Below are 55,037 nucleotides of genomic sequence, written 5' to 3' on the forward strand. Positions count from 1 at the left end.
TCGAACAAGTCTTAACTTATTCTAAAATTTGATGCTATTTCCGACATTTTTTGCTTTCATTCAATAAAATTTTAAAAAAAATGTAAAAAATATGGCGTTTGACTCGGGATGTGCAGTATTTAAAGAGAGTCGTATGCTTATTTCAAATTTTATTAGAGACATAATTATTCAAAATTTTGATCCGTTGTGTAGGAGGTACCAGATGGTGTTGTCCGACATATTCCATCCTTATACCAGATCTTGTGTTAGTAGAAATATATTGGAATGTGAGAAGTTTGAAAATAATCGGACGCTTATTCCCTATTTTTACGGCGTTTTGTTATTTAAAATTTGATCCCTCTATGGGGTAATAAGCAGAAGGAGTAGATCGATATATCTCATATTCACACCAGATCTTGCGTTAATAGAAATATTGCTATGTGTGGAAGTTTAAGATTGTTGGATGCTTATTTAACATTTTATGAAAAATATAATTATTCATAATTTTGAATTTGAGGTACCCGAAGGAATGGTCCGGTCTTTACCATCTTTATAACGGATCTTGTGTTGATAGAAATATTGAGATGTACCAAGCCTGAATGGAATCGGATGTTAGTTTAATGTTTAATGAGCTTCAGGATATATAAAATGTTGACCCTTTTGTGGGGGAGGTACCAGAAGGAGATGACCGAAGTTTTCCGTCTTAATACCTGGCCTTGGGTAAATAAAAATGTTGGGACGTGTGAAATTTTAAGATAATCAGACTCTTAAATTACATTTTATAAGAGTTATAATAATTCAAAATTTTGATCCTTTGTGGGTGAGGTACTTGATGGAGTGAACCGACATAGTCCATATTTGCACCTGACATATCACTGACGCAAATATTAGGATTTGTAAAGTTGGAGACAAAATCGAATTATGGTTTCTCTTTCTATGCAGATTTTTTTTTTTGAAAATGTCGACCTTTGTGTGAGAGGTACCAGAAGGAATGGACCAATATTGCCCATCTCCGAACTCGATATAAGTTTGATAATAATATTACGATACACTAAGTTTGGACCAAATCGGACACTTCCTTCTAGAGTTAATATGCGCTCCAGCCAGCCAAACAGACAGACGCATCGCTAGATCGACTCCAAATGTCCTCAAACGGGTTTGGCCTAAAGAGACCTATTTTGAAGTCCGTTATTTCAGCTAGGCACGTTTTAACCGTATCAAATGATAATTACCCTCTCTAGCCATTTGTCTGAGGGTATAAAAATTGTGAACTAAAGAAGATTTTCGTATTTTTTCCAAACGTATAGGCATTGCCCCTCAGTGTTCGTGCCTTAAAATCTATTTTTTGTTTTAAAAACAGTTCTACGATTGTCAATCGAAATGAACGACATGTATGTATGATGTGTTCGATTGGATCTTCAAAAAAGTTTTCCCATTACAGCATTTTTCAGATATCGATTATGACTATTAATTAATGTGGTGATATTCAACACACAAATGCAATTGTTTTCCGTAATCGACGTAAGTATACACTATAAGTGCTCATTATGTTGCCCATTATGAATTTGAAAGAACAAGTTAATAGAAATCTGGAATCACGTCCCGTCAACCGTTTTAATTACGTACGTCATCTAAAATCGACGAACTCACAAATTTGTAGATAAACATAGGTATCAATAAATTAATTTTTGTGACGCGTGCCAGAAGGGTGTCTCTGAGTTGGTCATGCCAATGACTAAATTTTATTTTTCACATTGTCATCCAGTTGATGAAATAATCCCAAAAAGAAAACAGCAAATCATTTTTTTTTTGCTTCTGAGAATTGTCTGACGATCGCACAGTTTGGGGATACACAGAGAGAAGCATGTCCAGAATATTTAATGTTACAAAGATTTTCTATAAATGCCAAGGCTAGTCCATGCAATAGGTCAGTACGTTGTAACTTCTCCAGACAATCAGATATTCGGGAGAAAATTGAAACGCATCTTTCTGAATTGAGTTATACAGAATAATGCATCGTTGCGCATTTTTATTGACGCTATTGGCCGTTGCGGCCATGGTTGCTGCATCACCCATCCCACACAAGAAGAACAAAGGATTATTGGGTATTGGAGCAGGTGGTGGAGCTGGTGCCGGACTTGGCTTGGGACTAGATTTGGATTTGGGATTGGGCCTTAAGGGCAGTGCTGGTGCCGGTGGAAAAGATGACTCCAGCAGTGAAGAAGATCATGGTCATAAGAAACATGGACATCGTGGTGGCTATGGCGGTGGTTATGCTGGCCATAGCGGCGGTAGCAGTTTTGGCGGTGGTTTCGGTGGTGGTCATAGTGGCGGAAGCGGAGGTAGTGCTGGGGCCAGCGGAAGTGGTTTTGGCGGCGGTCAAGGTGGCGGTCATGGCAGCGGTAGTGGATTTGGTGGTGGCCAAGGAGGAGGTATTGGCGGTGGTATTGGTTTTGGTGCCGGATCGGGCAGTGGAGTCGGAGGGGGAAGTGGCAGCGGATATGGTGGCGGCCAAGGCAGTGGATTTGGAGGCGGCCAAGGCAGTGGATTTGGTGGCGGCCAAGGTAGTGGATTTGGAGGCGGCCAAGGCAGTGGATTTGGTGGCGGTCAAGGCAGTGGATTTGGAGGCGGTCAGGGTAGCGGCTACAGTGGCGGCCAAGGCAGTGGTGTTGGAGGTGGTCAAGGCAGTGGATTTGGTGGTGGTCAAGGAAGTGGTTTCGGTGGTGGCCAAGGCAGTGGATTTGGTGATGGCAGTGGCAGCGGCTACGGTGGTGGCCATGGCAGTGGATTTGGTGGTGGAAGTGGCAGCGGCTACGGTGGCGGTCAAGGCAGTGGATTTGGTGGTGGCAATGGTTCTGGCCTTGGTGGCGGTTTCGGTGCTGGAATCGGTGGAGGTTATGGCGCTGGCAGCAAAGGTGGCTATGGCGGAAATTCGGGCTCATATGCTACATCTAGTGCCCAATCGTCCGCATCCAGTGGTAGCTACTCCCGTTGATATTCAGGGAAATCAGAGTAAAATAAATGATTTTGTTAATTTAATATTTGATAAGAGTTATACGGAAAGAGAATCACCAAAACTTAACATTAATTTTTTTTTATTTTTAGAAAGTATTAATTTCAATAAAATTTGACTGACATTGCCATCTTTTTAAAAGTAGGTTTTTTTTAATTATTTTAAAAAGTATGTTTCGGGAAAATATTGGCACACTTTACATTTATGATCAGCATAAAATTCTAAGTCCATTTAACGATGTCCGTAGTACTAAATTTATTATTGGGAGAAGGAATGGAGCTGAAATCCTGAAATTTGATGGATGTCACTGTTAGGGACTGTGGTTGAGATAAAGAGCTGCATATGTGGTACTAAATTTGTGGTAATGAGGGAAATTAAAGAGCTGAAATCCTACAATTTAAGGTTAAGGCCACTGTAGGTTTCTAGGGTTTACGTTTGGAGACTTTAAAATAGTTTAGGGCAGAAAAATTGAAAACGGTTCCATTGTTCAATGATTTTACTAATATTCTCCAGGGTAAACTTCAAAATAAAAAATTATGAAGACTTACTGGTGTAAATTATATAAAATTTTCTATTATTTTTTCCGTCAAAAGAAAAAATATATGAAACCTTGAAATTCTGAAAATTTAGTACGATGTATGAAGTTTTGATTAAAAAAAGTATAGGGTCAAAGTGCCCGTTACTTCGGGCACTTGCTAGTATTTACCATGACATAATATCACCGATTTTGATTATTTATACACTCCACCATGAAAAGGAGGGTATATTAACTTGGTCATTCCGTTTCTAACATTCATAGTAGCCCCATATAGCATATATACTCATGATGAGCATAAAATTCTAAGTCGATTTAACCAGGTCCGTCTGTCTGTTGAAATCACAATAGAGCTTCAAAATTTGGCACAACAATTTATATTGTATCTAAGATGGTTGATATGCAAAACCAGGTTTTGGTATTGCCCCCATATAACGGTACCTCCCAATATTCGTTATCTTGATGATTTTCGCCACATTTTTTCAAGAATTTGTCTAAAAATGTGTATTTGATGGTTACAATGGTTTCTAGCTCCGGTGGCGAAACATTGTATGTATAGCTCTATGTTTTTGTATAGCCCCCATACAGTGGTTTCTATTTACCTGCATCAACATTAGCTGCTCATTGGCCTTTGCAGACCAAAAAACTTTTTTTATGCCATTTTTTTCTGAATCCCTTTATTTGAATTGTATTTAAGTGCCCAATCGATAGCTGCACATTGGACATTCCTGCCTCGAAAATTTGGTATTTTTTTTTAATTTGGTTACAAAAGTTGTATTTATCTGCACAAGAAAAAATTTTGCAAACTCAAAGAAGACACTAAAAACTACCACTTCGTTTTTGTTTTTGTATTCGCAAAAACAATAACAACACAAGACATAAACATATTCTCGCTTCCTCTCCCACTCTAAGAGATGGTTATGCTGGATAAAACACCACTGATGCTCAACTTTGTCTCTCTGAGTTTGTCTATCCATTGCTTAACTACTTTTTATGAGCTAAAAGAGAACACTCTTTTGTTTGAAGTTTCGATGACGCTAATGGTGAGCATTGCTTGCCTAGACAATTCATGAGAATTATGAATTATTTATTTTATGTTAAATTGTTGTGTTTAATATAATTAAACTTTAAAAGATTCCCTATTGATTTTGGCTGGCTATTACACGTACGTAAATAAAATAAAGATTGCTGCTTTGTTGTGCACGTATAGAAAATTAAAGATACCTGCACTTTTTGTGCACGTAAGTAAAATTAAAGATACCTGCTTCATTGTGCAGATAAATGCAATGAAGCTACCTGCATTTTGGGCATTGCTGCACAAGATGTCGTGCAATTTTTTATTGTGCAGGTAAGCAAAAAATACTGTATAACGGTACCTTCCAATATTTATTATTTTGATGATTTTTGCCACATTTTTCCACAGATTTGGTATTTGTAGTTCATAATGGGTTCTAGCTTCGGTGACGAAATATTGTATATATAGGTCCACGTTGTTGTATAGCTCTCCTGATGTTCGGTATTTTGATGATTTTTTCACGTTTTTCCACGGATTTGTCTAAAAATTGGTATTTAAAGTTCGCAATGGGTTCTTGCTACGGTGGCGAAACATATAATATATAGGTTCACGTTTTGGTATAGCCCCTATATAACGGTACCTCTCGATATTCAGTGTTTTTAATATTTTTGCACATTTTCACACAGATTTATCCATAAATTGGTATTTGTAGTTCATAATGGGTTCCAGCTCCGGTGGCAGAATATTGAACATTTAGGTCCATTTTTTTCTCGGCGTTGCGTTTACCTTTGGGTATAACCACTAAAAATGCTTAAGCTAGTCCCTCTTATTCTCCTATACCCTTTCATGTTTATATGGTTTATGTCTTTGCTAGATTAATTTAAATGTTATCAGCAATGACACGTTTCAACGAAAAGACCAATCAAAGCTGTGTATAGAAAAAAAAAAAAAACACATACATTGAAGTACAACAACTATATAACAAAGATTAAAAGAGAACTTGGCAAGAGTAGAATCTGCTCTATCTGCTCTATGAAATACAACAGCTATATAACAAAGACTAAAAGAGAACTTGGCAAGAGTAGAATCTGCTCTATTTCGATCGATTTTTGATCCCATGTAAAAACGAGGAAAACATTCAAGCGGCATCAAAACCATTTTTTTTTCTGCACTCAAGTGTTCCCCGCTCGGATTTGGCGAGTTTCACTCTTTGTGCAAATTCGAGCGAGTTTTTCGGAAGTTTGATTGAGATGGATTGTCTGTGCAGGTCCACGTCTTCGTATAACCCCAATATAACGGTACCTCCCGATATTCGGTATTTTGATGATTTTAGCTACATTATTCATCGGAATTGTTTCAAATTTGGTGTTTGAAGTTCGTATTGGATACTACAGACTATGACAGAAAATTGTCTGTGAAGGTCTTATAGCCCCAATATAACGGTACCTCCCTATATTCGGTATTTTGATGATTTTAGCCACATTCACTGAATTTTTTATTCAAGTTTCGCATTTGAATATTGTTATGGCTTTTGACAAAAGTTGCCTGTGAAGATCCACGTCGTTGTATAGACCCTAATGTAACGGCTACATTCGGTATTTTTAAGATTTTAACAGAATTTCTAACCGATTTTATTTTATTTATTTTTTTTTTTTTTTTGAAAATTGCCAAAATCTTCCCAAATGGTGGAGGGTATTCAAAGATCGATCCGGCCGAACTTACAGTTTTTTTACTTGCAAGGCTCCTTCATATGCAATAGTAAAAAATTGGGTTGCTGAATTAAACGTGGTTGTACAAGCATTGACGATGAACCACGTAGTGGACGTCCAAAAACTCCAACAACAGAAATTGTAGGCAAAGTTCATTATATATAAAAGTGCGTGAAATTGCTAATATCATGGGCATCTCAAATGATCGAGCCCATTTAATTTTGCATGAAGAACTACAGACGAAAAAACTTTCTGCAAGAAAGTATAAGAATGAAAATTTCTCATGCTTGTTTGGATCGTTTTAAGCGAAATAGAATGGATTTTAAGCGTCGTTTCATAACATTTGATGAGACATGGATCCAGCTCTATACTCTAGAGTCAAAAGAACAATCCAAACAAAGGACTGAAGCTGAAGGAAGTGCCCCTATCTGCAAAAGGGTAAAACAAACAAGTAAGCAAAGGCTATAGTCGTGCGGGGCCGACCATGTGATACCCTACAACACTACAATATATTAGAAGCACCCTTATGTCCAAAGCCATTTTGGAAGATTTCGCTTTTAAAATTATGTCACGGAATATTGCCCAGATATTAACCTTAGCATTTTGGCCATAAACATTTTCCAAACATTTACGTACTCCGTCGTGCTGTTAGTAGTTGTGGTCCATTTTACAGCTAAATATAATCCAATGGTCAACAAAATGCTATTCTCAGGCGTGTCGATTGGCTTCAGTTGTGTGATCAGGATTTTTACTGTCATATTTTGCGATCAGCTCCAAAAGCAAGAGGTCCCTCTGTGTCTCTAAATTTAGACTCATCTATATGATTTGCTTGTTCACGATAATTAGCTATATATATAAATCAGCATAAAAAAACCAGAAATTCGCCTTTTGTACATTTCGGATATTGCTTGTAAGTTATTTTCAGCGTTTCAGTAGAATGGAAATGTTGGTATTTTTTCCCACAAAAGTAGTGGTCCATTCTACCCGCTGTCTTAAATTCTAACGTCATGCAAGAGTTCGTGTCCTTTGGTTTATATTTGTGACCTTTATAATGGCTGCAAAATCAGGAACATTTTTAGTTGTTGGTCCATTTCATCCCCTAAATATATTGCGAACATCTTTGAAAACAATAGGAATAGCCCTTCTGAGCCTAACCCTACCCTTGCGTAAATTTTCGTAAGGATCGGACGATAATTGCAATCTGTGTATATTATCCCAACCTGTGTTGTAAGGTGAACAAATATTACAAAATGTATATTTCAATATTATAAGTCAAACTGAAAAAAATCGAATGCGATAAAAAATATGAACAAATAAAAAATGTCACAAAATACAACAAAATCTATATTAACATCATTATTCCCACCTTTTTATGCGATTTTTTTAGATTTTATACTTTTATGCCAAGAGGGCATTGTGAATTGACAACATTTGTCAAAATCGCTCTAGCCATTCATGAGATATATGCATTCTAGCTAACATCCCCTTCCTTTGTGCATATACATTGTATCTATTTCGCTATATATATCCGATATTTTTACTATCGGCATCTACGTAACGGTCAGAATTGACCTGTTCGTCTATTTGTGATTTCGCGGGCATTAAAAATATTCGCGGCTTAATAGAAAATTTGACTTTTATTTATCAGAAATTTTATGGTCTATTTCACCCACTAAATATTACCCGATGACCATCAAAATTGGAAGGCTTCTGCCCAGCCCAAAGCTCTAGCCCCATGCTAGCTTTCGCTTCGATTGGTCTATAATTGCGACCTGTAGAGCAACTGCAAAATCAGGAAATTTTTCAGTTTTTGGTCCATTTCAACCTCTTAATATTGTGCGATCATCTCCAAAAGAAATAGGGTTCTATTCTGACCTTAACCCCACCTACATTTTAAATTTCGTGAAGATCGGGCCATAATTGCGACCTGTAGAGTGATTACAAATTAACATGGACAGACGGACAGACGGACGGACGGACATACATAGCTAGATCGATTCAGCTCGGCGAGATAGGAAGATCCTTATATACTTTCCTATGTGGGAAATCAATATTTCGTGGTGTTACATAATTTTTGGCCCAATCAAACTTATAATACCCCCAACACATAGTGTTGTAGGGTATGAAAATTCAGAGCTCTATTGCAACATTTTGGATCAATCCCAGTAACTATTACTTGTTCCCAAATCTAAAAAAATTCCTTGCTGGCAAGCGTTTTACCTCAAATAAAGATGCAATTACAGTTGTAAACTACTATTCTGGAGACCTTGAGGAAAACTATTTTAATCAAGGGATACAATTGCTAGAAAAGCGTTGGACTAAGTTTATTGAAGTTCCAGGAGATTACATTGAAAAATAAAAATATTTTGGAAAAACTAACTAACTTTCATTGACAGGCTAAGAAGTTTCCGAACCGCCCTCGTAGATCTTGTCAACTCAAAAAACATTGTTTACACAAGTGTAAACGTACATGTTATGCTTTAAATCAACCGAGTACTCAGTCTTTCGGACAATACATCATTTATGCCATAATTAATTATTTTCTTGTCACTTTTTGTTGTCTGTCACTCTTATTTCATTTACAAATAAAATAGAAGTGTAAAGATTAGAATTTGGACTAATATCGTCTGATGACAATATTCTTGATACCCCCAATCAATAGTAAATTCCGTAATACTCGCAAACAAACAAAACGTCGAACTAATTATAAATCATATCACGCGATTTGCTCCCTGTACAGTGTACACTACGACACATTGCTTTATGCATTTTTAATGAATAACAACTTAAGCATATAAAGCTATTTTGAAATAATATTTGAATGAAACATCAATCACAAGAGTAATTCGTTCAGTATTCTCCAGCACATGAATGCAGTTTTTTTTTCAAATGTTTAACATTCAAAGACATCGAAATAAATCAATAAAATATTAAATATGGAAATATCTGAAATCCACAAAATTCCTGATTTTAGAGGATTTCTCAGTGCTTGCGGATTTTAAACATGACCTGACTACAACTTCATTTTTTTTCTTTTATCGACTCTTTTTATATTTGGCGTTTTTATTTTAGCGAAGTATTTATAATTTTAGGGCGGTTTACTTTACGACTGACAGTCTGAAAATGACCAACTGAATGACAATTCTAATAAAAAATGTTAAATCATCTTATTTACAATCCGATAGCTTACGATTCTCTCACTACAATGATTAATGAAAATTCTGGCATAATATTTTCTGAACTGTCGTAAACTCATTCAACTAAATTTCTTATTAGCATACAATAATATTTAACCATGTGCTAATCACAACATTTATTACGTATTTAGGGGAGAAGTTGCGCCAGCGACAAAACGTCTACGACCGGGTAAATGGGGAATCACCCTTGCAAAAATCGGAAAATACTAACATTTTTCTGAAAGTAATTATTTCATGTCGTGCTGTCGAAACGAAAGTATCTTTGAAGCGCAACAAATTACAGTAATCTAACAATACAAATATTTATTGGGATTCTCATTTGAAACTAATGTGACGGCAGTCGAAAACAATTTGTTTAGGCTTCTTGTTAATTGAATTTTATGTCTTTAGTAATGTGTGTGAATGAAATGAATATAATGTTTTTATACCCTACAACACTATTATAAGTTTGATTGGGCCAAAAATTATGTAACACCTCGAAATATTGATTTCCCACATTGGAAAGTGTATATGGATCTTCCTATCTCGCCGAGCTGAGTCGATCTAGCTATGTATGTCCGTCCGTCCGTCTATCCATGTTAATTTGTAATCAATCTACAGGTCACAATTATGGTCCGATCTTCGAAATTTAAAATGGAAGTGGGGCTAGGGTCAGAATAGAACCTTATTTCTTTTGGAGATGATTGCATAATATTTAGGGGTTGAAATGGACCAAAAACTGAAAATTCCTGATTTTGCAGTTCGATCGGGTCAATTCTGACCGTAACGTAGATGCCGATAGTAAATATATCGGTTATATAGCGAAATATATACAATGTGTATATGCAAAGGAAGGGGATACCAGTTAAAATGCTAATATGTCAATTCAGAATGCCCTCTTGACATAAAAGTATAAAATCTAAAAAAACGCAGAAAAATATGCCAATAATGATTTTAATTTAGATTTTGTTGTATTTTGTGACATTTTTTTGTATTTTCATATTTTTTATCACATGCGATTTTTTCAATTTGGTTTATAATATTTTGTAATATTTTTTCATCTTACAAACAGGTTGGGGATACTATATAAGTATTACAAATATCGTGCGATCCTCACGAAAATTTTTACAAGGGTAGGGTAAGGGTCAGAAGGACTAGGCCTATTGTTTTCAAATATGCCCGCAATATATGTAGGGGTTGAAATGGACCAACAACTAAAAATGTTCCTGATTTTGCATCCGTTATAAAGGTCACAAATGGAAAACAAAAGACACGAAATCTCGCATGAAGTTAGAGTTTAGGACGGCGGTTGGAATGGATCACTATTTTTTTGTGAAAAAATACCAACATTACTTACAGGCGATATCCGAAGTACACAAAATTCGAACTTCTGGCTTTTTTATGCTGATTTCGTTGACAAGGAAATCATTTATATGACTCTAAATTTGGAGATATAGAGAGGACTCTTACTTTTGGAGATGATCACAAATATTTGAGATTCAAATGAAACAAAAACAGGGAAGAAGTCTAGCATTTTGGATGACCATTGGATTATATTTAGCTATAAAATGGACCACAACAACTTACAGAACGATGAAGTGCGTAAATATTGGACAAATATTCCTGGTCAAAATAATAAGGGTAATATGTGGGCAGTGCTTCGTGACATAATTTCAAAATCAAAATCTTCCAAAATGGTTTTGGACATAAAGGGGCTTCCATTATATTGTAGTGTTGTAGGGTATCACATGGTCGGCCCCGCCCGACTATAGCCTTTGCTTACTTGTCTTCTTTGATCGTCTCTCTTTATAGGGTAAGTGTACCAGTAGTCGGCACTTTTAGGATTTTCGCATTTTTAATCGCTCACCATTCTGAGTGGAACTTTTCAATTATTACAAAGTTAATTTATTCAGATTCTAAATTTTGTATAGTTTTTGCAGTAATAAATAAAGTTTTTATATCTTTTTATTAAATTTCATAAATTTGTAGTTTTATTAAAACAATGCTGCCGACTACTGGGACATGCCGAACTTAGGCACACTTACCCAATTTGGTGTTTTTTATTTAAGCCAAATATTTATAATTTTAGTGCGGTTTACAATAGATACCCCAAAACTTTACGACTGACAGTCTGCGAATGACCAACTGAATGACAATCCTAATAAATATTTATTAATGAAATATTTTCTGAACTGTCGTAAACTCATACAACTAAATTTCTTATTAGCATACAATAATATTTAACAATGTGCTAATCACAACATTTATTACGTATTTAGGGGAGGGTTGCGCCAGCGGCAAAACGTCTACGACCGGGTAAATGGGGAATCACCCTTGCAAAAATCGGAAAATACTAAGATATTTCTGAAAGTAATTATTTCATGTCGTGCTGTCGAAACGAAAGTATCTTTGAAGCGCAACAAATTACAGTAATCTAACAATACAAATATTTATTGGGATTCTCATTTGAAACTAATGTGACGGCAGTCGAAAACAATTTGTTTAGGCTTCTTGTTAATTGAATTGTATGTCTTGAGTAAAATTTTTTTTAAATCCCCTTCACCTTTGGGTAAAGGGAACATTTGTAATTTCATATACCAGTAAAACCTATTGCATAATACAGTTCAACTTATTAGAAAACCATAAAGTGAGTGAGCCCGTTACATGGGGCCATACCAAAACAGGAACATCTATAGACAATTTTATACTTCAAGCATTGCCATCTATCAAATCTTCTAAAATACCAAATTTTGAACAATTATGTGGGTCAATGTGACTAAGATTATCAAAATACCGAATATCGGTGGGCATCGTTATATGTGCGCTTTAGGAAACGTAAAACTAAATATTCAATGTTCTACCACCGGGCTCGAGCCCATAATGGACTAAAAATACCAGTATTTATCAAAATATCGAATATCGGCAGATACTGTTATTTGAGGCTATACCAAAACGTGGACCTATACATACAATATATCGGCGCACGAGCTACGACCCATTATGAACTACAAATACCAATTTCTGGACAAATCCCTTAAAAAATGTGAAAAAATAATCAAAACGCCGAATACCCGAAGGTACCGTTATATGGGGGCTATACCGAAACGTGAACCTATACATACAATGTTTCGCCATACGAACTAGAACCTATTGTGACCCACAAATACCAATTTTTAGACAAATCCGTGAAAAAATGTGGCTAAAATCATCAAAATACCGAATATTAGTAGGTTCCTTTGATTGGACCAAAAATTATGTAATACCTCGAAATATTGGTACTGTGCATAAGATGTTTTATATGAGTCTTCTTTCCTCGATAAGCTGAGTCGATCTAGCTATGTGTATCTGTTCGTCTGCCCATGTTAACTTGTAATCACGCTACAGGTCGCCTGGAGGAGGGGTTAAGTTCAGTATATAAGTTTTGAAGATGATCACAAAAATATTTAGGGGTTGTAATGAATATACATAAATATATATGTTGTAAAAATATATGAAAAGGGTATTTCTGACCTTTGCAGTGACATAGGTAACCAATATATCGCACATATAGAAAAATATAAACAATTCCATACATCAAAGAAGGGGAAATTAATCAGACCGCTTATAGCTCACTAACGGCTGGACGGATTTTGACAATTCTCACCAATTTATAATAGCCCTTTGGCAAAAAAGAATAAAATTTAGAAAAATCGCATAAAAAGATGTTAATAAAAACTTAAATATTTTTCTGTAATATTTTCTGTGATATTTTTTTCACATTTTTTAATTTGACTTACAATATATATATGGGAGCTCAATCTATATCTGAACCGATTTCCGCCAAATTTGATGTACTTTCTTCTAGACTCAATTCGTATAGATGTGCCAAAATTCAGGTCATTTAGACTGATATTAGTCATTTAGTGCACAATTAATGTGCCAAAATTTAGGTCAATAATTGTGCACTAAATGACCAATATCAGTCCAAATTACCTGAATTTTGGCATATCCGACCACAATTAGTCAAGAAGCAAGCACATCAAGATTGGTGACAATCTCTTCAGATGTGGCTATACCTCCCATAAACTGCAACCAAGTTTTTTTAAATTGTATCGAATAAAAGCAAAAAATGTCGGAAATGGCATAACATTTTAGAACAAGTTGAAATTTGTTCGAATTAGTCACCTTTGGCACGAATTATGGCCTTCAAAGGGCCAATGAAACCGTCACAAGGTGCCAGAATGTCTGCTTTGCGGTATTTTGGGCCATTCTCGGCGAAGCGATTGCTTGAGGTACCAACCTTGCTTTCCAAAATACTCCAGACGCAATAGTCCAATAGAATGGTATTCGAAGATATTGGTGGCCATTGTGCGCTGGAAATGAAGCCAGGTACCTCATTTTGTAACCATTCTTAGGTGGCGTGTGCTGAGAGAAATGGTGCTGAGTCCTGTTGGAACGTCCAATGTCAGCAGCCAAAATGTTTGCGTGCCCAAGGCTTTAATACACCCTCCAGAATATTTTAATAATATTCTGCATTTATTCTGATGCCACGGTCGATTAATACTAGAGGAGAGTTACCATCGGCTGTTATGGCGGTCCACACCATCATCATGGCCGGCGCTTGAGTTCTGGTGGCCAACCGAAGGTTCACATTTTCAGCTGACCTCTTTGGCAAGTAAACACGATCATTTTGTTTGTTTACAAACTGCTGGACAACGAATGTTTTCTCATCGGAGAAAACCAAGTTCGGCAGTTCACCACTTTCGGCCAAGCGAAGTAACTCTTTAGCTCTTTAGTAACTCTTTAGCTCTTTTGAGTCGGTTGCGGTGTAAGTTCTTGAACTTTTTGGAATTTTGATGGTTTTACCCCTTCTTCTTCTTCGTTGACGTCTCGGTAACGAGCGATGGTAAGAGACACAAATGATTTACTCACATTTAAATGATGGAGTGCTCAAATGATAGCCACTTATTGTTTTCCAGCCAAATATAAAGAAATCACACTATCACGCTTGAATACCATCATGAATAAGTTTTTTCTGACAAATTCTCACATAAATGCGTTTGTACTCTTGTAAACAATAAAATGAGCTGCCACTGTAATAATTTTAACAGCTGTCGGACGAGTGTCTTAGAAATGACAGCAGTCATTGGTTGCAGTGAAGTTGGTTGCAGTTTTTTCACCTCACCCTGTATATAAAAGTTCACAAGAGCAAGCTCCAAAAGAATTTTAAATTGCCACAACAAATTTCCATTTTATGGCGCTTTGGACTAAAAACCTCCAATATCCAAAATTTAATGGCCAAAACTTTACTGGCCAAAATTGCTAAAAGTGTTCCATCCATCGTCTACGGTAAAAAAAACCAACAGGTTTTGTGCGGTTTAAAGACTTTCTGCAGGATTTTCAAAGTTGAAAGACCTCTATAGGTCTCCTTCTATGTATAGAAGAATCAGTCTTACACCTGCAATAAAATCAGTTGTTGGTCCATTTCCACCCCTAAATATATTGCGAACATCTTTAAAAACAATAGGCCTAGCGTAAGACCAGTCTACGTTTGAGTCGTGCTCTTACATATTTGTATCTCCTAATTTTAGTTATTTCAAAGCTCTTGACCATATTTTCAATCGAAAAGCTGGGGAACATCCCGAAATAAATACTTATTTAAACACCTTTGTCGAAAGATTTTCTACCCTCCAAGAAACCGAAATTCCATAGAAACTACGTTTCAGAAAACCTTTTCGCAGCCTTACCTTCCTGTATCTGCTAAGGTTCTGTCTTCTTCGAGGCCACCATTATAGATAAGCGGTAACGTCACCATTCACACTAATTTGTTCTTCTTCCAACTCCCAAGTTTCCTTTTATTACAACAATTTGATCTTTATCCTATATATACTTCTTATTTCATGAAAATATTTTAAATATTAATTAACAAAAGGATGTCAAAAAAAAAAAAAAAAAAAAACATCTATGTGTTAAGTCATTTTGTAAAAACCTGTTCCAATGTGTGACATATCGTAATGTTTCCGTACGCCTAGATTTATTGCAACACTTAGATTTTCCGATTTATGAGAAATTCTCTAACTGGTTTTACAACTAACCAATCTAGCTCTTAATTACATCTCTCCGATCTGTCATAACTGTGCGGTTTGCTTGCTTCGCTTCGATAAAAACAAAAAAGATGAGCCATTGAGATACTGCTTCTGGTGGCGGCAGTGGTTTTCCCAAAGTACTGACACGCTCAAAATTAATTATAGCCATTTTCGATTGGAATATCCACTCCATTTGCCTGATGTTTTTGAATGAAATTTATATTGTATGTTGCTTGCGGAACGTTTAGTTGTCAACGACATTTGCTGTAGGCTACACAAAGTTGATTAATAAAATACAATGAAGATGAGCAATTTAATGTATCGTCATTTGTACTAACATTGTTATCGAGGATGTTGTCGTTGTTACGGGAATTACATATTGTAGTTTAGGTATAATAGTTTTGTCACATCGTTTGTAATCCCTGAAAATCCATATCTATAGAAGTATTAGATTTTTACAGAGGGTGTTTTTGGAAATTTTTACTAAAATTGGCACAAAAATATACTAAATATTGTACTAATTGAGATTGAAAGCTATTGAAAGCGTTTACATGATTTGTAAAATTCGATTTTTAATCAAATTTCGATTACAATCAAAGGGACTAATAGCAAAGGAGGTGAGCCAAAATTCTTAAGATTGGCATGAGGGTCACTGGAAGTGTATGGGGGTAAAATCAGGACAAAATGTGGGAAATTCGTACATAAGAAAATTCGTGACATAAGGAAATACAGTTGGAAATTTGTACTTTAAAGGTACGAAAAATACAAACAGGCACAAGTTGTTACTTCAGTATCCTTAACAGATAGAAATTTAAAAATTTTGTGTAATGGTCACCACTTGTGTGTCGGGGTTGATATAGGGGAGATTTTTGGAAGGGGTACGAAGAATACCAAAAGCCACAACCTTGTTATTGGGTGTTAGAGCTGGGTGAAAGAGCTAGAACTTTAAAATTTACCATGAGGGTCAATAGGGGTGGGAGGAGGTACAAATTTGTTATTGTGTCATGAGTAAGAGCTGGACGCGGATAACTTTTGCTGCAATGATGTAAAATAATCAAACTGGAAGGGCAAAGAAAGTACAAGAAGGTACTCAACAGAACAATAATGATGTTAGACAATCTGTACAACTAGGACATTGAAATTTTTATGAAGGTAAGTTTTGGTATTTAAAATTAAGATAAGGCGGGATTTTTGTATCGGCTTCGTTAAAAGTTAAATAGTTTACAAAATTAATAGTTAAAAAAATATTATAAGATTCAGAATTTATCAACTCTCTGAATCTAACTTTAATGACAGGAATCCATATACAGGTTGAGATAAAAAAACTGCAAAAAAGTCAAAGGCCATAATTTTTACATTTTTTCTTAAATTTTATTGAATGAAAGCAAAAAAATGTCGGAAACAGCATCAATAGAATAAGTTTGCATTTGTTCGAAGTGGTTACCTTTGGCACAAAGTATGGCCTTCAAACGACAAATGAAACCGTCACACGCTGTCCGAATGTTGCTCTGCGGTATCCCGGCGAAGCGCTTGCTTGAGGTGATCGACACTTTGGTATTTTTTAGTGCCAACCTTGCTTTCCAAAAACTTTTGGCCAAGCGAAGCAACTCTTTAGCTATTTCGACTCTATTTTCTTTCTGTTGCAGTGTAAGTTCTTGCCCTTTATGGAATTTCAATGGCTTTACCCAGAGCTCATTTTCCTATATTTGTTGAATGGAATTTTGCTATATGTTCTGCTCACGAGCCACTGCGACGCGGGTTTCGCTCAAGTGGCTTCTTTACTCTTCGAACCATTTCTGCTGATGTTGCTGTTTCGTCCGTCCACTTTCTTGACGTCGGGCTAAACTGCCACTTTCACGGTAACGAGCGATAGTACAAAACACAAAAGATTTATTCAGTGCTCTAAAGGTAGCCACTTGTGGTTTTCCAGCCATATATAGAGAAATCACACTATCACGCTTAAACTCTATCACGATTAACTTTTTTTTCTGGACAATGCTTTTGTACTGGAATAATTTTAACAGCTGTCGGACGAGTGGCTTGACTGCAATCTGAGTTGGTTACAGTTCCTTCATCTCACCCTCTGTACAGCAAAAATAGATTTTCGGGTTAAAGCCATAATTCATATGAGTTTATGCAAAAATCTGTCTTGTCCTAGTCTTCAAAATCCTTCATTATGAAGTCCACCGGGAAAGATGTTAGTAAAACCATTGCACAATGGTTTCACCTATTTGACACAAGAAACCCACAGTGACCTCAATGTCAAATTTCAGAATTTCAACATTTAATACATTCCCATTCTTTTACCCTGCAATTTAGTACTTCTATACTACATATTTCCAAAATCACCTCCATATCTCAGTAAAGACTTCAACATAATAATACAATAATAATAATAATAATAATAATAATAATAATAATAATAATAATAATAATAATAATAATAATAATAATAATAATAATAATAATAATAATAATAATAACAATAATAATAATAATAATAACAATAATAATAATAATAATAATATAATGAATACAATAATAATAATCCAATATGCCTTCACCCAATACCAAATTTAGTAACACTTAGCACTTTTCGTTCAGTTATACTACGCCTGTCCGAAACCACACCCTAGACACCAACAGTGATCACTATATCAAATTTCAGAATTCCATCTCGATCCTAAAACCCATGGACACATTGTGTGAAATTTTGCACCTTTCGTACATTTATAGGATGCAAATACCGCCATATCCATATCTTAAACTCAGACACAAACAGTGACCCCTGTATAAAATTTCAGGATTTTAGCTCTATTCCCTCACTCAATACCAAATTTACATCTGTCGACATATGCCCACCCTAGACCCAAACTGTGATCCAAAATTAGTACAATTTAGTACTTTACGAACAGTTATAGTACACATATGCAAAACCACCACCAACACAAGATACCAACATAGACCTCAATACGAAATATTAGGAATCCAGCCCTATTTCTTCACCCAATACCAAATTTAGTACCATTTATAAATATAGGACGTATTTCCAAACCACCACCAAATCTCAAACAAAGATATCATCAATAATCTAAATATCAGATTTCAGATTTCAGAATCCTGTCTATATCCCATCACCAAATACCAAATTTAGTACTTTTCGTACAATTATAGTACACATTTCCGAAACCACCTCTATATGTCCAGGCTACACATGAATGGCATCCCTATTTTCAAAACCACCTCTTTATCACAAACCTGCCACCAACACAAACTTTCCAAATTTCAAAGTAACAGCTTCACTCGTTCTCCCCAAACCAAACTGTTCCAAATTTGGTACCATTCAGAAATTTCGCACACTTAGTACAAATTTCTAAAACCCCCTTACTTACCAACTTACATTCCAACCTTGATTCTCATGCCATTTTTAACTTTTCGTAACCTCAAAGTTCGATTTTCAAAAAATCCTTTGGTGATTCTCATTCCAAATTTCAGGATTCTAGCTCATCCCATTTTTCAAAAAAAGTATTAAATTTTAAGTACATTTTAGTACTTTTCGTATGCTTTTAGTACGAATTTTTTAAAAAACCCAGCCTTATCACACTTCTTTTGGCGAAGGGTGTTGAAGATTCAGCCATGCAGCACCCAATAGCAATGCTCCCCTCTCATGTATTAATTGATGACGCTTCAATTGTGGCGGTTGATGCCGACTCTTTTCCGTGTGCTTTCCTAAGCCACCCACCCTCTTCAAATTCAATGCATGCGATTCCCAGCGAATTAGTTGAATAGAATGGAATAAATGAGGCTCAAACATTAGTAGTCCGGCTCAAAGAAGAGTTTATGGCTGAGATTTTTGTGCTCTGTGTTTGTGTGTGTCTCTGTGTATTCTGGTAGGTGCTATGTGAGACTCAATTGAGGCATGCCTAGAATAATTGATTTTAACAATCTGACTATAAATGGGAAGCATTTTACCAGCAGACACTTCAGTTCATTGTAACCTTTCTAAATAATCGAATAACTTCGAAAAGTTTGAGATTTTCGCATTGCAAATTTTGAAAAAAAAAAGTTCAGATCCGGTTTGAGTTTTAAGAGAGGATAATGAAACGTTTTGTTATATTGGCTCTGCTGCTGGTGGCCACAGTCACTGCCACACCCACTCTACATAAGTTGAAGAGTAAATTGCTGGGTGGAGGATTAGGAGGTGGATTTGGTCTTGGATATGGTGGTGGTGGCGGCGGCGGTTATGGAGGTGGTGGCTATGGAGGCGGTCATGGTGTTTATGGCGGTGGTGGTGGCTATGGAGGCCATGGTTATAGCGGCGGTGGAGGATACGGTGGTCATGGCGGCTATGGTGGCGGTTACAACAAGGAAGTTATTGTCGTAAAAGAAGTTCCTGTCTACACTGTTGCAGTACAAAAAGGAGGCGGCGGTGGCGGCTATGGTGGCGGTCATGGCTATGGCGGCGGTGTTGGGGGTGGTAACTATGGTGGCCATGGAGGTTACTCCGGCGGTTATGGCCAAGGTGGTTATGGCGGCGGTAACAGTGGAGGTTGGGGTGGCAATGGCGGCGGTGGTTGCAGTTCCTGTGGAAATCAATTGTATGGCCATGGCGGCGGTGGTGGTAGTGGTTCTTATGCCACAGCCTCAGCCCAGGCCTCCGCCTCTAGTGGAAGTTACTCGAATAGTTGGTAAATCTTTTTAAGAAATCCGAATAGTTTTTAGTGTTTGTAAATAAGAATGTTATTATTTCATTATTGCGTTCTAAATTTTTTCGTGAATGGCCGAAACGGAATTAAAAAAACGGAATTGTGTAATTGTGGGACTGTTTCGAAAAATTATCACAATGTAATTTAATTGTTTAAATCTTAATAGCTGTGAAAGTAATAACATGAAAATAAATAAATAATAAATAAAAAATACAAAGTAAAATTACGTTGCCATCTAATCAAATAGAAAATATCAAAATTTAAAGCCTGGGGAAATAGGTGATGAAGAGATATATCTATAAAGATATAAAACAGTAATTTCAATATTAATAGGCTTAAAATAAAAATGTTGTGTTCGATAAAAAATACAAGATTTTCACTACAAGTGAAAGGACCATATCCACATGGAATAGCTATTAGAAGTAGGTATATTTGTAAATTCAAATTAAATGATAATTCTAAACCAGATTCCATGCGAAAGTCTTAAAAATGTCATAAAAAACCGAAGATGGTACACTGTAAATATAGTTGCAGAATCTACAACCTCAGGTCTGAGTTCGCCAGGATCATTCTCGTTTCCCTCTGCCTTAGAATTAGACGAGGTTGTCAATTTGATAAAAAAAAATTCGATCCATCAAATTAAATGAAAGTTAATCATAACAATAATTACAGATTGTTTTTAACAAGTTCAATATGCTCTAGAGCTCATATTTTTCAAAAGATCCAAGTCCATTACAAGAATCAATTGAAAAAAATGCAAGTGGAGTAGAGTGATGTCAAATACTTTTACATCCAAATCATACATAAGATTGAATAGACAATCTCAAAACTTTGAAATCAACTGGACCGAAAAACAAGTAAAAAAGCTGTAAGTTCGGCCGCGCCGAACTTTTAATACCCTCCACCATTTCGTACAAATTTGGCAATTTCCAAAAAAAAATAAAAAATAAAATAAAGTAAAATCCGTTAAAAATTCTGTTAAAATCTTAAAAATACCGAATGCTCTTACGACGTGGACCTGCATAGGCAACTTTTGTCATAAGTTATTACAATATTTAAATGCGAAACTTGAAGAAAAATCTGTTTATAATGTAGCTAAAATCATCAAAATACCTAATACGGGGGGTACCGTTATATGAAGGCTATACGAAGACGTGGACCTGCACAGACAATTTTCTGGCATGGCCTGAAGTATCCATTACGAACTTCAAATACCAAATGGGGAACGATTCCGTTAAATAATGTCGCTAAAATCATCAAAATACCGAATATCGGGAGTACCGTTATATGGGGACTACATGAAGACGTAGACCTGCACAGATAATTTTCTGTCTTAGGCTGTAGTATCCATTACGAACTTCAAATCCCAAATTTGAAACTATTCCGGTGAATAATGTCGGTAAAATCATCAAAATACCGAATATTGGGAGATGCCGTTATATGGGGGCTATATGATAACTTGGACCTACATGACCACTTGCGAACTTAACTTGCCTACTGGCAAAATATACATGTGTGCAAAATTTTAGCCTTCTATTTCAATTTGTTCGAAAGATAGCCTGATTACAACAGACAGACAGACGGACAGACAGACAGGCAGACAGACGGACATGGCTAAATCGTCTTAGAATTTTACGCTGATCAAGAATATATATACTTTGTTGGGTCTGACATGAGTATTTCGAGGAGTTACAAACGGAATGACAAAATTAATATACCCTCCATAGTATGGTGGAGGGTATAAAAAAGCACCAAAGGTGGCCGGGCCGAACTTGTAATACCCTCCATCATTTTGAAGGAACATAAAAAAATTTCCAAAAAAAATCCGTCAAAAAATTACGAAAAAGAGAAGTAGATTATGAAAGTAGAATTATCAAGTAAAATAGCACCAAAGTTGGCCGGGCCGAACTTGTAATCCCCTTCATTATTTTGGAGGAACATAAACAAATTTCCAAAAAATTACAAAAAAGAGAAGTAGATTATGAAAGTAGAGCTATCAAGTAAAAAAGCACCAAAGTTGGCCGTGCCGAACTTTTAATACCCATCATCCATCATTTTGAAGGAACTTGAAAATTTTCTAAAAAATTTAGTCAAAAAATACCGCTCAAAAAAAAAATGGTGGCTTTTCAAAGGCTGTAGTACCCGGAAAAAAATGTAGCTAATATCATCAAAATGCCGAATAAAGGGAGGTACCATTATATGGCATATGAAGAAGTGAACCTACATAGACAATTTACTGTCATGGTACTTATTACGAGCTTCAAACACAAAATTTGAAACAATTCAGGTGAATAATGTACCTACAATCACCAAAATGCCGAATATCGGGAGGTATCGTTGTTTGGGGCCATACGAAGACGTTAACCTGCATACGCAAGTTTTTCTCATAGGCCGAAGTATCAATTACGAGCTTTAAAAACGAAATTTGAAACTATTGCGGTAGAAAATGGGAATATTGGAAGGTATCATGTAGAGAGCTATACATACTGAGTGAAATAACAAAAAAAAAAAAAAACTGTAACAAGTCAAACACCATAATGTTTAGTTTTTTTTTTTTTAATTTATTGAATGAAAGAAAAATATGTCGGAAATAGCATCAAACTTTAGAACTAGTTAAGATTTGTTCGAATTGGTCACCTATGGCACGAATTATGGCCTCCAAACGGCCAATGAAACCGTCACACGCTGCCCGAATGTTGTTCTGCTGTGTTTTGAGCCATACCCCGCGAAGCGCATGCTTGAGGTAATCGACACTTTGGTATTTTGTAGTGTCAACCTTGCTTTCCAAAATACTCCAGACACAATAGTACAACAGATTGGTATCTGGAGATTTTGGTAGCCATTGTGGGCTGGAAATTAAACTAGGAACCCCATTTTATAACCATTCTTGGGTGGCGCATCCTGAGTGCGATGGTACTGGATCCTGCTGGACTGTCCATGATGTTTGCGTGCCCAAGGCTTATACATCCTCCAGAATATTTTCGCGATAATATTCGGCATTTATTCTGATGCCACGGTCGATTAATACGAACGGAGAGCATCGGAGAGCATCGGCTGTTATGGCGGCCCACACCATCACCGTGGCCGGCGCTTGAGTTCTGGTGGCATTTTCAGCTGACCTCTTTGGCAAGCAAACACGATCATTTTGTTTGTTTACAAACTGCTGGACAACGAATGTCTTCTCATTTCATTTGTGGTAAAGTTTCTGCGGATCTATAACCCTTTTGATTAGAATAAAGATTCTACAAAAAAACATCCCCATATCTCTCACAAAATAAAAGCAAATGTTGAACGTATTTGTTTTTCTTTTTGAATAATCACCACAGATCTGAAACCAATATAGTCCAAAAACATGCGATTTCCAAAAAAGCATTTGTATTTTACGATGCAGATGTTCCTACTACGTTAAATTTCTTTCGGAAAGAACAGAAATTTCACATTCATGTCTTTGTGTTTTTAAGAATTTGCGTATTTTTTCACACAAAATTGTGGTCAATTTCCCCAGCTAAATATTATCCGATCACTATCCAAAATGCTAGGCTTCATTGGAGCCTAGTTAAAAATTATAGGGCGACTGCAAAATCTAGACAAATTTTTAGGTTTTTGGACCATTTAATCCGTAATTATTTTGTGAACTAATTTGAAAAACAATAGGCTGAACTGATCTCATGCGATAAAAAATATGACGACAAATAAAACAAGTAATAAAAAAGAAAGAAAAGTACTAAATGGTACTAAATTTGGTATGCGAGGAAAAGATAGAGCTGGAAATCTAAAAGTTGGCATAAGGATCAAGTTAGTGTTTAGTTTTAAGATTTGAAGGCGGTTTTGGAAATACGTAGTAAAATAGTACGAAAAGTACTAAATGGTAATAAATTTGGTATTTCGAAATCTGAAAATTTAAGTGAGGGTCTTTGATGTTATGTAGGATAGACGATCCAAAGTGTTTGGGATATTTGAACAATAAATGTACTTAAGTACTAAATTTCCTACAATTTGGAATTATGTGAACGAATGGAGCTAATATTTTGACATGAGATATAGGAAGTATGAAAGTTAGGATTGATGGTTGTGGTTTTAGAAATGTGACCTAAGTGTAAGAACTGTAGCAGATGATACTAAATGTTGTACAATTCGGTTTGGGATGAACGAACAAAGCTATAATTCTAAAATTTAGCAGAAAAGAATAAGATATAACATGTAAAAAACCAGTAAAGAAAGTCTTAAAGTCGGGCGGGGCCGATTTTATGATACCCTACACCACTTTGCTAATTTAGTTGAGCTCCACTTAATAATTAAAAGTTTTTATGGGAGAATTCAACCATACACGCTATGATTATAATAATAATTTAAAATTCATAGGAATAAATATGCCGAAGCATTTGTATCTTTTAAATTCGGACTTGTATTGCCCATTTGGTGCGAAATTAATTTGAAATCGGATAAAAATATATATGGGAACTATATCCAAATCTGAACCGATCTCGATAAAATTTGGCAAATATATATCTGAGCTGTATTTGATATATTTCCCTGAATATCGTTGTTACGGAGTGCATATTACGGCTGTGGGTAACAAATACAATAAATCGGATGAACAATATATATGGGAGCTATAACTATATCTGAACCGATCTTCACCAAATTTGGCATACTACCTTCTAGACTAAATTCGGTCGTATGTGTCAAATTCCATCCCATTTGGAAAAATATTAGACGTTTGGTGCACAATAAATGGTAAATCGGACGAAGTTATATATGGGAGCTATATCCAAATCTGAACCGATCTCGATAAAATTTAGCAAAGGTATTTCTGAGCTGCATTTGATATATTTCCCCAAATATTGTTGTTACAGAGTGCATATTACGGCTGCAAAGGACAAAAATAACAAATCGGATCAACAATATATGGGAGCTATAGCTATATCTGAACCGATTTCGATAAAATTTGGCATACTTATTTTCAGGCCTAATTTGGTTGTATGTGCAAAATTCCACACGTTTGGTGCACAATAAAAGGCAAATCGGACGAAGATATATATGGGAGCTATATCTAAATTTTGACCGATTATCTCCAATTTCAATAGGGTTCGTCCTTGGGCCAAACAAATGTTGTTTGCAAAATTTCATCTCAATCGGATAATAAATGCGACCTGCATTTTGTTCACAAAAATACATGGACAGACGGACGGACGGACTGACATGCATAAATCAACTCAGAAAGTGATTCTATGCAGATTATCAAAAGGAACTATGGGTCTATCTCGTTTCCTTTTGCCTGTTACAAACAAATGCACAAAGACATAATACCCTGACCACCTTGTGGTGTAGGGTATAAAAAGAAGGTAAGTTCGGCCGGGTCGAACTTTTAATACCCTCCACCATGAAAAATTTCAAAAAAAATCCGAAAACTAACTCTTAAATGAAAACCTTTTTATGGGGACTATAGAAAGACGTGGACATACGAAATTGTTTGTCATAGGCTGTAGTGCCCATTACGAACTTCAAATCCAAAATTTGTTACAACTACGGTGAATAACGTCGCAAAAATCATGAAAATACGGAGTATCGGGAAGTACCGAAGACGTGGCCCTGCACAGACAATTTTCTGTCTTAGGTTGTAATACCCATTAGGATCTTCCAGTAGGAAATTTGAAACAATTCCGGTGAATAATGTTGCTGAAATCATCAAAATACCGAATATCGGGAGGTACGAGGACTTGGACCTGCATACAAACTTGGACCTGCATACAAAAATTTTTGTCATAGGCTGTAGTACTCATAACGAATTTCAAATACCAAATTTGAAAGAATTCCGGTAAATAATGTCGCTAAAATCGTAATATGTGGGTAATGGGAAGACTTGGACTTGTATACAAAATTTTTTGGCATAGGCTGTAGTACTCATTAGGATCTTCCAGTACGGAAATTGAAACGATTCCGGTGAATAATGCGGCTGAAATAATCAAAATACCGAATATCGGGAGGTACCGCTATATGGGGTCTATGCGAGGACTTGAACCTGAATACAAAAATATTTGTCATTAAATAATTCCGGTAAATAATGTCGCAAAAATCATGAAAAAACCGAATATCGGGAGGTACCGTTATATGGCGACTATACGAAAACGTGGCCCATTTACAAACTTAACCTGCCTATTGCTAAACTATCCACGTAAATTTTAGCCTTCTATCTCAATTCGTTCGAAAGATAGCGTGATTACAACAGACAGACGGACGGACATCACTAGATCGTCTTAGAATTTTACGCTGATCCAGAACTTATTATGTAGGATCTATTATGGATATTTCGAAACAGAATGATAAAGTTAATATACCCTTCATAGAATGGTGGACGGTATAAAAATTATTGCAGAAAAATATTCACATTTTTATCAGCGTATATTTATATGCGATTTTTTTCGATTTTTTTCTGCCTAAAAGCCATTCAGAAGTGGTGTGAATGGTCAAAATTTGCCCAGCCGTTCTTGAGTTAAAAACAAGAAACTTATCTGTTTTGGTCCATTTAAACCGCTAAATATTCTCCAGGTGTTACAACTTATGATAACCCCAACACATAGTGTTGTAGGGTGCAAATATTTAGTTCTGAGAAATAATAAATAAAATTTGAAGAGTATTATTATAATACGGGATTACTTGGTAAATCGCAGAAAAATAACGTAAGGAAGAGTAATTCACGATGGCTAGGATACCATAATTTTAAGAAAACCAATTGGAAACCTTTTATTTTGTTTTTTAATAATCTTTTCTGCTTCTACCTTAAAATCAAAATGTAACTCACAATTATTTACCATTTATATTGGTAACCTAGTCTGTAATCTGTAATCTGACATTTTGTAACGAATGAAAATTTTTATTTTGTTTAAGATCTCTAGTTCCTTCAAAAGATTCCCAAGAGTTGCGAACAATAACTCAAACTCAAGGTAAGCAACCTAAAAGAAGAATAAAGAACATATCTACAAAACATAAAAGGAAGCACAAACTGGCATACACTCAATTAACGTTTTTAAGTAAAATTGTGTGTAACAGCCAACCATTGAAGGCGCAGTACCATATCCACAGTTACCAACCAGTTCACGTACATGCAAACTGTGTAGCCAGCCACACACATGTTCCCGATATGTTGTTCACACGTCGGAACAGCACTATTTACGCGCTTGTATTTAATGAAGCGCACGTTTGGCTTTTGACTTTCACTTTCGTCTTTGACATTGAACTTGAATAAACTCAGCTTTACAATAAATGCGTCATCACTTGCTGATGTTTTACTTGGCTTACGACAAGTTTAAATTTTACGCTTTTGTTGTGCTTTTAACGAATTTCAAAAGCTTTAACTTGGAAATATTTAATTTTAAAGTAGAATATGTATAAGAGCGTCATCTATTTAGAAAATTACTAACGTGTTTAAGTCAAGCTTTTAAACAAAGCTTTATTTTGTACACTTTTAGTGTTGCCATATTAGACATATTCATTAAGAACTGTAGGGAGATTTATAAAACAACTAGCTAATCCAGTCCGCGTTGCTGGCCCTACTTTATTGTTTAATGCTTATTTTTTTTAAGAATATTACAGTCTTCAAATTAAATAGAATCGTCCAAAACGTATACTTTTTTTTTTGCTGAAGAAAATATTGGGTTTCAGCTGCAGTTAATCAAATTGCCGGCATTCATGGTATAAGATTTCCCATATATCTACATGGTGAGATGAAAAACTGCAACCAATTTCGCGGTGGCCGAAAAATGTCTCGTAAGCTGGACGCACCGCAATATTCGTAGTCCAGCAACATTCGTAGTCCAGCAGTTTGTAAACAAAGAAAACGATCGTGTTTACTTGACAAAGAGGTAAGCTTAAATGTGCCCTTTCGGTTGGCCACCATAACAGCCGATGGTCGCTCTCCGCTCGTATTAATCGACCGTGGCATCAGAAATAATGTTGAATATTATCGCGAAAATATTCTGGAGGCTGGTTACAAATTTATGGATACCAATCCGTAGGACTGGAGTATTTTGTAAAGCAAGGTTGGCACTAAAAACGAAGTGTCGGCAAGCGCTTCGCCTGGAATGGCCCAAAATACCTCAGAGCAACATTCGGGCAGCGTATGACGGTTTCATTGGCCGTTTGAAGGTCATAATTCGTGCCAAAGGTGACCAATTCGAACAAACCTAAACTTATTCTAAAATTTGATACTATTTCCGAAATGTTTGCTTTTATTCAATAATATTTATAAAATTAAAAATTATGGCGTTTGACTTTGTTTCAGTTTTTTGTCACCCTGTATTTTTATACCCACGAACACTTAAAATTATGCAAGTTTCTTCGAACTATACTTCATTATAATCTACAACACTATGCGTTGGTTGTATTATAAGTTTGATTGGGCCAAAAATTATGTAACACCTTGAATTATTGGTTTCCCACATAGGAAAGTATATATGGATCTTCCTATCTCACCGAGCTGAATCGATCTGTGTATGTCCGTCCGTCCGTCCGTCTGTCCATTTTAATTTGTAATCACTCTACAGGTCGCAATTATGGCGCGATCTTCACGAAATTTAGAATGGAGGTGGGGCTAGGGTGAGAATAGAACCATATTTCTTTTGGAGATGATCGCATAATATTTAGGGGTTGAAATTGACCAAAAACTGAAAAATTCCTGATTTGCAGTTGCTCTACTGGTCGCAATAAGCAGGGGGCTAGAGCTTAGGGCTGGGCAGAAGCCCTCCAATTTTGATGGTCATCGGGTAATATTTAGTGGGTGAAATAGGCCACAACATTTGTGTTAAATAAAAGTCAAATTTTCCATTAAACCGCAAATATTTTTTATCCCGGCGAAATCACAAATATACGAACAGGTCAATTCTGACCGTTACGTAGATGCTATATATATATATAGCGAAATATTACAAAGAAGGAGATGTTAGTTAGAATGCTTATATCTCAAGAATAGCTGGACCGATTTTGACAAATTTTGTCAATTCAGAATACCCTCTTGACATAAAGGTATAAAATTTAAAAAAATTACAGAAAAATATATAATTAATATAGATTTTGTAGTATTTTGTGACACATTTTTATTTTTTTATATTTGTTATCGCATGCGATTTTTTAATTTGACTTATAATATTTTATAATATTTTTTCACCTTACAACACAGGTTGGGGTTATTATATAAGAATTGCAAATACCGTCCGATCCTCACTAAAATTTTCACAAGGGTAGGGTTGGGCTCAGAAGGGCTAGGCCCATTGTTTTCAAAGATGTCCGCAATATATTAGGGGTTGAAATGGAAAAACAACTAAAAATTTTCCTGATTTTGCAGCCGTTATAAAGGTCACAAATAGAAACCAAAGGACACGAAATCTCGCATAAAGGTAGAGTTTAGGACAGCGAGTACAATAGACCACTATTTTTGTGTGAAAAAATACCAGAATTACTCACAGGCGATATCCGAAATACACAAAAGGCGAAATTCTGTTGTTTTTATGGTGATTTCGCTGACGAATATAGCCAAACATCGTAGACAAGCAAATCATATAGATGAGTCTAAATTTGGAGATACAGAGGGACCTTTTGATTTCGGAGATGATTGCAAAATATTTAGGGGTTCAAATTAACCAAAAACAGAAATGTTTTTCCGATCACACAATTGAAGCCAGTCGACACGCCTGTGAAGAAAGTTAAGGACACGGTCTCCTAGCATTTTGGATAACCATTGGATTATATTTAGCTGTAAAATGGACTACAATAACTAACAGCACTGCGGAATGCATAAATATTGGACAGATGTCCCTAGTCAAAATCCTATGGATTTGGACGTAAGGGGGCTCCTAACATATTGTATCGTTGTATGGTATAACATATTCGGCCCCGTACGACTATAGCCGTTGCTTACTTATTTTTACTTTAGGGATGAATTTTTAAAAGCAAGTAAACAAGTAAAAAAGGAGTAAATTCGTAAGTTTTCTGTCACACGCTGTAGTACCCGTTACGAATTTAAAGTACGAAATATGAAACAATTCCGATCAATAATGCCGCTGAAATCATCGATATACCGAATATAGGGAGTTGCCGTCATATGGGGTCTATACGAAGACGTTGGCCTCATATTTCTGTCACAGGCTGTAGTATCCATTACCTACTTCAAATATGAAATCTGAAAAAAAACCGATGAATATTACCGATAAAATCATATAAACACCGAATTTAGGAAGGTACGGTTATATGGGGGCTATACGAAGACGTGGACTTGCATAGACAAATTTCTGTTATAGCTTGCAGTACCTATTAGGAACTTCAAATACGAAATTTGAAAGAGTTCTGGTGAATAATGGGGAGGTACCGTTATATGGGGGCTATACCAAAACGTAGACCTATGTAGCCCATTTTCAGTACCAAAAGTCCTGCGGAACAAACACACCTCTGAGTAACATTTTAATAACCTAATTCAATTTGTTCGGAAGCTAGTGTTATTTCCACAGACAGACGGGCGGACATGGTGTTTAAAAGGATCATTTAAATAGCCCGGTATCTAATTTCCACTCCCCCATATCAGTAATGCTTTCGAATGAACTTAATAACAGAATTAATTAACCAAGCCTAAAAAATCGTTATTCACCATTGTTGTCAATTTCAAGAGATCACACCTTTATTCGATTGCAGTTCAGTTATAATACAGTTGTGAAGGGAAGACACATTTTGTTGCTTTACCACCAACCAGAGGAGCCTTTGCCATACGATGAACTGGAGGCATAGTTGCTTGCACCAGATCCAGCCCAAGCGGAACCGCCGCCAAGCGATTTACCACTCCAACCAGCTCCAGAACCGTAACCACCCTTGGCACCACCAAATCCACCGGCAGATTTTCCAGCCCAGCCAGATGCGCCGCCAAAGGCTTCTGCACCAGCACCACCAAATCAACCAACAGATTTACCACCCCAGCCAGCACCAGAGCCATAACCACCAGCACCGGATCCAGCCCAACCGGAACCGCCGCCAAGACCACCGGCACCACCAAATCCACCACCAAGTGATTTTCCAGCCCAGCCAGAGGAGCCACCAAAAGAGCCAGCACCAGCACCACCAAAACCGCCACCAATAGATTTGCCAGCCCAGCCTCCGGAACCACCGCCAAATCCTCCAGAACCGCCAAAGCCGCCGCCAACAGATTTGCCGGCCCAGCCTCCGGAACCACCGAAACCGCCACCAACAGATTTACCGGCCCAGCCAGCTCCACCGCCATAAGAGGCTGCAGGAATAGTGTATGTGGCTACGGGAACTGACACTTTATAAGTGGCAACATGACCACCGCCATAGCCGCCACCATGACCACCGCCGTAGCCGCCACTATGACCACCACCGTAGCCGCCACCATGACCACCACCGAAGCCGCCACCGAATCCTCCTGCTATGGCCCCAGCACTGGCACTAGCACTACTGAATCCTCCTCCAAAGCCACCTTTGCCACCACCGCCGCCGGGTAAGTAGCCACCATGACCTCCTGCACTGACCACGGCCAATGAAGCCAAAATACAAACAAAGACCTTAAAAATAAAAATTTGAAGGAATTGAATATTTGGTTGTTGCAAAAATCGTCAGGCTTAATCCCGTTATTGTTGTTTTTATAAAACAAAACACGATACTGCTGGACAACGAATGTTTTCTCATCGGAGAAAACCAAATTCTGCAGTTCACCACTTTCGGCTAAGCGAAGCAACTCTTTAGCTCTTTTGAGACTATTTTCTTTTTGTTAAGATGTAAGTTCTTGCACTTTTTGGAATTTCAATGGCTTTAAGCTCGGGGTCATTTTTCAATATTTGCCGAATGGAATATTGTTATATGTTCAGCTCACGAGCCATTTTTCGACCACTGCGACGCGGTTTTCGATCAAGTCGCTTCTTTACTTTTTGTATCATTTCTGCTGATGTTGTTGTTTTCTTCCGTCCACTTCCTTGACGTCGGGCTACGCTACCCGTATCACGGTAATTAGCGATGATACGAGACACAAAAGATTTATTCACATTTAAATGCTGGAGTGCTCTAACGATAGCCACTTGTGGTTTTCCAGCCTCAAATCCGATAAATATTGCCGATAAAATTATATAAACACCGAATTCAGGAAGGTAGGGTTATATGGGTGCTATACGAAGATGTGGACTTGCATAGTCAAATTTCTGTTATAGCTTGCAGTACCTATTAGGAACTTCAAATACGAATTTTGAAATAATTCTGGTTAATAATGGGGAAGTACCGTTATATGGAGGCTATACCAAAACAAAGTCTTATATAACTCATTTTCAATACCAAAAGTCCTGCGGAACAAACACACCTCTGAGTAACATTTTAATAACCCAATTCAATTCGTTCGGAAGCTAGTGTGATTTCCTCGGAGAGATGGACGGGCATCATGTTTAAAAGGATCATTTAAGTTAACCGGTATCTAATTTCCACTCTCCCTTTATCAGTAATGCTTTCGAAGGAACTCATTAACAGAATTTATTAACCAAACCTAAATAATCGTTATCCACCATTAATGTCAATTTCAAGAGATCACACCTTTATTCGATAGCAGTTCAGTTAAAATACAGTTGTGAGGGGAAGTACACATTTTGTTGCTTTACCACCAACCGGAGGAGCCTTTGCCATACGATGAACTGGAGGCATAACTGCTTGCACCAGAACCAGCCCAAGCGGAACCGCCGCCAAGACCCCCGGCACCACCAAAACCGCCACCAAGCGATTTACCACCCCAACCAGCTCCAGAACCGTAACCACCCTTGGCACCACCAAATCCACCGGCAGATTTTCCAGCCCAGCCAGATGCGCCGCCAAAGCCTCCTGCACCAGCACCACCAAATCCACCAACAGATTTACCACCCCAGCCAGCACCAGAGCCATAACCACCAGCACCGGATCCAGCCCAACCGGAACCGCCGCCAAGACCACCGGCACCACCAAATCCACCACCAAGTGATTTTCCAGCCCAGCCAGAGGAGCCACCAAAAGCGCCAGCGCTAGCACCAGCACCACCAAAACCGCCACCAATAGATTTGCCAGCCCAGCCTCCGGAACCACCGCCAAATCCTCCAGAACCGCCAAAGCCGCCGCCAACAGATTTGCCGGCCCAGCCTCCGGAACCACCGAAACCGCCACCAACAGATTTACCGGCCCAGCCAGCTCCACCGCCATAAGAGGCTGCAGGAATAGTGTATGTGGCTACGGGAACTGACACTTTATAAGTGGCAACATGACCACCACCATAGCCGCCACCATGACCACCGCCATAGCCGCCACCATGACCACCGCCGTAGCCGCCACTATGACCACCACCGTAGCCGCCACCATGACCACCACCGAAGCCGCCACCGAATCCTCCTGCTATGGCCCCAGCACTGGCACTAGCACTACTGAATCCTCCTCCAAAGCCACCTTTGCCACCACCGCCGCCGGGTAAGTAGCCACCATGACCTCCTGCACTGACCACGGCCAATGAAGCCAAAACACAAACAAAGACCTTAAAAATAAAAATTTGAAGGAATTGAATATTTGGTTGTTGCAAAAATCGTCAGGCTTAATCCCGTTATTGTTGTTTTTATAAAACAACATTTGAATTGAATATTTTTTTCTTATAAAATATCCTTAGTAAAATGGATGCTCACCTTCATGTTTGTAAATATTCTAAAGAGAATCTTATCCAGATGTATTACTCGTAATACTGTAAACTGTTGGAATATATTTAAATTTCAAAAAATCTCCAATTTATAGCAAAAATTTCGATATTCATATTTCAATCCTAAACTCAATGATCATCAGCATCATTATGGCGATCATGAATTAATGACAGTGAGAATATCTTTCAATACACTTTTTTTTCGTTAAACACTTCTGCTATTGCCCCCGTCTTTGGGTTGTTCCCTCTGACTTGGGTTTTTTCTACAATTAGCAAAAAGTTTTTTTTTTTTTCAATATTTTTTTTTTGCATCTCTTCCTGATGTTTAGACACCAGTTAAGTTCTATGTGGCAAAAAGAATCTTACCGTATAATTGATGATCATTCCCATTCGGACATTGTATTAATTAATTTTTGTTCAATCATCGATATATCGATTTTTGTATTTTAAACATGTTTTTTTCTTTTTGCGTTCGCATCTTCTTAAACGATATCCAATACAGCAGCAGGAGGTATTCTTAAACGTGCGATTAGAAATAATTAGATATTATTTTTTTTGTCCATCGTCAATTATGTTATAACTAATTGTCGTCTCTGTTTGACTGATTGATTGAAAAGAACATTTAGAACATTTGAACACTTCAAAGAATTTATCTCAAGGGCAAAGATTAAAAATGTCAGAAGCCGCGGAATTTTTTTAGCCTAATTTATTTTTTACGACTTTGCTAAGCTGGGGTTTGATGTCTTTATAGCTTATAAGACGCAATACTTTCGGACAATCTGTTATTTCACACTTTAATCCCTAAATGATTTTTAAGTATCCCGAAGCAAATGTATTATCATTCTCATTGGGACTTGGTTAGAATTATTGAACTATATTCCATATAATAGGAAAATACTAAAATCGAACATAAACGACTATAAGATATCCTACAAACCCTTAGATATTTAGCAGCAGGTGCTATAAAAATAAGTAACATGTCAATATAATGCATATCCCTATATTTCAAAACAATGAAAATATGGGTTTTTCGAAATTCAAACTATAAAAATGCGAAATGTACTAAAAAGTTCTAAAAATGTAATCCTTTGTAGTTATACCCTACAACACTATGTGTTGGGGGTATTATAAGTTTGATTGGGCCAAAAATTATGTAACACCTCGAAATATTGGCTTCCCACATAGGAAAGTATATATGGATCTTCCTATCTCGCCGAGCTGAGTCGATCTAGCCATGTATGTCCGTCCGTCCGTCTGTCCATGTTAATTTGTAATCACTCTACAGGTCGCAATTATGGCCCGATCTTCACGAAATTTTGAATGGAGGTGGGGTCTGGGCCAGAATAGAACCCTATTGCTTTTGGAGATGATCGCATAATATTTAATTTCCTGATTTTGCAGTTGCTCTACAGGTCGCAGTTATAGACCAATCGACGCGGAAGTTGGCATGGGGCTAAAGCTTAGGGCTGGCCAGAAGTCTTCTAATTTTGATGGTCATTGGGTAATATTTAGTGGGTGAAAAAGACCATAGCATTGGTGCGAAATCACAATAGATGAAGATGTCAATTCTGACCGTTACGTAGATGCCGATAGTAAATATATCTGATATATATCGGGAAATGTATACAATGTGTATATACAAAGGAAGGGGATGTTAGTTAGAATGCTTATATCTCAATAATGGCTGGACCGATTTTGACAAATTTTGTCAATTCAGAATGCCCTCTTAACATAAGAGAATAAAATCTAAAAAAACCGCATAGAAATGTGCCAATAATGGTGTTATTATAGATTTTCTAGTATTTTGTGACATTTTTTTATTTTTTCATATTTTTTATCGCATGCGATTTTTTCAATTTGACTTATAATATTGAAGTATACATTTTGTAATATTTTTTCACTTTACAACACGGGTTGGGGTTATTATATACATATTGCAATTGCAGTCCGATCTTCACGAAAATTTTCACAAAGGTAGGGTTAGGCTCAGAAGAAACATTGTTTTCAAGGGTGACCGCAATATATTTAGGGGTTGAAATGGACCAACCACTAAAAATTTTCCTGATTTTGCAGCCGTTATAAGATCGCAAATAGAAACCAAAGGACTCGAAATCTCGCATGTAGGGTTTAGGACAGCGGTTAGAATGGACCACTACTTTTTTTGCTGTTGTCGTTGATGAATATAGCCAAATATCATAGTCAAGGAAATCATATATATGGGTCTAAATTGGTAGATGCTTAGCGGCTTCTTTGGAGATGATCGCAAAATATTTAGGGGTTCAAATAATGTCTCAAAAATTATCAAAATGCCGAATATCGGGAGGTACTGTTATATGGGGGCTATACGAAGACGTGGACCTGCACAGACAATTTTCAGTCATAGGCTGGAGTATCCATTACGAACTTCAAACACAAAACTTGTAACATTTCCAGTGAATATTGTCGCTTAAATCACCAAAATATCAAAAATAGGGAGATACCAGCATATGGGGGCTATATGAAGACGTGGACCTGCACATAGAATTTTCTGTCATGGGCTGTAGAAACAATTCCTGTGAATAGTGTCACTAAAATCATCAAAATACCGAATATCGGGAGGTACAGTTATATGGGGGCTATACGAAGTAGTGGAACTGCACAGACAATTGTCTGCCATTGGCTGAAGTACCCATTACAAACTTCAAATATCAAATTTGAAACGATTCCTGTGAAAAGTGTAGCTAAAATCATCAAAACACCGAAAAAAGGGAGATACCGTTATTTAGGGGCTATACAAAGACGTGGACCTGCGCAGACAATTTTCTCCCATAGGCTGTGGTATTCATTACGAACTTCAAATACCAAATTTTAAACAATTCCGGTAAATAGTGTCGCTAAAATCATCAAAAATACCGAATATCGGAAGGTACCATTATGTGGGGGCTATACAAAAACCCATGACCAATTTTCAATACCAAAAGTAAAAAAAGTGGGGTGTATTGGAAATGTGTAATATGTTCTTTTCAAAAGGTGCTAATGAATTTTGGGTCAAGAATTTTGACAATGATTTGTATTTTATAGTAAAGCAAATGTGCGAAATGGTACGAAATCTGATTAAAGGACTGAAATAACTCTGTGCAGAAAAAGGAAAACCCTAAAAGTTGCTTAAAAATATATCAATAACAAGTAAGCAAAGATCGTGCGGGGCCGATCATGTGATACCCTACAACACTACAACATATCAAAATCCATTTTGGAAGATCAGATATTACCCTTTGCATTTTGACCAGGGACATTTGCCCAATATTTACGCACTCTGTCGTGCTGATAGTTGTTGTGGTCCATTTTACAGCGAAATATAATCCAATGGTCATCCAAAATACTAGAATTCTACCCTGTCCTTAACTGTCTTCTCAGGCGTGCCTATTGGCTTCAATTGTGTGATCATGAAATTTTTCTGTTTTTGGTTCATTTGAACCCCTAAATATTTTGCGATCATCTCCAAAAGCAAGAGGCCCCTCTGTATCTCCAAATTTAGACTTATCTATATAATTTTTTCGTCTACGATATTTGGCTATATTCGTCAACAAAATCGGCATAAAAAAGCCAGAAGTTCGCCTTTTGAGTATTTCGGATATCGCCGGATATAAGTAATGTTGGTATTTTTTCACACAAAAGTAGTGGTCCATTCTACCCGCTGTACTAAACTCTAACTTCATGCGAGATTTCGTGTCCCCTGGTTTCTATTTGTGACCTTTATAACGGCTGCAAAATCAGGAAAATTTATAGTTGATCCATTTTAACACCTAAATATATTGCGGACATCTTAGAAAACAATAGGCCTAGCCCTTCTGAGCCCAACCCTCCCCTTGTGAAAATTTTCGTGAGGATCGGACGATATTTGCAATCCTTATATAATAACCCCAACCTGCGTTTTGAAAAAATATTACAAAATGTATACTTTAATATTATAAACCAAATTAAAATAAATAGCATGCAAAAAAAATATGAAAAAAACAATTCTCAAAATACTGCAAAATTATTGGCATCTTTTTATGCGATTTTTTAGATTTTATACTTTTATGTCAAGAAGGCATTCTGAATTGACAAAATTTGCCAAAACCGGTCCAGCCATTCTTGAGATGTATACATTCTTGCTAACATCCCCTTCCTTTGTATATACACATTGTATATCTATATCCGATATATTTACTATTGGCATTTAATATATATTAACGTAACGGTCAGAATTTACTCTTTTGTCTATTTGTGATTTCGCAGGGATTAAAAATATTCGAGGTTTAATGGAGAATTTGACTTTTCTTATGTTATGTTGTTATGATCTATTTCACCCACTAAATATTTCCCGATGGCCATCAAAATTGTATGGCTTCTGCCCAGCCTTAAGCTCTAGCCCCATGCTAACTTCCGCTTCGATTGGTCTATAATTGCGACCTATGGAGCAGCTGCAAAGTATTATGCGATCATCTTCAAAAGAAATAGGCTTCTATTTTGGCCCTAGACCCACCTCCATTCTAAATTTTGTGAAGATCGGGCCTCAATTGCGACCTGTAGCGTGATTACAAATGAACATGGACAGACGGACGGGCATACATAGCCCCAACACATAGTGTTGTAGGATATAAAAACATAGTCAGGCAGCCGCGGGATAAGAAAAAATCGACTTAAAGACTTTTTTCGTTTCCTTTTACAGTTTACAAACAAAGGCATAACACACTGCACTACACGGAATTCAAGAGTATAAAAACTACGGAGACTCATATTAGTTACTAACTCATTTCGAAACCAAAATCATCCCTTTCTTACATTTTGTTAAAAATAATTCGGATATTTTACTAGCTTTTAAGTTCTGTCTTTATTATTTTTGTTATATATTTCTCAATATTTCGAAATATTTATATTTATTTTGAGATCATATTTTATAAAATTTAAAATTTCCGTCAGTGTAAATAATCCCTCCAAGCTTTACCACCATCCAGCTGAAGCTTTGCCGTTGTTGCTACTAGATCCAGCCCATCCACGTTTTGCACCAAATCCTCCTGTCGATTGTCCAGCCCAACGTGCGCCAACTCCGTTAAATACTCCTGCTGATTTTCCTGCCCAGCCAGAACTACCAAAGCCTCTACCAGAGTTTCTATTCCAGCCTAAAGCACTACCAGTCCAGCTCGATCCAACACCACCAAATCCTGCTGAAGATTTGCCAGTCCAGCCAGAATTCACAGATCCAGCGAGATTTCCTGAAGATGTACCAACCCAAGCAGATCCGCTAAATCCTCCTGCAGATTTGCCAGCCCAACCAGATGCGCCAAAGCCTGTGCTAGATTTTCCAGCCCAACCGGAACTACTGCCATAGCCACCAGAACCAGCATAACCACCTGAAGATTTACCATCCCAACCAGATCCAGCTCCACCAAAACCTCCTACAGATTTACCAGCCCAGCCAGCTCCAGCGCTACTCAAACTGCCAGACCAAGCAGATCCACCAAAACCACCAGCTGATTTTCCAGCCCATCCTGTTGCAGCACCACCATAGGATGCAACACCTGAGCCAGCGCCACCGTTACTTCTTCCATAGCCGCCAGCACTGACCACAGTCAAGTAAGTCAAAAGACACACAAATGCCTGTAGACAAGGAATAGTGTTAGAAAGGAAATTTGGTGGAGAATTTCTTGAATGCCATTACCTTCATGGTTTTCAAATAAAGAATATGTGCAATTCCTAGTCCACAAGTTGTTGGAATAATTCTTGAAGTGAAAATATCTCCCATTTATAGTAAAAATAGCAAAAGTCGCAAAGGCGTAAATTTTCTTTCAGCTGCATTGTTCTCTTTGTTCAACTTCAGGTGCACTGAAATTAGCACATATTTTAAATGGGTAGTAATTATAATTATTATAGTTTAGTTTTTTTTTTTTTTTTTTTTTGTGGAAGTATGTTTGCAGAGCAAAACAAAAAATGCTCATCACACAGAACAACAGCTAACTTGGGGTGGGATGTTTATAGTAAACTGTTGTCCCTACCTGCACCAAGAGGATGTGGGAGTAAAAGCGAAACGAAAATGAATCATGATGAGATTTTGCATCAAATAAAAAGTCAAAATGTCGAACTTCGACAATATTTATGGCATCGGGCTGTGCTGATATGTGGGGTCCATGGGCAATTTTGGACCCATGGTATTTAATTTTAGTAAGATGAGTTTCTATTCTCTGAAAACTTAAATAAATAAATTGAATAATAGCAAAATCTATTGAAAAATATAATCAAATATCATAAAAAAACTTTAAATCGGATATTAATCAATCGAACTCAAAATACAGAATTCAATGAAGAATGTAGGCAGTGATAAAACAACAAACCAAAACCCATGCTGAGATTAATATTGGCTACGTTGTATTTACCCATTATGCCTATGTTTAAAAATTCAAATCAATCCGCTGTGTAGATTCATAGCCTTAGTTTCTACATGGCTTTCTAAATTAACATATATACTTAACCAAACACAAAATTTTTCTAAGATTTTGAGCTATTATTTTGGGGATGAAAGCCTTTGGTGAATATATACAGGTTGAGATAAAAAACTGCAACAAAGTCAAACGCAAAATGTTTTACATTTTTATACCCTCAGCCATATGGCTACAGAGGGTATATATCATTTAATACATATATATCATTTGGTCAAAACGTGCCTAGTCGAAATAACGGTTTTAGACCCTATGTCTCTTTAGACCAAATCCGTTTTAGAACATTTTGAGTCGATCTAGTGTCCGTCCGTCCGTCCGTCTGTCTGTCTGGCTGGTGCGCACGATAACTCTCGAAGTGAGTATCCGATTTGGTCCAAACTTGGTACATCGTAATATTTTTGTCAAACTTAGATCGAGTTCGGAGATGGGCAATATCGGTCCACTCCTTCTGGTACCTCCCCCACAAAAGGTCGAAATTTTCAAAAAAAAATTTTTTTTGCACCGAAAGAGAAACGATAATCCGATTTTACTTTGCTAATCTTAATATTTGCGTCATTTCTAGGTGAAGTGTGAAAATCAAATCACAAAGGGTCAAAATGTTAAATAATTACAACTCTTATAAAATGTAATATAACAGTCCGATTGTATTCAAACTTCACAGATCCCAATATTTATATTAACCCAAGGTCTGGTATTAAGATGGAATATATCGGGCCACTCCTTCTGGTACCTCCCACACAAATGATTGAGATTTTCAAAAAAAAAATATTTTTTCTGCACAAAAAGAGAATCGATAATCCTGATATTTACGTCAGTTCAAGGTCAGGTGCAAAAATGGATAATATCGGTCCACTCCATCAAGTACCTCCCCCACAAAAGGTCGAAATTTTGAATATCCATCAATCTCTTAAAACACTAAATTAACATCCGATTCCATTCAGACTTGGCATTCTCAATATTTGCATGAACGCAAGATCTTTTATAAAGATGGTAGAGATCGGACCATTCGTTCTGGTACCTCCTATACAAAGGACCTAAGTTTTGAATAATCAAAACGAGCAAAGAATCCGAAATAAATACCCGGTTCTCTTCATATTACACACATCTCATTATTTCTACTAACTCAAGATCTGGTGTGAAGATATATCCCGATATATCCCGGTCCACTCCTTCTGGTACCTCCCCCACAAAGGGTCAAAATCTTGAGTTTCCTGAAGCTCGTGAAACGCAAAATTAACATCCGATTCTATTCACTTGGAGCTTCTCAATATTTTCATCAGCACAAGATCTGTTATAAAGATGGTAGAGATCGCACCATTTTTTCTAGTACCTCCCTACATAGGGAAAAAAAGCATTCAAATGCATCGATCCATCTCCTCAAAGCATTCAAATGCACCCGTCCATCTTCCCACATACAGACATTATTTCTAAACAAGATCTGTTGTGAAGATGATATACATCAGCCAACTTATAACTGTCATAACTTGTCGGCGATTCGTTGCTATATCTAAATATTTCTCTTAACCAGTGTTCTGATATGAATATGTAATTTGTCGGAATTTATGATTTCGCATAAAGTTCAAAATTTTTATCTGTATTAGATGAAGTATGAAAATGGAATACTTTGGTCCTCTATATTTGTTACCTGATGCATATTTCCATTTTCCGAAAATGTGCACATATCTCATATAAAGTACAAGAAGTAGTCGATATAGTCCAAATGTGTCACGTTCATAACTCAAGGCTGGGGTTATATATCTGTCGGCAAAACCGACTGAAACTATTTTACTTGTTTTTTTTTTAATGATAGAGTAAGTTTAGATTTGTTTGAATTGGTCACCTTTGGCACGAATTATGGTCTTCAAACGGCCAATGAAACCGTCACACGCGGTATTTGGCCCGTTCCCGGCGAAGCGCTTGCTTGACGTATTCGATACTTTGGTATTTTTTAGTGCCAACCTTTCTTTCCAAATAACTCCAGACACATGGTGCGATGGTGCTGAGTCCCGTTGGAATGTCCAAGGTCTGCGGCCAAAATGTTAGCGTGCCAATGCTTTAATACACCCTCCAGAATATTTTCGCGGTAATATTCGGTTTTTTTTTCTGCGGAGAGTGACCATCGGCTGTTATGGCAGCCCACACCATTATCATGGCCGGCGCTTGAGTTCTAGTGGCAAACCGAAGGTGCACATTTTCAGCTGACCTCTTTGGCAAGTAAACACGATAATTTTGTTTGTTTACAAACTGCTGGACAACGAATGTTTTTTCATCGGAGCGAAGAAAACCAAATTCGGCAGTTCACCACTTCCTGTTAAGCGAAGCAACTCTTTAGCTCTTTTGAGTCAATTTTCTTTAGTACTCTACACCTCTATATGTCCAGGATACACATGAAAAGCGATCCTAATAAAAAATTCAAATTTCATGCACTCTCTGTTCACCAATACTAAATTGTATCGAATATAGTACTAATCAGAACTTGTAGTAGACATTTGCAAAACCACCTCCATATCTCAATTCTAGATACAAACAGATGCCTCAGTATCACATTTGAGGATTTCAGCTTTATTCCGTCACCCAATGCCAAATTTAGTACTTTTCGTAAAAATATAGGACGCATTTCCAAACCCATTAACATTTAATATCCATCCTTTAACCAACACCAAAAACATAAGATTTCAAACACTATCTGTTCAACCAATACTAAATTCTACCGAATATAACACTTTTTATTACTTGTTGTGTACATTTCCAAAACCACCTCCATATCTGAATTCAAACAGAGACCTTATTATCAAATGTGAGGTTTTCAGCTCTATTGCTTCGCCCAATACTAATTTTAGTACCATTACAACCACCTAATCTCAAACACCGATACCATCAGTAATCAAATTTCCGAATTTTACCTCCAGCCCTTCAACCAAGTCCAAATTTAGTACCAATGATACAACCATTTGAAACCCTGTTGAAAAATATATCTAAAATCCTTAAAAATACCGAATATTGGGAGGTACCGTTATATGGGGGCAATACAAAGGCGTGGATCAGTATAAAAAAATTGTCTGTCATAGGAGGTAGTAGAAGCTAGAATGATTTCCACAGACGGTCGGACATCGTTCAATCGATATGCAGATCATGAATATAAAAGCTTTGTAGGGTCTAAAATGTACATTTCGAGGTGTAACAAAAGGAATGACAAATTGAATAAAATTAAATTCTCCATGTAGAATGTACAAAATATTTCAAAAAAATTATTTTCGAAGTTATATCATCATATCGGTTACCGTACGATTCCATAATAATCTCGGGCGCCATTTATGGTTAATATTTACAAATTCATTGGATCTGTATAAGAAATGCAATTGCGTTGAAATTTTCAAACAACGATCAATTAACAAAGTGTACTTGAAATAACTGTAATGGTTTAGTTTCAATATTTGACCATTGTCAAATACAATGTATCATTCTTCATGACAAAAATCCAACCATACCCATATCCATCAGAGGTAATATGTTATTTTTCAAATTTTGTGGGTTAAAAAAAAGTTTGGCTTAAGTGGCGCTGGGGGACTAGGTGTGGAGAGTACATCATTTAAATTTTGGAATACAGTAATGATCGCAAGGAAAAAAAAACACAAAAACAAATTATGTTGAGGTAACAAAAACGACAAAAGAGATGAACTAAAAAACAAAATTAATTTTCGAAAAATTTTACGAAAGAACATTTTTGACAGCATTTAATCATTTAAGCCAAATTCTACAATGAACAACAATTTTTCTATATATTCATACATTTTGGCAGGCATAAAGTATTCCAACGCGTTAGGTCATATCGTATAGTACAAATTACTAGTGCTGCTTTGATATATTTTTAATTTTCAAAAATGAAGGTAAAATTAATAAAAGCAGACAAAATATTCTTAAAATATCCGAAATAACAAAAGTTTTCATTTCAAAGGTTTTCATTTGCATATTGGCATCCTTGGCCGTGGCCAATGCTGGCGGCTATGGCGGAGGATCTACTAGCGTAAACTATGGTGCTGGCCGTGGTGGAGTTTCTCATGTCTCGAGGAAATTTGGTAATCCTGGCGGCAGCGGTGGCTATGGTGCTTGGGCCGGCAGTCCTATTCCAGCAGATTATGAATATACCGTACATCATGGTGTTAGTAGACAATCATATGGTGGTTATGGAGCCGGTGCTGGTGGCTGGGCTGGCAACTCTGCGGGTGGTGCTGGTTATGGAGCCGGTGCTGGTGGTTGGGCTGGCAACTCTGCCGGCGGTGCTGGTTATGGTGCCAGCTCTGGTGGTTGGGCTGGCAACTCTGCAGGTGGTGCTGGTTATGGAGCCAGCTCTAGTGGTTGGACTGGAAACTCTGCAGTTGGAGCTGGATTTGGTGGTAGTTATGGCGGTAGCGCCGGCGGTGCTTGGGCTGGCAATGGTGGTTCTTCTGGGTGGTATTAGGAAAATTGATCGTTAGACTGTGATTTTGTGAAATAAAACATATTGTTAATTTAATTGATGAGAATATTAATAATTAAAAAGGTCTGCAAATGGGTATATAGAATTTACTATTGGTTGAACAGATAGTGTTTGAAATCTTATGTTTTGGTGTTGGTTAAAGGATGGATATAAAATGTTAAAATTAAATATTTAGATAACTGTTGGTATATTAGGTTGAGATTTAGAGGTGGGTTTGGAAATGCGTCGTATATTTTTACGAAAACTACTAAATTTGGTATTGGATGACGGAATAAAGCTGAAATCCTCAAATGTGATACTGAGATATTACAATTTGGTATTGGGTGAACAGAGAGTGCATGAAATTTGATTTTTTTGTAGGGTCTGTTTTCGTGTGTATCCTGGACATATAGAGGTGTTTTATGAGCGCCAAAAGCATTTCGGTGAGAATTTTCCAAAAAAAAACTTATTCGTGATGGAATTCGAGCGTAATTGTGTGATTTCTTTATATTTGGCTGGAAAACCACAAGTGGCTATCGTTAGAGCACTCCAGAATTTAAATGTGAATAAATCTTTTGTGTCTCGTACCATCGCTCGTTGCTGTGATACTGGTAGCGTAGCCCGAAATCAAGAAAGTGGACGGAAGAAAACAGCAATCTCATCGGAAATGGTTCGAAATGTAGAGAAGCGACTTGATCGAAACCCTTGCCGCAGTGGCCGAAAAATGGCTCGTGAGCTGAACATATCGCAATATTCGATTCAACAAATATTGAAAAAAGAGCTCGGGTAAGCATTTGAAATTCCAAAAAGTGCAGAAAAAAGAGTTGCTTCGTTTGGCCGAATGTGGTGAACTGCCGCATTTGTTTTTCTCCGATGAGAAAACATTCGTTGTCCAGCAGTTTGTCAACAATCGAAATGATCGTGTCAGCTGAAAATGTTCACCTTCGGTTGGCCACCACAACTCAAGCGCCTGCCATGGTGATGGTGTGGGCCGCCATAACAGCTGATGGTCGATCTCCGCTTATATTAATCGATCTCCGCTTATATTAATCGATCTCCGCTTATATTATATTAACCATCAGAATAAATGCCGAATATTATCGCGAAAATATTCTGGAGGGTGTATTAAAGCCTTGGGCACACAAACATTTTGGCCGCAGACCTTGGACATTCCAACAGGACTCAATAATATCGCACTCAGCACGCTTCAGCCAAGAATTGCACAAAGGCCACCAAAATCTCATGATACCAATCGGTTGGACTATTGTGTCTGGAGTATTTTGGAAAGCTAGGTTGGAACTAAAAAATACCGAAGTACCGATCACCACAAGCAAGCGCTTCGTCGAGAATGGGCCAAAATACCGCAGAGCAACATTCGGAGGCGTGTGACGGTTTCATTGGCCATTTGCAGGCCATAATTCCTGCTAAAGGTGGCCAATTTGAACAAATCTAAACTTATTCTAAAATTTGATGCTATTTCCGACATTTTTTGCTTTTATTCAATAAAATTAAAAAAGGAAATATTATGTCGTTTGACTTTGTTGCAGTTATTTTTATCTCACCCTGTATATTCTTTATCAGACTAAAGTTCTAGGACAGTCAAAACGAATGAAAATAGGAAGCTAAAATTTTGCACATATCAGCCTTTCATCTGCAGGCATATAATTCGTGAAGGCCATAATTCGTGCCAAAGGTGACCAATTTGAACAAATCTAAACTTATTCTATAATTTGAAGCTATTTCCGAAATTTTTTGCTTTCATTGAATTAAATTTTAAAAAAATAAAACAAGTAAAAAAGCGGTAAGTTCGGCCGGGCCGAACTTTGAATACACTCCACCATTTGGAATGAATTTGGTAATTCTCAAAAACAATAAAATCCGTTAAAAAATCTGTTAAAATCTATACATTCGGTATAGCTGTTACATTGGGGTCTATACGACATGGACCTGCATTGGTAACTTTTGTCAATATTCAAATGCGAAACATAAAAAAATCGGTAAATAATGTAGCTAAAATCATCAAAATACCGAATATCGAGAGGTGCCGTTATATGGAGGCTAACATTGGTAACTTTTGTCATAACCCATTGCAATATTCAAATGCGAAACTTAAAAAAATCGGTGAATAATGTAGCTAAAATCATCAAAATACCGAATATCGGGAGGTACCGTTATATGAGTGCTATACGAAGATGTCGATCTGCACACACAATTTTCTGTCATAGGCTGTAGTATCCATTATGAACTTCAAATACAAATTTTGAAGAATTGAGATTAATAATGCCGTTAAAATCAACAAAGAACCGAATATCCGGAGGAACCGTTATATGAGGGCTTTACCAAAACGTGGACCTACATCGCCCATTTTCAATACAAAAAGTCCTGCAGATATAATATACATTTGAGTAAAATTTTATCAATCTTCTTCAATTCGTTCGGGAGCTAGAGTGATTTCCACAGACGGATTTACGGATGAGACGGACGGACATCGCTAAATCGACATCGAAATTTATGCTGATCAAGAATATTTATACCTTGTGGGGTCTAAAATGTATATTTCGAGGTGTTACAAACGGAATGACAAACTTAAAAACCCTCCATACTATGGTGGAGGGTATAAATAAACATTATGACGTTTGACTTTGTTGCAGTTTTTTATCTCACCCTGTATGTGTCATACAATCTATATCTTCATAGTTGTAGCATTTTTTCTGCAGAAGTCATGATCGTTTTTCCAAACTCATACGCTTCTTCCGTATCTGCCTATCGGACCGGACTTTAATTGGTCCACAAAATCGAACTGAAACGGTTACGATTGCATTTCATCCTCTTAGTAGGTTGTCATCATCACCATAAAATGTAGCTATTTATTCGTGCCAGAGACCGAGCTCCAGACATAATTTAATAATTGTGGCATGGAATTTGTTTATAATTTATAATTGCCAGACGGATGAAGGGACGAATGCACGCAGCGGAATTGATTTATCTCTTCGATATATGACGATTTGTGTTTCAAACGCTTCAGCCAGATAGCATTGTCTTCACTGTGTGGCCTTTTTCTTTTTTCCTTTTTCCTCCTAAATAATTTGATCTGGAATTTCCAACCTTTTAATTATTCTACTGTGTAATTATGACATAATTACCTAAGGTGTAAAAAATCATTTATACACCAAACGAAATGACAAACCAGACAACTCTAATAATTTATAATAATTTGTCAATTAATATATTTTTTAATAAATGGTATGATTAAATCGATGATATATGTGACAACTCAATTAACAATATTTTTGCATTTAATTAATAATAACACAATAAAAAATTATGACATTTATTATTTAATTGTTACAAAGATGGGCAAGGTGGATGACCACATGCGAATACGAACTTTGTATATGTTTAGCTTCCAACTCAATTTTTGTTTTGCTACATCGAAACCAAATATACAACAATAGTCTGAGTCGACGATATGCGAATTGGTATAAAATGGGGAAATCCCTTCTTTTTAAAAAAGACAACTGTAAACAAGTAAAAACAAAACAGTAAGATCGGTGAGTTGAACTTTAAATACCTCCACCATATGAAACAAATTTGGAAATTTTCATAAAAAAAAAACGTTAAAAATTCTTTTAAAATCTTAAAAACACCGAATGCAGCCGTTATATTGGGGTGTATACGAAGACATGGACCTACATAGGCACCTTTGTCCTAAGCCATTACAATACTTAAATACGAAACTTGAAACAACAATACGGTAAAGAATGAAGGTAAAAACATCAAGATACCGATCATAGGGAGGTACCGTTATATCGGGGTTATAGGAAGACATGAACCTGCAGAGACAATTTTCTGTCACAATATTAGTAACTTCAACTACCAAATTTCAAACAATCTTTGTGACTGTTGTACCTAAAATCGTATAAATACTGAATATAGGGATGTACTGATATATGGGGCTTATACGAATGCCTGGGTCTACATAGACAATTTTCTGTCATAGACTGTAGTTACCATTACGAACTCTAAATACGAAATTTGAAATAACTCTGTTGAATAATGTCGCTAAAATCAACAAAATACCGAATATTGGGAGGTACCGTTATATGAGGCTATACGAAGACCTGGGCGTGCATAGACCTATATAGACATTTCTCTTCCAGGCGGTAAAGTGCTTCTAGTATGTATTCTCAGACAATTCCATTGAAAAATGTACGTAAAATCGTGAAAATACCGAATATAGGGAGGTACCGTTATATAGCGGATATACGATATCGTGGACCTATATAGAAAATACTCTTCCAGGGGTTAAAGCACTTAGAAGGAACTCATTTTGTAGATTTTCAGAAAAATTCATTGAAAATCTTGGCTACAATCATCAAAATACCGAATATGGGGCTATACGATATCGTAGATCGATTTAGGCCATCTTCGAACTTAATATGAATGCAGATGAAAGGCTGATATGTGCAAAATTTTAGCTTCCTATTTTCATTCGTTTTGACTGTCCTAGAACTTTAGTCTGATAAAGAATATACAGGGTGAGATAAAAATAACTGCAACAAAGTCAAACGACATAATATTTCCTTTTTTAATTTTATTGAATAAAAGCAAAAAATGTCGGAAATAGCATCAAATTTTAGAATAAGTTTAGATTTGTTCAAATTGGCCACCTTTGGCAGGAATTATGGCCTGCAAATGGCCAATGAAACCGTCACACGCTGCCGAATGTTGCTCTGCGGTATTTTGGCCCATTCCCGGCGAAGAGCTTGCTTGAGGTGATCGACACTTTTTTAGTGCCAATCTTGCTTTCCCAAATACTCCAGACACAATAGTCCAACGGATTAGTATCCGGAGATTTTGGTGGCCATTGTGCGCTGGAAATAAAGCGATGGTGCTGAGTCCTGTTGGAATATCCAAGGTCTGTTAATACGAGCGACGAGTGACCATCGGCTGTTATGGCGGCCCAAACAATCACCATGGCCGACGCTTGAGTTCTGATGGCCAACCATAAGTGCACATTTTCAGCTGACCTCTTTGGCAAGTAAACACGATCATTTTGTTTGTTTACAAACTGTTGGACTAGGAATGTTTTCTCATCGGAGAAAACCAAATACGGCATTTCATCACTTTCGGCCTAGCGAACAACTCTTTACCTCTTTTGAGACTATTTTCTTTCTGTTGCGATGTAAGTTCTTGCACTTTTTGAATTTCAATGACTTTACCACAAGCTCATTTTTTAAAATATTTGCCGAATGGAATATTGCGATATGTTCAGTTCACAAGCCATTTTTCGGCCACTGCGACGCGGGTTTCGATCACGTCGCTTCTTAACTTTTCGAACCATTTCTGCTGATGTTACTGTTTTCTTCCATCCACTTCCTTGACGTCGGGCTACGCTACCAGTATCACGGTAAAGAGAGATGGTACGAGACACAAAAGATTTATTCACATTTAAATGTTGGAGTGCTCTAACGATAGCCATTTGTGGTTTTCCAGCCCAATATAAAGAAATCACACTATCACACTTGAATTCTATAACGAATAACTTTTTTTCTGGAAAAACCTCACCAAAATGCTTTTGTACGCTTGTAAACAATATAATGAACTGTCACTGGAACAATTTTAACAGCTGTGGGACTAGTGGCTTACAAATGACAGCGGTCTGAAGTTGGTTGCAATTTTTTCATCACACCCTGTATACATACTTGGTTATATCGATGAGTTACAAACGGAATGACGAACTTAATTTACCTTCCATACAATGTAAAGTGGAGGGTATAACAAGTAAAAAAACATTAAGTTCGGCCGGGCCAAACTTTTAATACCCTCCACCCTAGGGTAAAAGAACATTAGAAGAAATGTGGCAAAAGACATTAAAATGCCGAATATCGGGTGGTACCGTTATATAGGGGCTACACCAACGTGCACCTATAATTACAATGTTTCGCCACACGAACTAGGACCCATTATGACCCACAAATACCAACTTTTACACAAATCAGTGAAAAAATGTGGCATAAATCATCAAAATACCGAATATCGGGAGGTACCGTTATATGGGGACTATACCAGAACGTGGACCTATACATGCAATGTTTTGCCACACGCTCAGGGACCCGTTGTGACCTACAAATACCAATTTTCAGACAAATCCGTGAAAAAATGTGGCATGAATCATCAAAATACCGAATATCGGTAGGTACCGTTATATGGGGGCTATACCAAAACGTGGACCTATACATGCAATGTTTTGCCACACGCTCAGGGACCCGTCATGACCTACAAATACCAATTTTCAGATAAATCCGTGAAAAAATGTGGCATAAATCATCAAAATACCGAATATCGGGAGGTACCGTTATATGGGGACTATACCAGAACGTGGACCGATATATCTCATTTTCAATACCAACCATCCTAGGGACAATACACACACTTGTGCCAAATTTCAAAGGTCTACGTCAAATAATGTGGGCTCTATCGTGATTTCAACAGACAGACAGACGGACAGACAGACAGACAGACAGACAAACGGACATCGCTAAATCGTCTTAGAATTTTATGCTGATTATGAATATATATACTTTATGGGGTCTACGACGAATATTTAGAGGTGTTACAAACGGAATGACAAAGTTAATATACCCTCCTACCCATGGTGGAGGGTATAAAAAAGGGGACGGAGTCGACTATGCAAATATAGTAGAAATACCAGTAACAAAAATGTTATTATGTATATTTAACCTTTTTTAACTGGCAAAGATTCTGTAGATTCCTCTACATAGCTGGAGTTAGATTTCGCATTTATATCAGTACTATATCCAATCTATAAAAGAGAAATACATATCTTCATTTATCTCTTTGTCTTCCAAAGTGAAACCACCACCTATTTTGAACCTCAACCTTCTCAACACTTAAATGAATATCCTGATATCACATATCTCGAATTATTATTATTTTTTTTTTTTTGTATTATTTATTGGAGGCAGATTACCATTGCTAATTTTTGCTATTTTGAATAACATTTTTGTGAACCCCCACCACTTGGATGATAACCTATTAAATATTCCTTCTCCAAAGCATTGGTGAAACGATGACAAATGAATTAAGTGGCGGATCTAGGCCTAATTGGTTTGTTTTTCTCATATTGCCACTTAATGTATTCGATGTTTCTTAATTCTTGCTGTTTTATTTTTTCCATATAGAATTAGTTATGCTTAACCTTGGTCAGTAAATGGTAAGACAATAAATAACCAAGATGTGAAAGCAACATTAGGTTGGGACGACGTTCCAAAAAAAAAAAAAAAACATTGTGTTGTGGTTTGGGTATTTATAAAACCAAAGAGTAGATGGATTTTTAAGTTTGTATTATGTGGCGTAATTTATATAGTAATTAGAAAATATCCGATATTTTTTATGGGAAAAAATAAATTCTGTAAAAATAATAACTTAAATGAAAAATTCCAGGTCTTTTCCTGACTTTGGACAAAAGTTAGTACAATTTAGTACTTTTCGTACTCGCCGTAGTATTCATTTGAAAATTTTATAGCATTTAGTACTTTTCGTACATGTTATATTTCTGGTTTCCAAATTCACCTCTTGATCTAAACGCTGCACAGTCACAGTGATCCCTATACCAATATTCACAAATCTAGTTATTTTCCTACACAATATATCGAATTTAGTACCATTTAATAAATACTTTTCGTACACATTGCTGTAGGTATTTCCAAATTCGACTCTTTATCTAAACGCATCGCATTCTCAGTAATCCTAATACAAAAATTCATGATATCTCTTCTACTTCCATGCTATATGCTAAAGTTAGTACCACTCAAATTTTACACTTTTGATCAAAGATCCTCATTGCAAATTTCAGTTTTCCAGCTCTATACCGTTCCTAAGTACCAAATTTACTTTTTGTTACGTTTTTTGAAAACCACCCCCATATATCAACCCCACCTCACAAAAAGAGATCTTAATTTCAGATTTCCAACTATATCACTCATATACCAAATTTAGTACCATTTAGTACTTTTGAACATTTTAGTACATATTTCCAAAATCACCCTCACATCTCAACCGTACACACTAATAGTGATCCAAATATTAACATTTCAAATGTCCAGCCATTATGCCTTTCATGAATTTGTGATTTTGTTATTTTGGTATATTTTCACACAAAATTGTGGTATTTCACCAGCCAAATATTATCCAATGGCCATCCAAAATGCTAAGCTTCAGCGCTGTCCTAAACGCTAACTTCATAAAAACAAACAAGTAAAAAAGTTGTAAGCCGAATTGTTTATACCCTCCACCATTCGAAACAAATTTGTCAATTTTCAAAAAAATTAAATCCGTTAAAAATTCTGTTAAATTCTTAAAAATACCAAATGTAGCCGTTATATTAGGGTCTATACGACGATGTGGACCTGCATAGACAACTTCTGTTAAAATTTTTCAAATGCAAAACTTGAAAAAAAGTCGGTGAATAATGTCGCTAAATTCATCAAAATACCGAATATCGGGAGGTATGATTATATGGGGGCTATACGAAGAGGTGGACCTGCACAGACAATTTTCTGGCATAGACTGTAGTATCAGTTACGAATTTCAAATGCAAAATTTCAAATATTTCCAATAAATAATGTCGCTTAAATCACCAAAATACCGAAAATATGGAGGTAACAGGAAGAAGTATGGCATATTGGATGACCATTGGATTATATTTAGCTGTAAAATAGACCACAATAATATCTGGAAAATGTCCCTGGTCAAAAAGCAAAGGGTAATATCTGGACAGAGCTCTATGACATAATTTCAAAAGCGAGATCTTCCAAAATAGTTGTGGACATAAGGGAGATTGTAACATATTGAGGTGTTGTAGGGTGTTGGGCCAGCATGGTTATAGCCTTTGCTTACTTTTTTATTATACCCTCCACCTTGGAAAGGAGAGTATATTAACTTTGACATTCCGTTTGTAACATCCTTAAATATTCGTCTTAGACCCCATAAAGTATATATATTCATAATCAGCATAAAATTCTTAGTCGATTTAACGATGTCCGTCTGTCTGTCTGTTCGCCTGTCTGTCTGTCTGTCTGTCCGTCCGTCTGTCCGTCTGTCTGTCTGTCCATCTGTCTGTTGAAATCACGATACAACCCACATTATTTGACGTAGAGCGCCAAAATTTAGCAGAGCAATTTGCATTGTGTCTAGGATTGGTTGCCGATATTCGGTATTTTGATGGTTTTTGCCACATTTTTTTACTGTTTTGTCTAAAAATTGGTATTTGTGGGTCATAATGGGTCCTAGTTCGTGTGGCGAAACATTGTAATTATAGGTCCACGTTTTGGTATAGCACCCATATAACGGTACCCCTCGATATTCGGTAATTTGATGATTTTTGCCACATTTTTTCACTGATTTGTCTGAAAATTGGTATTTATTGGTCATAATGGGTTCCAGCTCCGGTGGCGAAACATTGCATGTATGGGTCCATTATTTGGTATAGCCCCCATATAACGGTACCTGCCGATATTCGGTATTTTGATGGTTTTTGCCACATTTTTTCACTGTTTTGTCTAAAAATTGGTATTTGTGGGTCATAATGGGTCCTAGTTCGTGTGGCGAAACATTGTAATTATAGGTCCACGTTTTGGTATAGCACCCATATAACGGTACCTCCCGATATTCGGTAATTTGATGATTTTTGCCACATTTTTTCACTGATTTGTTTGAAAATTGGTATTTGTTGGTCATAATGAGTTCCAGCTCCGGTGGCGAAACATTGAATGCATGGGTCCATGATCTGATATACCCTTCATATAACGGTACCTCCCGATATTCGGTATTTTGATGGTTTTTGACACATTTTTTCACTGATTTGTCTAAAAATTGGTATTTGTGGGTCATAATGGTCCTAGTTCGTGTGGCGAAACATTGTAATTATAGGTCCACGTTTTGGTGTAGCCCCCATATAACGGTACCTCCCGATATTCGGCGTTTTAATGGTTTTTGCCACATTTCTTCTAATGTTTCTTTTACCCTAAGATGGAGGGTATTAAAAGTTTGGCCCGGCCGAACTTAATGTTTTTTTTTTACTTGTTTTATTATGTTTTGGCCCGACCTCTTCATAGTTCATACCTTAACGACTTTGGCAGAAATGTGGAAAAATAGCAGTCTCGTTACACATCAGCTGGTGGTGTTATGCACATATCCTTCCAGTACAGTCCTCT

The 55,037-nt window shown here is 36.8% G+C and overlaps 6 protein-coding genes across 6 annotated transcripts; 3 read left to right on the forward strand and 3 right to left on the reverse strand.

Moving 5' to 3' along the window:
* The first annotated feature begins 1,990 nt into the window (after positions 1-1,990).
* Positions 1,991-2,974, forward strand: LOC101897967 (uncharacterized). The gene has a single exon (XM_005181707.2). The coding sequence runs from the start codon at positions 1,991-1,993 to the stop codon at positions 2,972-2,974; it is 984 nt and encodes a 327-aa protein (XP_005181764.2).
* A 16,397-nt stretch (positions 2,975-19,371) lies between these two features.
* LOC101897803 (ctenidin-3) lies at positions 19,372-20,421 on the forward strand. Its single transcript, XM_005181706.2, has one exon. It carries the CDS (start codon positions 19,591-19,593, stop codon positions 20,182-20,184), a length of 594 nt encoding a protein of 197 aa, XP_005181763.2. The 5' UTR covers positions 19,372-19,590; the 3' UTR covers positions 20,185-20,421.
* A 10,329-nt stretch (positions 20,422-30,750) lies between these two features.
* On the reverse strand, positions 30,751-32,746 carry LOC131805766 (acanthoscurrin-1-like). The gene is made up of 2 exons (XM_059129363.1): positions 32,720-32,746; positions 30,751-31,759 (listed from the first exon to the last, which is right to left on the reverse strand). Exons 1-2 carry the CDS (start codon positions 32,744-32,746, stop codon positions 31,133-31,135), a joined length of 654 nt encoding a protein of 217 aa, XP_058985346.1. The 3' UTR covers positions 30,751-31,132.
* A 26-nt stretch (positions 32,747-32,772) lies between these two features.
* On the reverse strand, positions 32,773-33,955 carry LOC101897627 (uncharacterized). Its single transcript, XM_005181705.4, has 2 exons — positions 33,875-33,955; positions 32,773-33,729 (listed from the first exon to the last, which is right to left on the reverse strand). Exons 1-2 carry the CDS (start codon positions 33,878-33,880, stop codon positions 32,833-32,835), a joined length of 903 nt encoding a protein of 300 aa, XP_005181762.2. The 5' UTR covers positions 33,881-33,955; the 3' UTR covers positions 32,773-32,832.
* Positions 33,956-38,850: 4,895 nt separating this feature from the next.
* LOC101897458 (uncharacterized) lies at positions 38,851-39,574 on the reverse strand. Its single transcript, XM_005181704.2, has 2 exons — positions 39,569-39,574; positions 38,851-39,507 (listed from the first exon to the last, which is right to left on the reverse strand). Exons 1-2 carry the CDS (start codon positions 39,572-39,574, stop codon positions 38,851-38,853), a joined length of 663 nt encoding a protein of 220 aa, XP_005181761.2.
* A 4,236-nt stretch (positions 39,575-43,810) lies between these two features.
* On the forward strand, positions 43,811-44,802 carry LOC101897283 (uncharacterized). The gene is made up of 2 exons (XM_059129364.1): positions 43,811-43,846; positions 44,299-44,802. Exons 1-2 carry the CDS (start codon positions 43,811-43,813, stop codon positions 44,800-44,802), a joined length of 540 nt encoding a protein of 179 aa, XP_058985347.1.
* The last annotated feature ends 10,235 nt before the right edge of the window (positions 44,803-55,037 follow it).

The sequence above is a fragment of the Musca domestica genome, unplaced genomic scaffold, assembly GCF_030504385.1.
Source record: "Musca domestica strain aabys unplaced genomic scaffold, Musca_domestica.polishedcontigs.V.1.1 60, whole genome shotgun sequence".
Classification (NCBI taxonomy): domain Eukaryota; kingdom Metazoa; phylum Arthropoda; class Insecta; order Diptera; family Muscidae; genus Musca; species Musca domestica.

Excerpts from the sequence above, each read along its gene's own strand:
- LOC101897967 (XM_005181707.2), top strand. The coding sequence starts at position 1,991 with ATGCATCGTTGCGCATTTTTATTGACGCTATTGGCCGTTGCGGCCATG.
- LOC101897803 (XM_005181706.2), top strand. The coding sequence starts at position 19,591 with ATGAAACGTTTTGTTATATTGGCTCTGCTGCTGGTGGCCACAGTCACT.
- LOC131805766 (XM_059129363.1), bottom strand. The coding sequence starts at position 32,746 with ATGGTGGATAACGATTATTTAGGTTTG. Across the intron at positions 31,760-32,719 it reads ATAACGATTATTTAGGTTTG|GTCTTTGTTTGTATTTTGGC; the intron begins GTTAATAAATTC and ends TTTATTTTTAAG.
- LOC101897283 (XM_059129364.1), top strand. The coding sequence starts at position 43,811 with ATGACAAAAATCCAACCATACCCATATCCATCAGAG. Across the intron at positions 43,847-44,298 it reads CATACCCATATCCATCAGAG|GTTTTCATTTGCATATTGGC; the intron begins GTAATATGTTAT and ends TTCATTTCAAAG.